The 54,067-nt window shown below is 40.1% G+C and overlaps 4 protein-coding genes and 2 non-coding genes across 12 annotated transcripts in view; 5 read left to right on the forward strand and 1 right to left on the reverse strand.

Annotated features, from left to right (window-relative positions):
* crtam (cytotoxic and regulatory T cell molecule) overlaps nt 1-3,445 on the forward strand; it is a 9,451-nt gene extending 6,006 nt beyond the window's left edge. For 2 of the 4 annotated variants that reach the window (XM_028596073.1, XM_028596074.1), the window contains exons 7-11: nt 956-1,003; nt 1,176-1,238; nt 1,427-1,567; nt 1,658-1,759; nt 3,051-3,445. In XM_028596073.1, coding sequence (XP_028451874.1) covers nt 956-1,003; nt 1,176-1,238; nt 1,427-1,567; nt 1,658-1,759; nt 3,051-3,226 — 530 coding nt within the window. In that variant the 3' untranslated portion in view covers nt 3,227-3,445. The remainder of the gene's footprint in view (nt 1-955; nt 1,004-1,175; nt 1,239-1,426; nt 1,568-1,657; nt 1,760-3,050) is intronic. The other 2 variants (XM_028596075.1, XM_028596076.1) reach the window with 1 other exon arrangement.
* A 7,731-nt stretch (nt 3,446-11,176) lies between these two features.
* hspa8 (heat shock protein 8) lies at nt 11,177-15,543 on the forward strand. The gene is made up of 9 exons (XM_028595089.1): nt 11,177-11,283; nt 12,333-12,542; nt 12,880-13,085; nt 13,169-13,321; nt 13,426-13,981; nt 14,101-14,303; nt 14,495-14,693; nt 14,774-15,006; nt 15,091-15,543. Exons 2-9 carry the CDS (start codon nt 12,338-12,340, stop codon nt 15,286-15,288), a joined length of 1,953 nt encoding a protein of 650 aa, XP_028450890.1. The 5' UTR covers nt 11,177-11,283; nt 12,333-12,337; the 3' UTR covers nt 15,289-15,543.
* On the forward strand, nt 12,716-12,808 carry LOC114567419 (small nucleolar RNA SNORD14). The gene has a single exon (XR_003694181.1). It is a non-coding gene; the product is annotated as a small nucleolar RNA SNORD14 (small nucleolar RNA).
* LOC114567420 (small nucleolar RNA SNORD14) lies at nt 14,338-14,430 on the forward strand. The gene has a single exon (XR_003694182.1). It is a non-coding gene; the product is annotated as a small nucleolar RNA SNORD14 (small nucleolar RNA).
* A 1,790-nt stretch (nt 15,544-17,333) lies between the features above and the next one.
* On the forward strand, nt 17,334-46,659 carry jhy (junctional cadherin complex regulator). Of its 4 annotated transcripts, none has more exons than XM_028596476.1 (9): nt 17,334-17,392; nt 23,126-23,540; nt 30,325-31,039; nt 35,799-35,882; nt 36,773-37,203; nt 38,011-38,293; nt 41,616-41,702; nt 43,850-43,978; nt 45,454-46,659. In XM_028596476.1, the coding sequence occupies exons 2-9, from the start codon at nt 23,140-23,142 to the stop codon at nt 45,661-45,663; spliced, it is 2,340 nt and encodes a 779-aa protein (XP_028452277.1). In that variant the 5' UTR covers nt 17,334-17,392; nt 23,126-23,139; the 3' UTR covers nt 45,664-46,659. The 4 variants fall into 4 exon arrangements, with proteins under 4 accessions (XP_028452277.1, XP_028452274.1, XP_028452275.1 ...); XM_028596473.1 differs by lacking the exon at nt 17,334-17,392 and adding an exon at nt 21,240-21,471; XM_028596474.1 differs by lacking the exon at nt 17,334-17,392 and adding an exon at nt 21,240-21,471 and having other exon boundaries at nt 43,856-43,978.
* Nucleotides 46,660-50,758: 4,099 nt separating this feature from the next.
* On the reverse strand, nt 50,759-52,849 carry bsx (brain-specific homeobox). The gene is made up of 3 exons (XM_028594496.1): nt 52,606-52,849; nt 51,809-51,999; nt 50,759-51,001 (listed from the first exon to the last, which is right to left on the reverse strand). Exons 1-3 carry the CDS (start codon nt 52,847-52,849, stop codon nt 50,759-50,761), a joined length of 678 nt encoding a protein of 225 aa, XP_028450297.1.
* Between the last annotated feature and the right edge of the window lie 1,218 nt (nt 52,850-54,067).

Genomic DNA, 54,067 nt, shown 5'->3' on the forward strand with positions numbered 1-54,067 from the left:
TCACAGTGCATTTAAAACAGATGCATAACCACCACTATAGTTATGATACTAGATCTGTTTCCTGTGACGGAAGTGTCAGAATATAGTGTGAAACTCAGTCTCAACATTCATACATTCTGAGCAGGGGTGGAAGAAATATTCAGAACCTTTACTGCAGTAAAAGTACTAATGCCACACCGTCAAAATACTCTATTACAAGTAAAAGTCCTGCATTGAACAAGTTACTTAAGTAAAAGTTTCTAAGTATCATCAGGAAATTGTACTTAAAGTATTAAAAGTAAAAGAACTCAATGCAGAAAAATCCTCCCATTTTAGAAACTGGAAATTATCCAACCAGTTGTGTGTTTAATGGTCTAATCATTTCAGCTGTAGAGAACTGTCGGTATATTGTCGGTGAGTTTAATTTATAAAACGTCAGATTGTATAAACTACATGTATTTTGTGTGCAGAAATCCTAATGTGTAAAGTAACTAGTAACCAAAGCTGTAACAGATGAATGTAGTGTAGTAAAATGTACAATATTTCTATAAGTAGAAAATGGCATGAAAAGAAAAGACTCAAGTAAAGTACAAGTACCTCAACATTTGCACTTAAGTACAGTAATGGAGTAAATGTACTTAGTTACATTCCACCACTGATTCTGAAGATGGAACTGTGAGGCATCATGCAGTTAAGGATCCTTTCCGAGATCAAACTACATGTTGTTTACATTTTATGAAATATTTCAACCCAGAGGTTTTTAACTTTAAACACATAAGGATAATTTGTCACAGATAAATTAATTTTTAAATGAAGTTACACAGGACCTTACAGTTATTAAATGACATTCAGTTATTCATCTGCTCGTTTTCATGCATTACAGATATCATTTTCTTTAAAAAAAAAAAAAAAACCTATTTTCTCATGAGGCTTATTCATCAAAAAGTCTTTATTCTTCATTTCTCTGTTTTATCAGGCTCAACCAGGAGCAATGACACCATCCAAAATGCAACAAGCACAACAGGTATGATATCCAGTGAGATTATATGACAAACTATTCTTGACAAATGTCATTCTGATCCCACCTAGTGGTGATTTTGGACAACCACAATTGAGTTGTTCCATTTAGAAAACAGGCAGCAGCAGTTTATGTTAGTCTGCGTTACTGACTGTATCTTCTTCATAATTCCTTAAAGGCTGGACATCTGAGACCACGGAGGAGATCACATCCCATAACCGCACCGAGGGAAACACAACAGGTACGTTCACACTGTCATCAGTATTAGTGTCTGCATGGTGGAGACTAAAGTTCTGTTGCTCTGGTATGAAAATGATGATCAGATAACAGACTTGCTTTTACACATAGTATAAATGCATAGGATTAAAATAAAATAAAATTGATGAAGTCTTTGCTGAACTTAACCACGAGCATTCTGTTAATTCCCAGTGAGTGACCCAAAGAAGCAGATAGAAACTAGAAGTTCATCATTACTGGTCTTCCTGGTTACATGCCTGATCGTTGGTCTTCTGGTGGTAGTGATTTTTTTTGCCATCAAGCTGAGGAGAGCGCACATTACCTGGAAGAGAGGTAAGCAGATATTCCCATTTTCTGCATCTTGTAGTTAAGCTGCAAGCACTTTTTTTTTCAAATGTATTTAAAAAAAAAAACATTTGACAGTTTTTATTGTTACAGAGAATGAGGACTCTGATCCATCAGACGATAGCAGTAAATCAAAATACAGCCAGGAAGACAAGAACTCCCAAGGACAAAGGCGAAGAGGTAAGCAGATTCAAGAAATATACTGAAGAACATTTGTGTCAGCAGAGACTGTAATCTAACTGCAAACATTCAAATTCCTCTTGTTCCCATCACATGCTTTGTGAACACATTGGTAATTTAAAGGGCCCTTTCTTGCACCCAGTACAGCGCAACACAAAGCCCAAGTGTGTGTCTTTGCTAGTTTTAGACTGATGCAGCGCCCACGTCGTTTAAATAGCAAATGCACCTGCGCCCATCTTTGTGCCCATGGGCATGCTGGTCTTACAGGGAGGTGTGTTCAGGTGCATTCTGAACGTATTGCTATCTTGAGGCAGCGGGAAGTGATCACACCATTGACCAACAAAAACCTAATTTAAAGTAAATAATGCAGCATTTCATTCTTATTTTAACAGTGCATTAGTAAAATGCTCCTATGCTTGTGCACAGCGCGCACACACTATGCTTGTTACACACACAGGGACGCACAGCAGCACACACACATGCAGAAGATTACTAATAAAAATATTACGGTGCAAATCCTCCATCATAACAGCAATGCTCCAAGGTCCAAACGCGCCTGGCTTTTAAAGGGAATGGGAGATGAGCTCTGATTGGTTGATTGCATGTTACGCCCAAAACACACCTCTGATTAATGAAGACACTAAGGACAACCCTTCTGAACCATGCGCCTGGCGCACGGACCCTTTTTATCGCCGTCAAAACCAGCCATGCGCTTAGATCGTTAAAATAGGGCCCATAGAAGAGTTGTGCTATGGGTTGAAATTCAATGTGATTATTATTGAATGCAACTTTTAGCTATAGGATTGAATTAAGCTCAGTAAAACATGCCGGGAGAGTGTTTGCTTAATGTTGGCAGCCTTGGGAGAAAAATATACATGCTTTCCACTAGTCAGTCAGGAAATAAAGGTTACTTTTGTCTAGATGAGGAGGCCAAGAAATCCAGTCAGATAATATGATTCAACACATTCAAAAACTTTGAATTCAATAAAACATATATTAAACATTTTACATTAACTTCTGGTAACCCCTTCTTTTAGTATTTAGTATCTGTATTTTGTACATACATTTGTACATTCTAATTGTCTTATTAGACTCTCTACTTAATTTTGTTCCTGAATTCATTTTATTTGACAGTAAACAGGCGACTAATTCAATTCAAGCCTTCAGTCTCTGGTGACCTGTTTCTGTATGAATCTCTGGTTGTAAAATGCTAAAATTCTCTCTCTCTCTCTCTCTCTCTCTCTCTCTCTCTCTCTCTCTCTCTCTCTCTCTCTCTCTCTCTCTCTCTCAGGGCTCTTTAACACGGCATTCACACGGTACGAAGTTGAAAAGCCAGCTGTGATAACCTCGGTGATAAACACAGCTGCGATGGCAGACACAGAGAACGAAAACAAAGAGCAGACGTCTCCACCTCAAACCCCAGGACAAACTTCCACCAAGTGTGACATAAAGGAGACAGAGCTGTAACAATCTGTAAAATACAACATTTATACCATCAGCAATGTCATTTGCACCGTTATCATGCTCACAGATTAAGCTGATTAGCTTTTTTACCGCACTTGTAAAAAAGGAAATGTTTACACATAAAATAATGTTGTAACTTGCTAGTACTGTATTTTAGCCTACCGTGTAAATACTGTATACATTTTCTGTTTGAATGTACCAATAAATTCTATTTTGCTACAACGCAATGTCATCTTTTTTTCAAAACATGGATGAGTGATGTTTTCAATATATATATAAATAATAGTCATAATCGTGGCTCTGCTTCTGCACCCTGAAACACATCTTTAACCTCACTGCCTAGCCAAAAGGTAACCACCAGGGGTTAAAGTGGGCTGGAACGATCCGGAACTGCACTCCTATACCTTTGAATAATTAATAGTAGGCCTAAATGAAACGGATTTGCAGTTTCATACATCAGTGAGATTGTAGCCTACAGATAGGCGGAAGAGGAGAGGAGGGCTAAACTAAAGCTAACTCCTCATCGGCTATATCTATACCAAGCATTATATATATATTTTTTTTTTATCACTGATTGGTCAGTTTGGTGTCAGTGTAGCAAGTCACTGTTTAATTATAATGCATGCAGTTATTATGGTATTACTATGCTCTTGGTTGGATGCATTGCAATCAGCATACTGTATAGTACATCTAGTGTGGGTCTGCTGTATTGGCAGGAGTCTGGGGCGTCAGACCAGGGGGAAAAAGGGGACTAATACAGGGGCCTTATGGGAAGAGGGCCCACAAATATACTAGAATGAATAGCTGTGGATGCATTAGTCTATATCCACGACGTTCCACTTCCGGGATTGCTCCGGTGCGGCAGGAAATTCTGCCGGATGCATGTCTTTTCGCCGATGTCTGTTACCTTCCTCTTCCTTTGTGTTGGTGTTCTAACCTCCGGTGGATTAGTGAGGACTATGGTTAACTGCTCCTCACATCTCTGCAGGGTAAATCCAGACAGCTAGCTAAACTATCTGTCCAATCTGAGTTTTCTGCTGCACGACTAAAACAACCTTTGAACATTCACATGTTCCACCAACAAGTTCCTTCCTGAGACTATTTTGCAGAGGCAGAGCATTCCATGTTGATTGTGATTGGTTTAAAGAAATGCCGATAAACCAGATCACATTTTTCTCACATCTTGGAATGCTGTGTGGACTAGCCAGACCCTCCTCTGCAGCGCCGTGCGAGACTGGTCAGTTTGGTGTCACAGTGTAGCAAGTCAGTGTTTCATTATAATGCATTCAGTAATTCAGTGTGCCGATGTGCAATCGGCACAATGACTATTGTTTCTCATACTTATTATTGGTGTGAATGCTGGAGGCATATTCTAACCACTAAAACTTATTTCTTTATTTATTCCGCCGGATTTTTGCACATTAACTCCTTCCACATTTTTCAACATAGAAACTTCATTCATACATCAAAACGTTCAGCTTGATTCAGAATGGTGTGCTACTATTTTTATTATTCATAACATTTATAATTTAAGATTTTCAACAATTAGCGGACATTTTTCCCCATTAAAGCGGATGGACAAAATGTTCAAAGTTGACAGATTTTCATACATTTTCAACTGCTAGCTACTCATTCATACATTCACCGAGAAACTCCATTCAAACTTTAAAATGTTCGCCATCTTTCATACATTCAGCGTTGGTATTCAAATTTCATATCCCATTAGTACTTTTTAAAATAATCTGTCTTCATTGAGGCTTAGAAAAAATACCTTTCTGCCATTTTTACATTGGTGTGTATGGGATGGAATGTTCGGACTCAGAGGGCAGGGCCCAACTGACAGAGTGGAAAGAGGCAGAAGCTGGATTTTCATTACCTCGCGATACCATATACAGTTGTAACTCTTCATACATAACTTTTACATCAAAATGTAGGACATCTTGTGCCCTTTCTAACGATGTGCTTAGGGAGGCAAGCTAACTTTCACACGAGGCACAGTGAGCTTCCAAGTGAAGCCATCTCCACCAACTGCTGCACTGCCTCCTGTACTAAATCCTCCCAGAAATGCCAGGAGGAGAAGAGAAACAGGCCCTTTTCAGACAGCTGGTGTCCTCACATTTCTTACACCACACACACCATTCTTGGACAGGATGATCAGCAGGGTGCTATGTCTCTAACAGTATCAAACATTAAGAGATAGGAGTTAGGGTTTTTGAGCTAGGAGCAGGACTATCAAAGGTGCATCAGAGCCTTGTTTCTGTGAGAAGACCTCTCTGAGACAAGAGTCGTCATAGCAACCTTTAACTGCAGTTGGTCCTTGTCATGTTGACCAATGGTGTGAAACTACTGTTCCTAGTCTACTCCTCTCCTGTCATCCTTTTCTCTTCTCTTCTCCTTTTCCTCTTCCTATATTCCTCTCTTCCTCTGTTTGTATGTCTGTTGGTGTGCGTGTGTGTGTGTGTGTAACTCCTTTCCTTTCTTCCTCTCTTCCTGTGTTTCTGTCTGTCTGTTGGTATGTGTGTAACTCATTTCATTTCTTCCTCTCTTCCTGTGTTTGTCTGTCTGTTGGTATGTATGTAACTCCTTTCATTTCTTCCTCTCTTCCTGTGTTTGTCTGTCTGTTGGTATGTGTGTAACTCCTTTCCTTTCTTCCTCTCTTCTTTCTCTACTTCTCTCCTCCTTTTCTCTTCTCCTCTTCCTCTCTTCTCATCTTCCTGTGTCTGTCTGTTGGTGTGTATGTGTGTGTAACTCCTCTCCTTTCTTCCTCTCCCACTCGTCTCCTCCTCCTTCTTCTCCTATACTAATGGTAAATTATTCTTAAATTATAAGATTATGGTTAATCTTTCATTAACTGAGTTTTATACAACTTTTAATTTCCATTCATACTTTTTTGAGAACTGTCTGAAATAGGAGTCGTCATGGCAACTTTAACTGCAGTTGGTCATGTGATCTGATCCCTGACATGTTAAGCTGTTGCTGTGAAGTCACTATAGCTGACTGTTTGTGTGGTTGTGAGTGTGTGTGTGTCTCTCTCTCTCTGTGTGTGTGTGTGTGTGTGTGTGTGTGTGTGTGCATCTCTCTCTGTCTGTGTGTGTGTTTGTGTCTCTCTTTGTCTGTATGTGTGTGTGTGTGTGTGTTTGTATTAAACATTAAGAGATAACAGTTATGGTTTCCGAGCTTGAAGCAGGATTATCAAAGGTGTGCTACTACTCCTCCCTCCTTTCTTCCTCTCCTCCTTTACTCTTCTCCTCCTCTCCTTTTCTTCTCCTTTTTCCTATCTTACCATCCTCCTGTGTGTGTTGTTGTCCTCTTCTCCTTTCTTCCTCTCCTCCTTTACTCTACTCCTCCTCTCCTTTTCTTCTCCTTTTTCCTATCTTACATCCTCCTGTGTGTGTTTTTGTCCTCTTCTCCTTTCTTCCTCTCCTCCTTTACTCTTCTCCTTCTCTCCTTTTCTTCTCCTTTTTCCTATCTTACCATCCTCCTGTGTGTTTTTGTCCTCTCCTCCTTTCTTCCTCTCCTCCTTTACTCTTCTCCTCCTCTCCTTTTCTTCTCCTTTTTCCTATCTTACCATCCTCCTGTGTGTTTTTGTCCTCTCCTCCTTTCTTCCTCTCCTCCTTTACTCTTCTCCTCCTCTCCTTTTCTTCTCCTTTTTCCTATCTTACCATCCTCCTGTGTGTGTTTTTGTAAGTGCCTGTTACATTACATAAGATTACATGAAATTTAGCTGATGCTTTTATCAAAAGCGACTTACAATTGCTATATATGTCAGAGGTAACACACCTCTGGACCAACTAAGGGTTAGGTGCCTTGCTCAGGGACACATTGGTTGATGTATCACAGTGGGAATCAAACCCAAGTCTCCCACACCAAAGGCATGTGTCATATCCACAGTGCCATCCCCACACTGTGTGTGTGTGTGTGTGTGTGTGTGTGTGTGTGTGTGTGTGCATTTGTACATGTCTGTCAGTTGATTGAGATTACCCAATATAACATATTTCCTGCTTTTCAAACTCATTCATTCTCCTTTAACTGCTTCTTCATTTAAATTCTGCTTATTATGTCTTTCACAGTATTAAACATTTAGAGATAGGAGTTGGACTATCAAAGGTGCGTCAGAGCTTTGTTTCTGTGAGAAGGCCTCTCTGAGACAAGACTCGTCATAGCAACCTTTAACTGCAGTTGGTCATGTGACCTGATCCCTGACACGTTGACCAATGCTGTGAAGTTACTGTTCCTAGTCTCTGTGAGAACAGCTGCTGCTGTTGAGCCCAGAGGTCAGTTATCAGAGTCAGTCAGTTGGTCAGTTATTCCATCATCACATCATGTTAGCTTACAAATAACACCTCTTCTCCTTTTTCCTCCCCTCTTCCTCTCTTCTTTCTCTACTCCTCTCCTCCTTTTCTCTTCTTCTTATTTCTTCCTCTTCCTCTCTTCCTGTGTTTTTGTCTGTTTGTGTGAGTGTGTGTAACTCCTTTCCTTTCTTTCTCTCTTCCTCTCCTTCTCGTCTCCTCCTCCTTCCTCTCCTATACTAATGGTAAATGATTCCTTAGCATTATGGTTAATCTTTAACTGAGTTTTATACAACTTTTAATTTCCATTCATACTTTTTGAAGAACTATCTGAAACAGGAGTCGTCATAGCAACCTTTAACTGCAGTTGGTCATGTGACCTGATCCCTGACATGTTAACCTGTTGCTGTTAAATGACATGACTGTTTGTGTGGTTGTGTGTGTGTGTGGTTGTACATGGTTGTGTTTGTGTTTATATCTCTGTCTGTGTGGTTGTGTGTATGTGTGTGTATCTCTGTCTGTGTGTGTGCGTATGTGTGTCACTTTGTCTGTGTGTTTGTGTGTGTGTGTGTGTATTAAACCTCAAGCGATAGAAGTAAGTAAGCAGGGCTATCAAAGGTGTGCCACTACTCCTCTCCTTTCTTCCTCTCCTCCTTTACTCTTCTTCTCCTCTCCTTTTCTTCTCCTCTTCCTATCTTACCATCCTCCTGTGTGTGTTTTTGTAAGTGGCTGTGAGTGTTACATTACATTACATGTCATTTAGCTTATGCTTTTTATGTCAGAGGTCACACGCCTCTGGAGCAACTAGGAGTTAAGTGCCTTTCTCAGGGACACACTGGTTGATGTATCGCAGTGGGAATCAAACCCAGGTCTCCCACACCAAAGGCATGTGTCATATCCACTGCGCCATCACCACCCCTGTGTGTGTGTGTGTGTGTGTTTGTGTGTGCGTGCATTTGTACGTGTGTCTGTGTCAGTTGATTGACATTACCCAATACAACATATTTCCTGCTTTTCAGACTCATTCATTCTCCTTTAGCTGCTTATTCATTCAAATTCCGCTTCATCTTAAAATTAACTAAAAATATTAAATCATTATATTCCACATCTTTCCAACATTCTGGATATTATTCAACTTTTCAAAGACATTCAAAATAATTATAACCATTCCCACTTTTTCAACAAAAAACAATTAAAACATGCCACACTTTTCAAACATTTTGGGTATTATTCAACGTTTCTAAGTAATGTGTTTCTAAGTGTGCATTTGTACGTGTGTCTATGTCAGTTGATTGAGATTACCCAATATGACATATTTCCTGCTTTTCAGACTCATTCATTCTCCTTAAGCTGCTTCTTCATTCAAATTCTGCTTCATCTTAAAATTAACTAAGAATATTAAATCATAATATTCCACATCTTTCAAACATTCTCGGTATTATTCAACTTTACAAAGACATTCAAACTAATTACACCCTTTCCCACTTTTTCAACAAAAAAACATTAAAACATGCCAGCATTTTCAAACATTCTGCGTATTATTCAACTTTTCTAAGTAATTCATACTATTAAAACCATTCCCACTTTTTCAACTATTCTGACTACTTTACCTTCTTCTAACACAATTCAAGTCAGCAATCAGTAGTGAAGCGTCAGCCTTTCAACATACAGCAGTGCATTTGTGAAATAAGTTAACATCGTTATAACCTGGTTTAAATTGTTCTTAATTATTAAATATTTAATAATTATATTCCACATATTTCAAACATTCTCAGTATTATTCAACTTTTCAAAGACATTCAAACTAAATACACCCATTCCCACTTTTTCAACAAAAAACAATTAAAACATGCCAACATTTTCAAACATTCTGGGTATTATTCAACATTTCTAAGTAATTCATACTATTAAAACCATTCCCACTTTTTCAACTATTCTCACTAACACAATTCAAGTCAGCAATCAGCAGTGCAGCGTCAGCCTTTCAACATACAGAATTCACACCGCAATTTCTTCAGAAATTGCATTCTCTAGTTCAGTGTGCCGATGTGCTGCAATAGCAGCAATCGGCACACTGGCTATTGTTTCTCATACTAATTATTTCTTATTCTCCATCTTCCGCCACATTTTTGTCCCTAAGACATTACAGGCTTCTCTACACTTTTCCCACCATCAAAACTCTAGTGTTGGTTGAAATAAAAACATAGTTTACCGATTTACATGTGAAAATATATGTTGTCTCTATGCTTGCTAAAAGTACTATTTTTTAAATGGAGTCTGGTGTGTTTAGCGCTAGCTACTTCATAGCTGTTTCTGGTAAACAGAAAGGTCTTAAATAGGTTTTAAAAAGGTATAGCTCTAAAAGGTTAAGACAATTAACACTTCACCATTAAATCAACACTGTATGTATTTAAAATTTAAGCAAATTATATATATATTGAATTGCTGAGGCTTGTGTCGCTAAACCCACCAGACTCCATGTAAATAATCAGTACTTTAAGCATCCTGAATCCACAAGACTCCGTGTAAATAATCAGTACTTTAAGCATCCTAAATCCATCAAACTCCTATTCGTATTTGTTTTCTCTCTCTCTCTCTCTCTCTCTCTCTCTCTCTCTGTGACAGTGTGACATATGTATCTACTTAGCTAGTGTTATTGAGATGTGCACCAAGTAGTAGGCACACTGTAAAAATTTCTTCCGGAATTTTCTAGTTATGATATTACTATGCTCTTGGTTGGATGCATTGCAATCTGCATACTGTATAGTAAATCTAGTGTGGTCTGTTGTATTGGCAGGAGTCTAGTGCGTCAGACCAGGAGGGAAAAGGGGACTAAGTATACTGCACAGGGGCCTTATGTGACAAGGGCCCACAAATATACTAGAATGAATAGCTGTGGATGCAGTAATGGAAAGGGGCAGTTAGAGAATGTATAGGTCTAGAATGTTGTGCAACGCCCCTGATAGTAGTGTTTGCATGCAGTGGTGCAGAATGTATTGCTGATAATAGCCTATTTGCAGTTGTGAAGAACTTTTGTGACTTGTCATGCTGTTGGACAGAGATGTTTGTGTTATTTGAAAATATAATGAAGTATAATTTCAGTGAATTCATTTACAGTAGCCTACGTTTGTGGTGTTGCTTGACTTAGCAGTATTTTTGCTGAGGTAAATCGGTTCGTTGTGGCGGTTGCCGGAAGCAAAAGGATCTTTAAACACATAATGTATATATAATACATCCATCATGGTCTATACGGGTTTTGCCCATATCATATCGACTGTATCATTTTTACAGTCATCGGTTTAGCCCAGGTTTAGCCACGCCCCGAGGCCTATGACAGGATTAAATCGCTCCTGCTGGCTACCTACCTTCTCAATAGAAGTATAAGACAATTATATTATCTAATTATACACATAAATACTTCATATGGATACATAATCTCGGATGAAAGGGTCGTTTGTCTAACTACATCTCCTATCACCAGACAAAGATATCGCCTTGAACCACGGGGCCGCCATTCACAAGATTCACAATGATTATGACATACAGGAAATAGGCGGGATCGTTGTTAGCGTCATCAAAACATCAAAAGCGTCATTGGTGGACCGTTGAGGAAAGACTCAGAGACTCGACGTCTGATTGGCTGCTTTGCCGGCGATATATATAGATCTGAGAACAATCCGTCCTCCCTTTCCCTCCTCATACCGGCAAGGACAAGTCAGCCTCGCCACTGTCCATTCCAATATCTAAATTCATCTTTGGTTCAACAATTTGGTAAGTTATAGCTACTTCGATTAGTCACAACAATGTTACGTTATATTCTTTAGTACAAATTCCCCACACCTCTCGGAATGTTAGGTTGCTTCAATTGGATAACGTTAGCCGTTTTGCTCACTCACTGTCGGTAACGATATTTGCTGACATACGATATTTCCTTTTGGTTTGTAGCTAATTACTGGTGCTGAGTGCCGAAGATGTAGCTAGACCATTCTAATTGATGTGCTTGTATAGGCTCACGTCGAGTGTTAGCTGAAGCTAACGTTAGCTACTTAGCGGAGTGGGGAGGGTGGGGGTAGGGATTCTGAGACGCTCGAGAATGTTCTCGAACAAACGTTGTCAAGCTAGCCAGAATGAAGACTTCCGGTTGAGTTTTCAGACCTTATTGCCATGCGCCTTAAATTGTTTTACGGCTCAGTCGAACGGTTATAATGAAGCTCTTCCAGTTTAGTTCAATTGAATGTTTGGCTTTTTAAGATAAAATTGCTTTATTTAATCTATATTTCCGGTTTTAACTGTAGCTATTGTGGCAAACTTAACTTCTCATTGTCACATGGCCAGAACTAGCGCCATGCGCTCTGCCCTATATTTTGCAGCCAGGTTGGTGGCCCTTGGCTTTATTAACACAAGAACACCCTTTTAACGTAGAGATAAACATGATTAATTTATAAATTACTTCGTTTATTTTAAAACGCTATGCCTAAGCCACCATTTCCTTTGGGCATCTAGGTTGCTTAAATCATCTGGCACAGAGTTGTTTGTATCCTTTATGCCATCCTGAGTTGAGTTTAACTGGTTTACCTCTGCTCTAATGCAATAGGTTTCTTGGTCTAGCTGTTACTACGCATTTATTTGAGTTTATCTCAATTGGAGGGTGTTTCCATATGTCATACTGTGACTCATTACTTGTGTACAGATTCAATAGAATTATCATATTAGGTTCTAATTGGAAGTTGTACTTGTACTAGTGTTTAGGGTGTTTTTGTCTGACACAAACTTCAAACTAATTTCACACTGAATAATTAACTATTTTCTTATTTCTGTAGGAAATATGTCTAAGGGACCAGCAGTTGGCATTGATCTTGGGACCACCTACTCCTGTGTTGGTGTATTCCAGCATGGCAAAGTTGAAATCATTGCCAATGACCAGGGCAACAGGACCACACCCAGCTATGTGGCCTTCACAGATTCTGAGAGGCTGATCGGAGATGCAGCCAAGAATCAGGTTGCCATGAACCCCACCAACACAGTTTTTGGTAAGAATACCTTCTTTTTTGGTATTGAATAGTAAGTCTTTGTCATTCTTGTCACTCTCCTGACAAACGGAAACCTATTTTAGTGTTTAGTGTTATTAGTGGTCTTTAAGCATGAGACAAGAATGACACAAGACTGGAAAAATATAAATGGTAAATTACCTAATAAAGCACTCTCACTGTGATGACGATTTTCCTGCCATTCGTAGTTTCCACCAGAGGTTGAAAGACCAAAGATGGCCCAACTCCTTCCTTGGATGTCTGAGTGATCTTCTTTATGGAAGCTCACATTATAGATATTTTTCCCAGTTTATAAAAAGCTCCCCTTTGTCTTTTGCAGATGCCAAACGACTTATTGGGCGTAGGTTTGACGACACAGTTGTGCAGTCGGATATGAAGCACTGGCCATTTAATGTCATCAATGACAACACCCGTCCCAAGGTTCAGGTTGAGTACAAGGGCGAGACCAAGTCCTTCTACCCAGAGGAGATCTCTTCTATGGTGCTGACAAAGATGAAGGAGATTGCTGAAGCCTACCTCGGAAAAGTATGTAATTCGGCATAGCTCCGGACAAAATAAGGCTAGCTTTGATGTAAATTATGCTAACGTTTGGCTTGTTTCTCTTTTAGACTGTAAACAATGCTGTAGTTACAGTACCCGCCTACTTCAATGACTCCCAGCGCCAGGCCACCAAAGATGCTGGCACAATCTCTGGCCTCAACGTTCTGCGTATCATCAATGAGCCAACCGCTGCTGCCATTGCCTATGGCTTGGACAAGAAGGTATGAAACTTGGAACAATACTAGAATGATGTCCAATGTCTGACCAAATTGAGGTAGTCCATCATAGACTGCTTTGGAAAAAGTTAACACAAATTTAATTTCAGGTTGGGTCAGAAAGGAACGTCCTCATCTTTGATCTTGGTGGTGGCACCTTTGATGTGTCCATCTTAACCATCGAGGATGGCATCTTTGAAGTCAAGTCCACTGCTGGAGACACTCATCTTGGTGGGGAAGATTTTGACAACCGCATGGTCAACCACTTCATCGCGGAGTTCAAGCGCAAGTACAAGAAGGACATCAGCGACAACAAGAGAGCTGTCCGTCGTCTGCGCACCGCATGTGAGAGGGCAAAGCGCACCCTGTCTTCCAGCACCCAGGCCAGCATTGAAATCGACTCTCTGTACGAGGGAGTTGACTTCTACACCTCAATCACCAGGGCTCGTTTTGAGGAGCTCAACGCTGACCTCTTCCGTGGCACCTTGGACCCCGTGGAGAAATCACTCCGTGACGCCAAGATGGATAAAGGGCAGATTCATGACATCGTGTTGGTCGGTGGCTCAACCCGTATCCCTAAGATCCAGAAGCTGCTTCAGGACTTCTTCAATGGAAAGGAGCTCAACAAGAGCATCAATCCAGATGAAGCTGTGGCTTACGGAGCTGGTAAGTGTCTTGAGCCAGATGGAGGCACACATCTTTCTTCCCTTCCATTTGCGAGAGCAGTGGCCTTGATAACTTAAGCTGAGTGTCTAACTTAAAATGGTGGTTGCTTGTATTTACAGCTGTCCAGGCTGCCATTCTGTCTGGTGACAAGTCTGAGAATGTCCAGGACTTGCTGCTACTGGATGTCACCCCTCTGTCCCTGGGTATTGAGACTGCTGGAGGTGTCATGACTGTCCTGATCAAACGAAACACCACCATTCCTACCAAGCAGACACAGACCTTCACCACCTACTCTGACAACCAGCCAGGTGTGCTCATCCAGGTAAGCATACATTCCTTTTAACTGTCTCTCAATTTCGCAGTGATGACGTTTATTCCTGCCATTCGTAGTTTCCACCAGAGGTCGCAAGACCAAAGATGGCACTGACCTTCCTTGGATGTCTGAGCGAAATAGAATTTAACTGTAAACACATTGTTTCAAAATCATCTGCTTAACCGGGTGTACTTCAACAGGTCTACGAGGGTGAGCGTGCCATGACCAGGGACAACAACCTCCTGGGCAAGTTTGAGCTGACAGGCATCCCTCCCGCTCCCCGTGGTGTTCCCCAGATCGAGGTGACATTTGATATTGATGCCAATGGCATCATGAATGTCTCTGCGGTAGACAAGAGCACCGGCAAGGAGAACAAGATCACAATCACCAATGACAAGGGTGAGTTAAAGTTTTTCTTCCATAGAGGTAATCTCAAGTGCACTGACACAATTTTTTGACTATTTGCAATTTGCTCCCAGGTCGACTCAGCAAGGAGGACATTGAACGCATGGTCCAGGAGGCTGAGAAGTACAAGGCTGAAGATGACGTCCAGCGTGACAAGGTGTCTGCTAAGAACGGCCTGGAGTCGTATGCTTTCAACATGAAGTCGACTGTGGAGGATGAAAAGCTTGCTGGCAAGATCAGTGATGACGACAAGACAAAGATTTTGGAGAAGTGCAACGAGGTCATTAGCTGGCTGGACAAGAACCAGGTAAATCTTTTACATCTGCATCTTTTTATTTTGCATTTTTTTGCCATGATAAAGGCCAGAACACTAAAATGTCCTCTTTTACAGACTGCCGAGAGGGAGGAGTATGAACATCAACAGAAGGAGCTGGAGAAGGTGTGCAACCCCATCATCACCAAACTGTACCAGACTGCTGGAGGCATGCCAGGTGGTATGCCAGAAGGCATGCCTGGTGGCTTCCCTGGAGCTGGTGGTGCTGCACCTAGTGGTGGATCCTCCGGACCAACCATTGAGGAGGTCGACTAAAACATTAATCACTTCAGCTGCTACTGAGATTTTTTCCAAGAAAGTAACCCTCTTATAGCACAAGTTACAACAAGCTAAAGAGTGTAAAAAATAAAACTGGGTTCAGGGATTACTCTTATTGCATGGTTTGGGACTGGGAAATACTTGTTGTATGCACAATTGAGCTGTAAGTTCTCATGTCGAGACCTGTCTCGAGTGTTTTAAATACTGGGATGTCACTGCTTTGACAATAAAAAATCTTGACCCTCTTCCTGACAATATTTGTCTTTGTATTCTCTGCAGAGCCGTTCAGTTAGAAGCTGATATATGAACCACTTTTTAAAAAAAAAAAAAAAAAAAAAAAGAAAATGGGATCAATGGTTTGTTTTTCTAATGGCTGCTTTGCTTTTGACCAGTGGCTTTAAGTAAAACTGATTTGCAAACTGGACTGCTGCAAATAACTAGAACCTTTACTATATTAATTTTTTTCTATATTTTACCGTAATATAAAGTCATGCAGTACATGTGACAAATGAATCACCTGGTGTGAGGAAAATCTCAAATGTAAGTATATGGCGACATCTACTGGTCAAAGTGAGTTTCTTGACCATCTCAGCTAAAGTGATCCCTCTAACAAATAAAACCACTTTCGGACATAGTGCCACAAACCTAAGTTATTTCAGTATTTTGCGATGCAGACCTAGTATTAGGATGGTATATATTAGTATATAGGCACTGGGCGCGTAGCCTCGTGAGACCGTCCTGATCTCGAGCTCCAGTTTTCCACAAATGCGAAGCAATCCATCTGCAGACCTCTAGATTCAGACTGCTTTCGTTGCAGGCTCCAATCTCAGGCTGCCTCCAGTGTCAGGACCGGAAATAAACTTTTTGTGCGTCTCTTAAAGGACTGAACACCCTGAATCCACGGGATACGTTTGCAAACTGCCGAATGATAATACCGAATGTGGATGGTTTGTAATAAATAAGTTACGCTAACGGTGGTTAACGTTTGACTGACAATCAGGTTATCTGACGATCTCTTATGCGCAAGAAACTTTATACTGTATACACACTTTTGGAAGAAGCCGCTTTGTTGTTGATTTATTCTTGATTAATTTAAAATTAATCAACACTAACACAAAAAACATTAATTTAGACGTTGCATTATAAGTCTACCAGCATTATTATCGCATTAGCCTACATCAAGTGTCAAAATAAACGCCATTCATAGCCTATAGTTTAGCGACATTAGTCCATGTAAAAACATTGAGCTTAATGGAATATGTATTTCCTAATGGAAAATTTATTTATTGACACAAGTTAATGTCTGCTCAGAGGGTTATACATACTGAACTAATCTCAGCTATTATGCCCCAAGCCACAGAGTTAACCCGAGACACCGGTTTGTACGTTTTCAACAGATGGTTTATTTACAAATAATGAAAATAAAATGACAAATTGGCACTGCAATCTTCTTTAGAGAAATTCAAAATATCAAAAACAACACCTGCAGAAACGGGTGTAGAACTAGAAACATGGTGATATCACAATACATAAAACTAGAGGTAATCTTTGAATTTACATCTGGTTTTGGACACTAACTGGCACACAGGAAAAAAAAATCCCCAAAAAACAATGTCCAGCCAGCAAAGCAGTCCAGCCAGCTTTGCTTTTTGGACTGCAGATATTCGTAATGACGTAAAAGCTGTTATATATGCTATGTTAACGTTTATTTTCAAATTTTATTTTGAGGGTCTTTTAAAGTTTACATGCTGTCTCAGCTAGCGGTTAGCCGAATTAGCTGTTAGCTAAAATAACGTTAGCTTAACGGTGGAGGCTAACGGCAGACCGCTACAATCAGCTAGCGGTTAGCCAAATTAACCGTTAGCTAAACTAACGTTAGCTTCCCGGTGGAGGCTAACGGGAGACCGCTATAATCACCTAGCCGTCTGCCGAATTAGCTATTAGCTAAACTAACGTTAGCTGGAGGCTAGCGTGGGAACAGATTGAGCCAGACTCCTTTAAGACACGCACAAAAAGTTTGTCATTTCCGGTCCTGACACTGGAGGCAGCCTGAGAGTGGAGCCTGCAACGGAAGAAGCTGTCAGTACCGGCAGACGGCTAGGTAATACAAATAGTACAAATAACGCATGCGCAGAATGGATCATGCAGGCAGAACGGACAGCTAGATTCAGTCTAAAATAACGTTAAGTCAAACATAATGGGAAAAGCAGGCTACAGCAAAATTAAGACTTTACAGTAACAATAAAGACAAGTATTGAGTGATTGTATTTTAAATGAGCACAAGTAAACAGAACTGACGTAACAGCTGTTATATATGTTAACGTTTGTTTTGAAGTTTTATTTTGAGGGTCTTTTAAAAGTTTGCATGCTGTCTCAGCTAGCGGTTAGCCGATTTAGCTGTTAGCTAAACTAACGTTAGCTTAACTGTGGAGGCTGACGGATGGCAGACCGCTACAATCAGCTAGCGGTTAGCCAAATGAACTGTTAGCTAAAGTAACGTTAGCTTCCCAGTGGAGGCTAACGGCAGACCGCTATAATCACCTAGCGGTCCGCCCGAATTAGCTATTAGCTAAACTAACGTGAATGAGCTATTAGCTAAACTAACGTTAGTTCCTGGTGGAGGCTAGTGTGGGAACAGATCGGTAGTGTCGTAAATCATCGTACCACAGCGCAAGCGCGAACATCTTGCGCATGCGCAGAACGGATTGTGCAGTTGGAACCAAGGGGGTAAGCTTCGCTTCAGAACGCGAACCTCCGATGGCGCCATTTTGTTGCTACGAAGCGATCACCTCTTGTTAGCATTACACCGACCGCCACTTTTTTTTTACGTCACTTGACTGCGAATAACTTTACATCTGAAGCGTTTAAAGACTCTATTTGTCCATTGTCGCTTTTGTAAAAATAAGCTAACAATTGTGTCATAACCAAGTGACTTACTGTCTCACAGTAGAGGAATTACCGTATAGTACAGGAGAAGCTCACAGGCAGTTTCGACTTACATTAGCTGTTTAGGTTTAATTACTAATGTTAACTAGCATGTTAGTTAGCAATAATTAGCCTGTGCTTATGTTATCTCCTTACATATACCTACACTCTCCGTCTCTGTAAGATTGGAAATGATTGAGATTTCTCTTGGCACAGCTACCAGAAGACTTACAACTTTCAGACACGTTGCTCACGTCACATTTACGTTGTCTCTGTCAGTTGGAGGCTGCGCAGTAAAGCAAGAGATCACCGGAAAAGTGCTTCTAATAGCCTTCACTGGTCTCCGTCCAGAGCAACGGGGTCTATTGGTCCATTGTATATACGTCAATGGTTGGAACGGATCGGGTACTGACAGCAGCCTGACACTGGAGGTCTGCAGCCAGACCCTCTTGATTGAGCCAGACTCCTTTAAGACACGCACAACAAGTTTGTTATTTCCGGTCCTGACACTTTTTTTTATTAAATCAGAACATAGAAATACAAACAAACAAGGCACAATCACAAATCCATCTAAAAAAAAAAATAGAACTGTTGCCTTGGGTCGAGCATATAAAATAAAACCTATGAGCTTATATCTTACAAATCAACCTAAAGAGTGATATAAAATAAAATAAATAAAAACACATAAATAAATAAAGAGAAGGGGCTATCTCAAATTAAATTAAACATTTCAAATAAATCAATCAATTCAAGGGCTTTTTTATCTTTAACCAGTTTCAATGACTTGCACAAAAGATTGAACTCATTCTTCCAATGGATCAGGGAGGGTTTGGTCTTAAAGTATCTACAACCCCAAATCAGTAAAAGTTGGGACAGTATGGAAAACACAAATAAAAAAAGAAAGTAGTGATTTCTAAATGTACTTTGACTTGTATTTCATTGCAAACAATACAACAGCACATAATTTAATGTGTTCCTCATGATTTTTATTGTTGTTTTTTTCAAAAAAACTAAATTCCTATTTTGGTTCTTGCAACACATTTCAAAAAAAGTTGGAACAGTAAAGCATTTACCACTTTGTAATGTTGCCATTCCTTTTCACAACACTTAAAAGACGTTTAGGGACTGAAGACACCAAGTGATGAAGTGTTTCAGGTGTAATTTTGTCCCATTCTTGCTGCAAACAAGTCTTAAGGTGGGCAACAGTACGGGTCTTCGTTGTCGCATTTTGCGCTTCAAAATGCGCCACACATTCTCTATTGGAGACAGGTCGGGACTGCAGGCAGGCCAGTCAAGTACCCGTATCCTCTTCCTCCGCAGCCAGGACTTTGTAATGTGTGCAGAATGTGGTTTTGCATTATTTTGTTGAAATATGCTTGGACGTCCCTGGAAAAGAGGTCTTCTTGAAGGCAGCATATTGTGCTCCAAAATCTTTTTGTGCTTTTCAGCATTAATGGTGCCATCACAGAAGTCCAAGTTACCTTTGCCAAGGGCACTGACACAACCCCATGACAGACCCTGGCTTTTGGACTTGTTGCTGTAACAGTCTGGATGATCCTTTTCTTCTGTGGTCCGGAGCACACGGCGTCCATTTCTCCCAAAAAATACCTGAAATACTGAATCATCTGAACACAGTACACGTTTCCACTGTGTGCTGGTCCATCCCAGATGCCTCCGAGCCCAGAGAAGTCGACTGCGCTTTTGGACACGGTTAACATAGGGGCTTCCTTTTGGCACAGTACAGTTTTAACTGGCATTTGTGGATGTAACTACGTATTGTGGTACTTGACAAAGGTTTTCCAAAGTTTTCCTTAGCCCATGTGGTGATATCACTTATAGATGAATGATGATTCTTGATGCCTAGCCGCCTGAGGGATCGGAGATCACGGTTGTTAAGATTAGGCTTGCGCCCTTGTCCTTTACGCACTGAAATTCCTCCACATTCCTTGAATCTAAATAAATTATGTTATGCACTGTTGAAGGTGAAATAAGCAAATGTCTTCCTATCTTTCTTTGAGGAACATTGTTTTTAAACATTTCAATAATTTTCTCATGTATTTGTTGGCAAACTGGCAATCCTCGGCCCAGCTTTGCTCCTAAAGGACTAGACCTTTCTTGGATGCTGCTTTTGTACCAAATCATAATTACAATCACTTGTTGACATCACCTGTTTCAAATGACATCATTATTTAACCAATTTACCTGATTACTAGCCCTAAATTGCTCCTGTCCCAACTTTTTTTGGAATGTGTTGCAGGTCTGAATGACAGGAAAGGATGTATATTTACAAATGAAATTAAGTTGACCGGACAAAACATGAAATATTTTGTGTTCACATTGTCTGCAATGAAATCCAAGTCAAAGTACATTTAGAAATCACTACTTTCTTTTTTATTTGTGTTTTCCATACTGTCCCAACTTTTTCTGATTTGGGGTTGTACATTTATGTATAAAATGTTTTCCTAGCAGCACCAAGTTGTTTAGAACAATTGTCTTTTAACCGGATTGGGATAATATTCCTTCAATAAAATATTCCTAATAACTTTGTTGGTACATTTATAATCACAGAAATCAATACCTTGGATGCAGAGCTATTTCCGGTCCTGACACTGTAGGCAGCCTGAGAGTGGAGCCTGCAACGGAAGCAGCCTGACACTGGAGGTCTGCAGCCAGACCCTCTTGTGAAGTGCTGAGGGTGATACTCTAAATTATTGCCGAGTGGGGTTCTTTGAATGCTCAAGTATTTAACCCTTGTGTTGTCTTCCCGTCAACCCTTTTCACAGTTTATTTTGCTTTTTCCACCATTTTAAATTGTTATATATTTTTTTTTTAAAACGGGTCAATTTGACCCTAAGTCAACACAAGGCTTAAAATGGTCCGTCTAATTTGACATCCCAACACAAAACAGCTGCTACATCAACCAATATCACAGGAATGATTCCATTTCAGGGAGCTTGTATTGTGCGTGCTTTCCTGACGACATGCACGTAACGGAGCCATTCATTCGTAATTATACCTTTTTTTAGTGGTGACGAAATGTCTGCCGCGAAAACACATTATATTCAATGATTCGGATCATAGACTGTTATATACAGTCTATGATTTGGATTCGTATGTGCCTATATTATGATACATTCATGGTGTGAACTCTTGTAATAAAAAAAGTCGGAGCTTTTACGAGGGGCACTTGAAGGCAGCATGTGTGCGTCGGCGTTTCTATGGTAACATTGCTGTGGAGTATTGACAGGAAAACAGGTGAGTAGCTATCTAAACGAGTTCACTTTTTTCCCCTGAATGTTTAATTAACACGGCACATTTTAGTGTTTTTTTCATTGGCACTATAACGTTAAATACATAAATTAGATACGTTTAAGTGTTTTGAACTGGTGTTCCTTTTGGTTTTTACCCCATTGCTAGGGTCGTTGTACCAAATATGACGTTACGATAGCTGCTAAGCTAACGTTAGCTGACAGGTCGCTTTTATACTAACCTTTACCATAGTCTCGCTGCCAGACCTATCTCCACAGCCCTGTGTCAGCCATAGAAGTTACTTTTACTAGGTAATATCTTTTACCTTCGCTTAACGATAATAGACAAGGCTACCTTTCTGTTTTACACTTCTCAAACGGTAACGTTATAACCGCAACAGTTATGTTACCCCATTTCTTTGGCTAGTTCGAGAGCTTTATTGGAGGCAAAATACGCTACTATTTTTTCTTTCACTTCAATAACATTCATGATGGCTGCAATCAGGGTTCAAAATTAGCACCATCTTCCAGCCAAACGCTAGTAAGGTATACAAGTAGATTTGCTTCACTCACCGGCCCAACAAACTGGTAATCGAGTGGCCAGTAAAATGTCAACATTCACTAGCAATTTGGCTGGTGGACAAAAAAGTATATTTTGAACCCTGGCTGCAATCCTTTTAAGTGTCAGTTCCAGTCATGGGTTAATGGCTTTACTGGAACCCTTTAATAGAACGGAGCCATGGCTCATGTTATTAGTAACACCTGAGCTTTTCCTATGTGATAATTTGACAATGATTGACAATTTCCAGTTAGTTTCCAGCTTTGGCAGAGCATTTAGAAACCTGGGTAAAATAAAGGAAAGTTAACGACTATACAACCACTACTTCATATTTCTGGCTTGGCTGCAGAAATAAATCAGAATTGCTCATCTTTTTTTTTTTTTTGGCAAAACAAGTTACCTGAACATCATACTGTGTATAAAAGATACATGAAAAGACTGCCAGTTACTCTAGTTAAGACAGTGCTGACACATGTTTAGCGTGTGGATTCAGTGACTTATTCAAGTGCACATTGTGAGCTTGCGTTGTTTCGGACTTTTTATGAGTTGTCAGAAAGTGTTCAAGAATTCAAAGATATGAAAGTACATACAGGTCTGCATGCTGGAATATGAGGTTTTTGATGCATCCTGTCTTAAACCTGCACTTTACCCAGGCAGAGATGTGCAGCTCAAAGCTGTGAAATAAACACATAAATGCGCAACATACCTCTGCTCCTTTTTTTAGCCTAGTGTTCATTGGGGGAATCACCAGAGGCCTCATGATACGATATCATCATGATACGATATCATCATGATACTTATATCACGATACAATATTCTGAGATGTATCAACATCTGGTTTTATCTAAAAAGATACACAAACACTGTTTGTTCATCTCCCTTCAAAATGGGATTGTCAAGCAGACAATGGCCAACACATATAATAAAAGATTGATACTTGGCATAGTGTATCGATACAGTATTGCCACGGAAAATATTGCTATACTATGCTGTGTCGATTTCCCCCCCACCCCTATTGTTCATCTTGTACAATAAATATATCTGGTTTGTAAGTTACCATCCTGCTGCAGCATTCTCCAATTCACCTTTGACAACCACATAGATGACCAGATCTTCATGAAGCACACTAACATGGACGAAGGACTCAAACATGAGAAGATATCTCAAGTGTTGAAGACTGAGCAAGGGAGGCCTCCTTCTCCGAGACCAGCGGTTCTGGCCGACCAGTGGGACTTTGTGGAGTCGGACACGGAGAGCTTGGCCCAGGAGAGAGCTTACCAGCAGCAGCAGCAGCAGCAGCTACAAATGCCTACTGGGCGCCATGACCAAAACAAATACATTCTTCCTCACAAGGAGAATGCTGACAGCTTACAGCGGGGAGATGGAGAGGATGAATATGCAAATGATGATGAAACTGAAGATCTTCAGGTTTGTGATAGCCTTGATGTAGCAGCACACCCCACCCTGTCACAGACTGAAGATTTGGATACACAGATGGATGAAAGAGAAGGAACGAGGTGAGTTACTACATTTCTCTTTGTCAGGCAAGTGCAACTCATTCGGTGTTGTGATTAAATGTTGGTATTTAAAGAAACATCTGGGCATTTACACATCCAGCATCAGTTAGTTGTGGTTAGAAGTGTGTTCTGTTGCACATGTAACAGCACCTTATACTGATATTTGGCTGTAAGAACACACCCTGAGTACAATTCTAAATCACTAATGCAAAGTTAGAACTTCAGTAGTCTATGTCTACGACGTTCCGCTTCAGGGATTGCTCTGTTGCCACCGGAAAATCCACCAGATTTCACTCATTTAGGATATCCGTGACTTTCCTCTTCCTTTGTGTTGGCGTTCTAACCTCCGGTGGATTTGTGAGGACTATGGTTAACTGTTCCTCAGATCTCTGCAGGGTAAATCCAGACAGCTAGCTAGACTATCTGTCCAATCGGAGTTTTCTGTTGCACGACTAAAACTACTTTTGAACGTACACGTGTTCCACCAAAACAAGTTCCTTCCTGAGACTATTTAGCAGAGGCACCGTGGCTTTTCTCTGGTGCTTAGCACCGCCCAAGACAATTGTGATGTCATTTGAAAGAAATGCCAATAAGCCAGAGCACGTTTTCCTCCCATCCAGGAATGCTGTGTGGAGTAGCCAGACCCTCCTTCAGCGCGCTTTGGAGGAAGGTCTGGCAAAGTGAGACGAGAAATTCAGGAAAACAAGGATTTAGGCTTGTGTTAAAAGATTGGACTGTCAATATATGTTTTTAACGTTTTTCCAACTCCATGAAAAGACCCAAATCCAGCATGTGTTAGAGGCTCATTGGTTCCTAGTGAAGACGTAAATTTTTAAAAATGATTTACAAATTCAAACTTTATTTAAAAAATGGTTTAGTAATTTCCAAAAACAGCTGGGCACTGTAGTACTTAGCAAACCATAGTCTAAACCTGAGTAAATAGTGCATTTGTTGGGCGAATATGGTGCAGTAGTGGGTATTTACTGCAGCACAATTGTGTAGATGTGATTTGTGTGTTTGTTTTAGTCAAAATAAACGGAGTGTTTATGGTAATGAAAGAGCAAGTCTGTGGAACCAGCACGGTGGCTTTAGATTGTGGCATTAAAACCCAAACAAACATTGGCATTGAAATACTTTGATAAAGTTGTATTTTTGGAAACATAAAAAGACCCAGAAAGTTTTGGAAAAGTCATGGAATTTATTTTTAAACACAGCATAATAATATGTGATTAATAAATGTATTTTCACGTCATTTTAACCTCAACGTTGTATTCGGGGAGCGATATTAAGAATCCCACTATGAACCACATACATTATCATTCGTTTTATAGTTAAACCTCTGAGGGTAAACTTTAACACAGATTTGTATTCTTATTGTATAATGTTGACTGACATTTTCAGGAACACATAGTCATGGAAATTTGCCGAAAAACCTATGGAAAAGTATTGGTTAAAATACGTATGAACCCTGCATAAATGTAGAAGGTACTGTGCAATATGTTACAGTAAAAATAATAAATGCATTGTTCTAAAAGCCTAGATATAATATACATTGGTATTTTATCGTATCGGTGTAGGTGTCCACTGCAAGCTCATGTTTTTTAACGTCATGGTTATTGTTTATGTAAGATTTTATGTGTTGCAATTTGATTAATAAAAACATGAAATCACTAGATCCCACATTAAAAATTCAATAAAATTGGTCATGTTTAGGAAATGAAATAATGGCAGTAAACATCCATGTTTGGAGCAGTTTGTGAACAGTGTTTTCTGTTGGAGATGGTAAGTCCCTTTGTGGTGGACTTTGAGCTTTTTCACTTTGTAAACCTATAACGTGCACAAAAAGATATATAACACAATAAAGGAAAGGGAAAAAGCCAAAAAGCATAATATGAACACTTTAAACAAATGTTTTTGTGGTTATTGATAGGGACCAAATAGTGACATTGGGCCTCATTCACCAAACATTCTTAAGAACAAATTTGTTCTTAAACCCCACTTACGCAGTTTTCACGAAGATTCTGTAAGAACACAATCTATACACACTCAAGACCACGCTTACCCACAATTGAGAGCTGACATGTTTGTGCAAAATAAGTAGTTATACCGTTTTCGTCCGTTCTAATTTCAAATTTAATATTTCTCTCCATTTTGTAACTCATTATTTTTTTATTTTAAACACAATTATGTGTTAGTTTGTCTTAGTAAATACACACTACACTTACACTTACTCCTGCTCATTTGTAAAGCACTTTGAATTGCCATTGTGTATGAATTGTGCTAGGTCTATATAAACTTGCCTTGCTTTGCCTTCAATTCACATTAGTTATGTTAACGAGGGGACCTTGCCATCATAAGTGATTGATCACGCTATTTATACGTCCAAAGTATCTTTCATTTTTTTTTTATTATTATTTTTTGCCTCAGATTTCAGATCAAACCATTTCTTCAGTTCTGCGGCCTTCTCCAGATATAGCGTTCACTGCATCGGTTTTATTTGCTGCTTTGTATCCACTGCTGAGTGCTGACGCTACTAAATATGATGTCTCGTTTTTCGTTAACTTCTTGCAGCAATACGTCCACTTCAGAATTACTAAAGTTTTTCTTTCTTTTGGAGTCGAGGCCTCCACCGTCTTAACCACGTCTTTTGGACATTTCTCTAAGTGTGTACACAACACGGCACTGCCATCTCATGCCCTTTTCTAAGAACACACCTGCGAACAATTCTGTTGTTTAAGAACATGTCATGAATCAGACATAGACTTTTCTTAGGAACTTTCTTAAGAACATATTTAAAAAAAATCGTAGGAAGATATTGGTGAATGAGGCCCACATGAGCTGTTCTGTGTACATTATATTAACACACATTTTTCAGTGTTTCTTGCTAGAAGAAGTTCTATTTTTGTATCTTCAGTCTGCATCATTTTTGGCATAGCAACGGACAACATGTGGTGCCTGCGAAGGTTTCACCTCTCTGTGTGGAAGCCAATGTTGCAAATGAGAATATGGATAAAAAAACACACTTGACATGTTAGAATGCACTATGCAGTTATATTGTGTGTTTTCTGACCACTTGATGTTTTTCGTCAGCGGCTGAGTCTGAATTGTTTGCGATCAGTTGTGGGCCCAACTGGGAGTACATCACATCTCTAATGGCCTTCGCCTATGGTGGCTACCAATATCGAAGCCCGTTTAGAAGGAGTAGCGCGTACAAACTAGAAACAGAGTAACTAGATGTGACTCCAGTTGTGGTGCCTGCATAGCCCTCTAACTACAGGCCCAGCTGGCCCCTGTTCTACACCTGTTGAGTTTCAAAAAGAGATGAGCAGCGGGTGCACTGGTGTTTATAATGTGTCATTTCTACCTCCTGATTGGCTAGTGAGTGCAAAGATCTGTCTCAGGGTGCCAAGGCGATGCTTCAACGGGGTAAACCAATACTGAAGCCCGTTCGAGAGGGTTCATTTGGGATCTGTGGTTTCAGAGTTGCTAGCTACCGAAGATCAGAGGGAACCTGCTGCAAAATATCTTATAGTATCATTTTGTAATAGAGAAACATTGTTTAAGCAGAATATCAGGGCAATTTACATTCTGTTATTAAATCTGTCAGTTTCTGACCTTTTTTTTTTTCTCCCTGTCTTGCCATTAACCTATGCCTCGCTGCCATCTGTGCTGTCGGACAGACTGACAAGTTGCTTCTTTTTTTCTGTGTTATGGCGGTTGGCAACCAGCATTAAGGTGCATTACCGCCACCTAGACTGAGGTCACTGATCTGCTAGATAGCTTTTACTGGGAAAGCCATAGACAGATAACAAAAGAAAACCTGGAAAAGTTCTGATGTTTGCAAGTTCTTACATCACCTCATCAGGGACTGTGTTCTCTACAGCTAGAAGAAAATGTGTTTTAGTTAGTTATTGTTTGCATTATTAAGTATTTATCCCAGCTTGGTTCGATGTGTTAAAACATGGCCGTAGATGTGCGGTCATGCCAGACAGCATGACATTCTTTCCTTAGTATGCAGATTAAATGGAAGTCACTCTCCTTGCCTCCTTCCCTCACACCCTTCCTCTCTACAACTAAACAGTGACAGGGAATTAAAACTAAAAACCGCCATCACTGGATAGAAACTGTCAGTAAAAAAATCAAAATAAGATTTAAGTGCATGGCCAAAAAATGTTTAAGTGTGTTACATTCATTCTTTTCTTTTAAGATTATTTTTTTGGCTTTTCCGCCTTTAATGGACAGGACAGCTAGGTGAGAAAGGGGGGAGAGAGAGGGTGAAGACATGCAGGAAATCATCCCAGGTTGGACTCAAACCCTGGACCTCTGCGTCGAGGCATAAACCTCTACGTACATGTGCGCCTGCTCTACCAACTGAGCCAACCCGGCCTTACATTCATTCTTTATTTAATTTTTCTATGTCTTTACTTTCACTGTTTCACCGTTAGTGTCAATATAATCTTTCCAGTTCAGGTTTGGTTTTCAATGCCAAATTACATTTTTAATGCTAAACCTAAAGTCACTGTCCTGGCTCCCTACCATGTCACCCAGTGCAATGGCATGGCTCCTTCATGTGTTTTTAACATTTTTTTTGGCAACAGTGGAGCTCTGTGGCACAGAGGAATGAGCTATACTAATGTTCAAAAGTGACAAAAAATGTTGGCGAAAGCTTCAAAAACTTGGTCAAAACAACAACAAAAATGTCCCAAAAAATCTTTTGACCCAGAAAAACTAAAAGTTGCATGGTGTATGGGAAGACAAGGTTAAATGACTGTAGAAAACCTACATGTGACTATAGAGTTATGCAGTTTGGCCAGTAGATGGCAGTCATTTATGTTAGTGGCACAACCTGCAGGCTTTATTTCTTAGAAAACAACCTTTTTGTTATGTTTTGATCACATGATTGGCTGTGTAGCCTTGTTCATCACCATAATTATATATACATGTGGCATTAGTTATTCACCATGATGAGATTTGTGCCCGACCTTGTTCAATTTGCCTATTGAACTAGACTGTCACTTCCACTGTTTGTGACAAATTAATTGAAATTAAGCAGATAATAGTGCCTGTTTAGATGGAATACAGCAAGGAGAATGGCAGCAGCAATCAAACATATTACTTTCAAACAGTACATGGATAATAAAAGATAAATAGTCCTCATACATCACTTAACAATGAAGTGGTGTCAGTTATTTAATGAGATGCAGACACCGATGGTACATTGTACCGAGAATGGCCTAATTCAGGTGCTTTCAGAATAACAGCTTTCATTTGAGGTAAATTAGATTTTTGTTTTGTTAGGGTGGATCACAATAAGTGGTCACTCGTGGTCCATTAACAAGGTTCATTGTTGCTGAAAAGGAGACCTCTCTTTCTCTCTTTTGAAGGAGCAGTGGTAGGCATCTATGGTGGGAACAACACCACATCTGTTTTTGCACTTTTGTCGACCCGTACCATTGTTTCCCCCTCTCTTTCCTGCAGACACAGCCTGATAGTCATTTCCCTCCTAAATAGAAAAGGGGCATTCTTCATGTTTACCATCATTAACCCGTGCAGATTGATGCCCACCAAGTGTGGGTCCGCTTCCAAAGTACATTGTTTCAGAGGAAAATGACCATGACATTTTCTCACAAAAGCCTCCATTTCATAGAGCCAAGGCAGTGAACACAGTCCTATTCCTATCATCATGTTCTCATAGTCCTCACTGCTGCCTCCTCAAAGCCTTTTCACACATTGCCATTGCATAGTTTACAAACTCAATGGGCATTCCTCATTCAAGCGAAAGATTCCTATTTAAGCAACTCCATTCATCCCTCTTAACTATATTTTACACCTACCTCACTCAAAATATTGCAAAAGGATATTTGAGTGTAGTCTAGTATGGCCAGTTTTTTCCATTTCCCCATTCAGTGTTTGTCACAACATTTTACTGCCTTTTGTCTGTATCTTGGGCAAGAGATATTAGGCTGTGGTGTTTGGCCAGTGTTGGAGGCATCATGTTCAGCTGCATGTTGTCTATAATGCATTCTCCAACTTGTTTGAGTCTGAGTCATTAGAGAGACATCCCTTACCCTTTTGGCCTCATCGAAGTGAAGGGCCCTACACCTAGGCAACCTCCCCCCACCGACGCACAACATAACTGCAGGAGAATTAGCCTCCCCTCATCCTCCCAGTAAGCACAACAAAGAGGCTCTCTGCTATTTATTTTAATGAGATCTTTTCATCACCATCAGAAAGAGCATTTCAGCCTGCAATTTTCAAGCCATTTCATAAGCTGAAAATTGCCATTTGTAAACCATTCCCCCGCTAGTAGCTCTCAAATACACTCTCATTAGTGAGCCTGGAGGTGAAAATACGAAAATTATCTGTAAATACAGGCACATAATCCCCCTCATCTGTTTCAATTTCAGAAGTCTCTGATAAGGCCTAGCTCTCTTTGTCTGAGGACATCATCATTCTAATAATGGTCTAATGCCTCTTGTTCCTTTGACCTCTAAGTAAAGGCCTATGTGACATTCAGGTGCCTGTAAAACTTCCTTTGGATATGGAAATGTTGTTAATAAAGCTGCTTACCAACAATTAAACCAATTACTAATAATATGATTGAGACTGTTCTATGCATAAATGGACATATTCTTTGATAATTGCATTTAGTTTTGTATCTCCTATTTGCCTAATTGATTGAGCTTAGCAATAGAGCTATAACTTACTGATGCAAATATAAGCCTGAGGCTAGTTGTATTCAACATAGGATCTTAATTGCTATTATCTTTCTTTAACCTCGCAGCCAGCTCCTCACTGATGATGTCTACTCTGAGCTACGCTATGACCCCAACTGGAGGACCAACCTGAGGGGAGCCGGCTGCTTCAATGAGAGTCCACGGATTTCTGTCGAGGAATATTACCAAGTCCCTAAAGAGAAATCTAGACAGCCATGTGGTGACAGCCAAGGACTCAGAATAAAAGCAGGATACAGATACATCATCAACACAAGTCCAGCTGCTGTGGTGACTCCTCATTTGAGTGGCGATGAGTCTGACCAGCCGTACCGCCTACACCCACAACATGGTCAGACTAGTTCAGTAACATCCCCCAACTGTCACAACCATGCTTTACAACTTGGATCACCAGAGGCTGACCATTCAAAGCCATCCTGCATTTTCACTAAAGATGACGGTGACAAGCGGTCACTAAAAGGATTCAAAAAGATGCGTGGAAATAACTGTGACAATGCTGGGGAATACAGCAGGTCTCCCGAGCAGCCCAAGGATATACGTGCTATGTCCAAGAACATCCAAGAACGCACACAAGGAGGACCCACTCAAATACAGCAAATGAGCACATCCATAGTTCCCAAGGTTTTATTGAACAAAAAGCTCGAAAGACTGACTGAGGACATAGTGGAACGCAACAAAATAACCCTGGGGCGCAACACTTCCAAATGTGGCTCTTATGTGAGTGCGCATGCACTTAACCGGGAGATGCCTCATCATGTCAATAAGGTGTGGATATAACCTCTACTTTAGAGTTTTCTCAACCAATAACATCTGGTTATGGTTAAAAATCACTGAATGAAAATTGTAATCTTTGAAATGCAATATCAAACTTTTAGACAGCTCTGTGTTGGCCGCTCTCCTGAAACATGTTGCAGTTACAGAAACAGACACCAGGAGCTGCACTAACATTGATAATGATTCCTGGGCTGCCGAGCTCTTGTTGCACACACATGATTTAAGAGTAGGTTTTACTGCGGACAGACTACCAAAAAATACTGGAATAAAATGTAAAAATATGGATTTTTTTTTTTTTTTTTTTTTTATCTCGCTTTAAACTGTGACAGTTCACACTTGAGTTTTTGCGATCCCTCCTCTGGCTTTGTGTGGTGATGGACAGATTAACTACATCTGTTGGATCTACTGGCTTCTATGAATTTCCTTTTTGTTCTTTAACAATTTTGTTTGTTTGTTTTGGAAATAAACAAAGCAGATTCTGGTTGTAGTTATGATTGCGGTATTAGGCCCAAACAGCTATAGGCAAGTTTGTGGTGTGTTTTAGGCACTAAGTCTAGCTTTTGTAGTATTGGTAAATGAACACGATTCAAGATTGAAGATACTTTATTGTCATTGTATGGACACAACAAAATTGCGTTGGTGGCAATCAGTGCGTGTAATAGTGCTGTGGTATGTTATGTAATGACTTAATCCATTGAACCCTGGCCACTTTCACTAACAGTATTAAGATGTTTTAAACACAGAGGTCAGTTCTGGGGCTTGTCAGTGCACATGCACAGCACATTGTGTTTCTTTATATTTTTCAGATCTGTATTACTGTGCACTCAGGTGATAAGAAAAGTAACCAAGTGTCAGTATATTTACTCCGGAAATCTTATTCTGATCTTGGAGATACTGTTAATGGGCAGTGGCTTGACTGCAGCTCCCCCCCCCCCCGCCCGAGCAGAATATAGGCCAAGATTGTTTGCTTCATTGTTTTGTCTTTTTCCTTCTGCATAAGCCAGGCTTTTGCTCATTTAGTAATATTGTTGCTATCTACATGCCTTTTTATTGTCATCTCATACATAAGAGAATATCCTATGATGTTTGCCCTGTCCCAGTCTGGAAAATTAATTTGGCAGAGGCGCATTGCTGTTTTCATCTGCCTTCTTCTCCACTATATGAAAAGAGCCATGTCTGGCTATGCAGTGCTTATTATGAGTTGATATGTACAACAAGAACATCAGAGACGCATGGTTACCAATAGGCTCTTAGACATCCCTGCACCTGGCACAGTGGCATAATTGGTCGGGATGGCCCGCATTCCCCATTTGTTGGGCCACAAGACTGTTTGCTGGCTATAATACCCCCAACCATCTGAGCCCCAGCCCTCTACAATGTCTCATATCATCACCATTTACATAGTCAAGAGCCGTTAGCTTTGTGCAATGGTAAACAGAGCCAGAGCCTTTCCCTCTCTGGAACCCTTGTGTTTTGTCATTTCCCTCAGAATTCGCTTATTAGTTTTCCATTGCCCTGTCTCCCCAAAGACGTGTCTTACTTAATGGGGGACATAGGGCACAAAAGAAGGGGCACTCATTTGCATGTAGTCTATTTACTGTTTCATCATAGGATTAATCTATGAATTGTTACGGCAACAGTATAATGTATTAACAAAGCTGATCGGAAGCAGGCTTTAAGTAATTTTTTTTAAACCATATTTTAGAAACGCACTCACCAAAATAAAAATAATATCTATGTAAAAACTGCTGTTGATTGCAGCATTGTGATTCATGGACAATCCACTCCAAAACATAATAAACATATGAAATGTGTATGAACTTGGACAGCTCATTCTTGATTTGCTGACGTGTGTGAACATGAGCAGGTTTCTGAAAAACAAAAGATCCAAGTGTCTTTAGATGCCATCATCATAGGACTTCTCCTGCGTTGTTGAATAATTATTAAATTAGAGGCTGAATTAAGTGACTCTGTGGCAAGTGCTCAAGTTACATTCTGTTTAAATGCACACCGAAATCAAATGCACAAACGTGTAATTGAGTCTACAGAGTCACAGTTCGGAGTTAGTTATTAAGACAGCATCTTCTAGTTATGTCTCATGATCAGAATGGAGTTTGGAATAAGGTCATTCATTTTCACACGCTAAATAAAATTTTGATCATCAAAGAAGTAACATATGCGAATTGTGTTGTCTTCTCCCTTCAGTATTTTTGGAAATGTAATATTAAAAGGTCAGAGAGAGAAACAGAAACAACTTTTCATAATAAGGATAACCACATATATTTTACCCAAAGCTTTCTTGTCCGTAACTCCTTGCAAAAGACAGCAACACTTCATGTACAAATCGCATCAGTTTCACAAATCAATACGAGTCCAGAAAAGTTAGTTGTTACTGGGCCCTTTTAAAATCCCCCATTTGGTCTTTTGAAGAGTGCAGCCATCTGAAGGCAACTTGTGATAATTAGACGTGTTATTAAATGTACACAATTTCCTAATGCAGCAAATGTTTAGCTCGACCAAGTGGCAGAGTGGAAGCAGCAATGATTGGCTTCATCGGGGCTTGGGCCTCCTTTGATAAAGACAGAAGTAGCAGATCAATCTTCTGCTATTGCACTCACCCCTTAGAGCCCCTACTCCTCCTGCAGGCCCTCACTTCAAAGCCAGGGCAACATAATGTACAATCTTTTAATAGCTTTAGACCAAAGCTCCGGGGAGCTCTCTGCCACTGTATACCCTGCCTCAGTCTAAACACCTAATCAAGATTACCTGGGCTGGCCACAATAGCAGCTAAATGCAATTCAAGATCCACAGCCCCTTTGAAGTCTTCATTGCGAAAAGCAGATGTTTCCCGGGTACAGGAGGTAATACAGCTTGCTGCAATTGCCAGACTTTCTTGTGACATCGTCTCGCAGAGAAGCAATTACGGGCCTCCCAATTTAGTAAAAAAGATATTACACAGCTTACCATGCTCAACATGCAATACAGGCTTGATCATTTGCTCCAACTGATTGGTATGTTTATAATGGGTGACAAAAGGCAATGGCAGGGGGAATGGTTAAAGGTGAGAGGAGGTGCAAAGTGTTTGTGTGTGTGTGTGTATGAGCGTGTACGCTGCTGGACATGCAGTAGTCACTGACACCTGCTCCTGATGGCCAAACGACTGCTCTATCCTCATTGAGCATCTGTAACAGCACCCAAATTTCTAAAAGTCTCTCTGTCATTTCAATCTCTATCAAGTTGCTGAACTCCAATAGTAAATCTTAACACAACAGAGCAAAGGGCAATAAAAATACCAGCACTTTTTGCACCTAACACTTTAATTCTTACAGTCACTTTTTAAGATATCTATCTATCTATCTATCTATCTATCTATCTATCTATCTATCTATCTATCTATCTATCTATCTATCTATCTATCTATCTATCTATCTATCTATCTATCTATCTATCTATCTATCTATCATCTATCTATCTGTCTGTCTGTCTGTCTGTCTGTCTGTCTGTCTTAGCTATCTATCTGTCTGTCTTAGCTATCTATCTGTCTGTCTTAGCTATCTATCTTATCTATCTATCTATCTATCTGTCTGTCTGTCTATCTATCTATCTATCTATCTATCTATCTATCTATCTATCTATCTATCTATCTATATATGTATATTTATGTATATATATGTATGTATGTCTGTCTGTCTAAAAAGATTCCCTTGCTTGGTTGGTGAGTTCATGTATGGCTTAGTTAATTACCAAAAGCATTCTTAAACATTTTTTAAACCAAGGACCCCTTAACTGAAAGATAGACCTGGGACCCCCTACTACATAACAGTATATTGTAAAAAATGAAATTGACATAATGAACTGGGCCTACCTTTTTAGTGCATAGAATACTAAGCTATTAAAATAATAATTGTTTGCATGATTTTATAAATCATGTTTTAATGTTACACATACATGTGGCACAGTGAATCCATAGTATGATCTGTATCTGTGGATGCTACCTTAGAGACTACCTTACCTATAGGCCGGTAAGTCTATCATCAATGGGGATTTATATTTGCTAATAATTGGATTAATGTTAAGACATTTTAATTTTTGAAAAAACTTTCAAATATTAACAATAATTTGAAGGCCCCCCTGCAGTGACTCTGAGGACCCCCTAGGGGTTGAAGATCCCTCTGCTAGACCATACAGTGTACATAAATGAAACAGCATGCAGTCTAGGTGGTTTGTCCAACAGTGCTCTGAATTCTTCTCAGCATAATAGCAGCGTCTGAGCCTATTAGATTCAATCACAAACACACTTATTGATGGATATCAATAAATGTGTTGGATCCACTCATTTCTTGTGACCTTCACCTATTCAAGCTCACAGAATTGATGGCATTCAGTGAAAAAGTCTTCAGCCCGTCAATAACATCGACCCACTCAGATGGTCCTCTGCCGCTGAGGGGAGTCCTGAAGTTAACTAAATGATTTTCATTACAGCATTAACAGAACATATTTCCCTGCCGCAAACGGGTACATTAGGAACAACTGAAACAGTAAATTGATGTAATATGATGTGGTCAAGTAAGACAGGCGTTGATAGTAATGGATGCAGTATTGATAGCCCTTAGTAGGTGTTGTTGTGTAGGTTTTAATGGGCTTCAGTAAAGGCTTCAGTTCCTAGTGTACAGACAGAAAAAATATAAAGAACTTTTGTTTCACCATTCTCCAGTATCAGCATGTTGCTTTCTCTGTGTTCTGTCTAAAGGGGCATGGAACTCTGAAGAAGACAGCCAGCGCAGAAAGTCAAGAGGACAGTTCAGACCCCAAGCCGAAAACACAGCAGTTGAGGGTAAGACTCTCTTGTTCTTTTCACTTGGTGGACATGTCAGCTCAAACAGTAGTGTGAAAATCTAGTAAAATCTAGTTTCTTTTGCGGTATTGTGTGTATGGAAGCTTGATTGCCTAATTTCTTGCAAGGGCCACCTAGCTGCTGCGCAGTTGGGACACTATCTCCTTGGCTTTTAATTTCCTTTAGGGAATGTGGACACAATCACTGGTGGCGTTGTTGCACTGGGGCTCGCCAGAGATGATTAAAAAAGAAAAGAAAAGAGGAGTCTGAGTGAAAAAGGAGAGGATTGGAGAAGCATTATTATTTTGAGCACTTGAGCAGCCACCTTGACGCTGCCAAGCAGATGAGAATAAATATATTCCCTCTGGAAGGGGCAAAGCTGATGTTTGCTAAATCAGTAGCATTAGATGCATGAGACACTCGCTCATAGACCTCCTGCTAAATAATTTGGTGGGATCATGCAAAGAAGAGCTCCAGCCCTTCTTGCACTTGGAAAGAATTGTGCCTCTTATTGAGAGCTCATGTTTGTCTCTTGTTGTTTGTGTGGTTTGAATGGGTAGATTTAGAGTTGATGCTTTGTGCATGTTAGCATATCTCACAGAAAAGCTTTCAAAATGGATTTAAAAAGTCCATTTAGTCTTGGAATACGATGATGGCAAAATTAGACCCATATTTTGAGTTTCTTTGCTGGTATTAAAACACAGTTGTTGTTGTTGTTGTTGTTGTTGTTGTTGTTGTGTATAATAGGGACTATATGCGTTATTGCATGCCTATTTGTTTTGGTGGAGAAACATGTTATATGCTTATATCAGTACTTCTTTTATTGCTCTGACATTCTACATCAATGAAAAATGTTATCCTCAAACTGTTAATCCTGCTCTAACCCCTAGGTCACCCAGATCAGTGAAGGGAAGAAAGCCCAGCGGAAAGAAAACCCCAACCGCCCTCCACTGCAGCAGCAGTGGAGGGCCCTGGGGGTCAGCACTGAGTGGGGGGGCCGTCTGAGCTCCCCTTTGGCAAAACCAGTCGCTGCAGGTCAGCCAAACCCTCAGAAGACGACTTCATCACAGCCTTTGGTCCCCAACATCCACCTCAACATCAACCTCAACCCATTAATCCAGCAGAGGGGCCAGGAAGACATCCTCAATTTAGCATCTCTTCATGCTTGTCCTAATTGGAGACCTGCATCTCAAGTTGAACTTGCCTTGTCCCCTGGATATCAACTAACTATTCCAGGAAGGTCCTCCCTGATGTCGCAGAAAGGTGTAAGCACACATCTCCACCACCAAAACCTGGAGAGTAGTCCCGAACAATGGCAAAGGTGAACCATTTACTGTATACTGATTTTTTTCTAACCAAAGATAAAAAAGATATCACATTTGAACAATCTCATTGGGGAAACTGGGCTCCTGCACCAAATAATATCAGTCAGATAGAGCAAACAAGGTTAAAATCAAATAAAATACTGGACACACTAGAGCAATCACAACACAACAGTCAACTAATGACAAATGACAGCATACTCGTGGTTTATGTAAAATGACTAGCACTGTGGCAAAGAAATTTAGTCTGAGACACCATATGAGAATGAATAAGAATATAGGCGTATGCAATATATAAAATAAGATAATATGAAAAATACTTTTTTTGTCTAATAGTCTATTATCATAGCCCCATTTTCTCCTGGTATTAACATCCGTTCTTGTGTGATCGGACCACAAGTGGACAGCTCTGAGTACAGGTGGAAATGCCCCCAGGACACATTGAGGACACAAATAGATCTGATCACTCAGACCACATTCAGAGGTGGTCTGAGTCACGTGTCCACATTCTTGTGTGTCGGGTATGTGTACTGGGCCACATAGAGGGCCGCCTACTCAACTGTAAGCAGAACTACATATTCGTTCAAAGTATTTCTCATGTCATGGGTTGCTTGGTAAAGTTAGCCACTGCAAACCTTCAGTCATCTCCACAATCCCCTTTGTGAGCGCTGTGAAATGAAGACAATTCCCACTTGTGCTGTCCACTTGTGATCCAATCACTTATCACTGATCAGATTTTATCACCAGGTAGAAACAGCTGACATGGGACTTCTCAGTATTTATCCACCAATAACTTTGTGTTTCAGGACAGCTGCGTTGAAGTGGCCATTATCCCGTGAAGGGGAGGACCAGAAGTGTCCAAATGAGGTTCAGACTAAGCAATTTCCACAGAACCTCCCCAGGACACCCACCACCACTTTTTCGGGCTCCTACACAGTGCTGCCCCCTATAACAGAGTCAATGGCAGGACAAGAGCCTGAGCTGAGCCCTGGTGTGAACACAGCCTACCCCATCCATAGAAGCAGCTCTGACAGCTACCTGGGTCAGATGGAGAAACAGAAGCAGCTGAGGACCAGAGTCACTTACAAGGTCGGTGTGTCGGTGAGCTTCAGCTGTGTCCCAAAAGGAGGGATACTGAATATCCACAACTTTTTCATCTACTGTTGAACCGTTGTTTCATCAGTGTATTATTGTATGTCTGCCATCTGATCTCAGATATCACACAGATAAAAAGAAAAGTCCATCTGAGTATTTGTTGGAAATGCGTGCATTTAAACAGAGCTCAAGGGCTACAAAACTCACTCAAAACATACTGAATAATAATGGTCCTGTTAGAAAAATAAGAACTCATTATGCAGTTTCACCTAACAAAAGTGACACATGAATTCTTCAATTGAGAGGCATTCCCCTTTAATCCCCACGTACATGAGAGGTTACACAAATAAATGCCCCTTTGAAGTCCCAAATAATCCCCTCAGCTGTCTCCATGCAGGGACAGCTTAATCCAGCAGGAGTGTTCTGGTGACTAAGGGCACAAAACATCAGGTTAATTGTCTAGCTCCACTAAGCTACACTTAATTGCTATAAGATGATGACTATATAAACCACAGAGCTGCAGGCTCTGAAAAGCCATTTAAAGATGTGTTAGAGGATAAGGTGATTAGAAGGAAGAGAGTCTGTGAGGCGCAGGGCCACTAAAGATGCCCATTTGCATTTAATGATTTGGCTGTTGTTGCTTTTTCCCCTCTCCTTTGGGTTTGCCAGGCTGAGATGGGTCCTGATGTGACTCAGCCCAGCTCAGGGTATATTTAAATACAGGTGACTGTCGCAAAAACACTTCTTGCTGTACTAGTTTAGTCTCACTTGTGAATCTAAAACAAAACAGCATTGGTGCAAACTGACTACAAACAAACAATATATTGATATTTTAGACATAGCCTGTTTTGCTGCCATTCTTTAAGTGCCATAATACAAGAAGATGATCTCTGTGTGCTGAGATTTTTTTTTTTTTAGTACTTGTCATTTTTATTTTTGTAATGATAAGAAAAGATTCTTCTCTCCAGGTGGAGCTTCCACTGTGGAGCCTGCTGCGAGGCGGCTGCCGGAATCTAAAGTATACAGATTGCATCATTAATGTTTAGCATTGGTTTTGAATCCAAAATGTCGCCAAATTGCTTAAAGTTACAGTAGATCGCCCTCAATCTGTCAAGATGACGGACGATCCTCCAGATTTTTCCATCACTGTTAAAAAAAAATTTCAGTTAAATGATACTCCTGCACATGGCTGGCCATCTCAGCCAATGATACACTTCTCGCACAAAATGTCCCCAACAGCAGGGAAACAGGGAAATTCAGGCATGGACACAGACAGCTTGATTATATGTGAGTCACATGTATTGTTACATCAACTAGCAATTGAGTTTGGTAGACCCAAGAATGGCTAGGAAGTATGATTAAGTGCTTAGAGTTGTACTCACACTGGAGCCTTCACATATCCATCCTGCGGTGCACAACACTCCTCACCCCTTGACCTCCCATCTCTCCCACCATGTTAGCCATCATGTCTGACGAGATTACAGGCTCAATTTGTAAAGCAGCCTTGCTGCAGTGCCTGGGCATGAAAGCAGATGAGCGTGACTTAGGGGTTGGAGAGAGAGGGGAGAGGGCTTGGAAAGAAAGGTACCCTGTTGTGTCCATGGCGGATGGCTAAAGCAAACTGAAATCCTCCTTCCGAAAAAGCAGCCAGTAAAATCTAGAATGATTAGCTCCCTTTTGTCTGGGGCAGCTTGTGGATTGCACACACACACACACACACACACACACACACACACACACACACACACACACACACACACACTTCAACTTCAGCTTCAGATGACCATCAATGTCCCTGAGAAAATACTGCAACTTTATATCAAAGCCTAATAAGGAAACACTGCTTGTTCAGCAAAATCCCTTAAAAGTTCACAGTTAGAACTCTACATACTTTGTTTGTGTCATGTGATGTAACTTTGGTCTTCCCTAGAGCTGTGATCAGACCCAAAACAATCAGGCTTGACCCTGCATGAACCCACATAGCTGCTGTCCAAGCATGTGACCAATTAAAAACACAAATTTCCACTGTGATAAAAAAATATGTATACATTTTTTAAATATTAACAAATGTATTACAAGCTAAAGTCAACTAGCCTAAGTGTTTTCAGTGCAGTAACAGACATTTGTGACACTATCTCCGAGATGCGCATTCTCGAATGAGAAGGGTTGGGTTCGTGCAAATTTCCCTCTCTTTTTGGTGTTATAATCAATAACCTATTATACATAATTTGACTATCAACATTCGACTATTGTCTCATTGATTTTTTATGTACATTTGAAAATCATGTCACTTGCAGTTGTTTAGAACTGTCCCGAGACTCCCGGCACTCACCTCTCAATAAAGGTATAATATCCAGGATTTTCGTAGAGAACAATGAATAAACTAATACTAGGGTTGTCAGTTGATTAAAATATGAAATTGTTAATATTCGCATGATGTCCGTAGTTAAATGTACAATATGTCATTTTATGCCGCTAGGGGTCTCTCAATCAAAACAATGGATGTAAAAGCGGACTTTTGATGACGTCGTGAAGTGGCGTGGGGTTAATTGCCGATTAAAATATATTTGTTCACGGATGGGTTTATCCATTATAGTTTTATCCATGTTACGTTAATTAATGTTTAGTAACGGTTATTCATGTCATTCTGATAAAATAGCTGCAGTTTCCTCCACATAATTACGTTTTCTTGATGCGATTCAAGTATTGGTAGTTGACAAGTCAACGAGCAAGCAAGCTAACATTAGCCAGCAGCTAAAACCACAATTTCACAATATATTTCACGTCAGTGTCACTTTTTGGATGTTAGTGCGAGACAGGTATACAGAGGTGTACCTCATCCATGTACATTACATCAGTAGTAGTGAAACTATTCTTCACTTTCTGGCACCCTTTTATAGTTCCCTGGAGTCCACTGAACTATAATGTTTGATTCGATCAGTGTTTTTGTGTTTCAGTGTGCTACAAAATGTTTGGCGAAGACAGTGTCACTCACATCGAGGCTCTGTTTCTCCATGTCGCCTGCCAGCCATTTGTCTATCATTTGGTGTGTTATTTGTGATTCAGTTCTTAATGCACCATTTAAACCCAAGGAGAAACATCAAAATTGATCAAAATTGCAGTCGGGGAACTTATTGTTTGAGCCATGGTGTCATTTTGACAGCCATCAAAACAAATGGAGTTCAACAACGGTCAGCTTCAAATTAAGTTATCAAAAGTGTCACTTGATGTTTGACAAGCACACTTGCAAAACATAAATCTCTCTCTCTCTCTCTCTCTCTCTCTCTCTCTCTCTCTCTCTTCCTCTCTCTCTCAGGCGTACAGTCTGAAAGACTACAAGCAGCTGAAGTCCGATATGACTCTGCGAGGCCTGGGCCCTGACTACTCGGCCATTGAAAAGACAGTAAGTATTGTCAGCAGAAAATTGTAGTTAGGTGGGTTCATTAATCCAGAAACTACTCCGACGGATTAAGATGTTGTTAGATAATGCATGAGCAGGCCTGTCATTTTGTTTCCTGAAATAATCAACATGGCTGTGCATTGGGAATGTTTTATGGTATTGGTGAATATAATTTGGTAATGCTGCTCTTGGTTTTTGGAGGGGGGTACTATATCCTGTATTTTGGTTTGCAGTTGCTAATAGCTCAATTAACGTGGACATTTTTACCCCACACTGGGATCCTAAATAGTGGTTGTCCAATATGGGTTTTTCAACAGCTGATTGGTTGATACCGAAATTTAGAGTGCAGGGCCGACGGCATCTGATAAAATACAACTACTTCATAATAATAACAAATGAGACCCTCAATTGCTGAACTTAAATGAACATTTATTTAACACTGTTATCTACATTGTCTATGTTTAGTCTGTGTTTAGTTGTAGGCTATAACTCACAGCATAGTTTTGAAAACTGTGGACAGAGGGCCTAACAGTTACACTCGCTTACCATTCCACGACTATCCCAAAAGACAAATCTGATAAATGTTTTACTCATCTGGAGTAGGAGTGGTGGGCCATACGATAGTTTTTTTTCGAGCCATGTAAGCTAATTCAGCTGGTCTAACGCTTGCTTCCGTGACGCTGACGTCTGCCCGTAAAATGGCAAAAAATGTTTGCTAACTTTGTTCTACAGCAGCCACACTGACAAGGCTGCCTGCAGATGTGTCTGCAGACATATTTAGTTAATCAGCCTCATAAGTGCAGGCTTCGGCTGATGCTGTTTATCCCAAAATGTTATTAATCTGCCCAATCAATCGGCCAATTGATTAATCAGACTATCACTAATCCTAAACATCCAGTAAAAACTCTTACTTGGCTCATTTATTATAAAAAGCCAATATAGGGTCAATATGTAGGTAGGCTGAAAAATCATATAATAAAGATGAAATAAATCCTAAATGATAAACAGACCTGAACATTGAGAGGCTAAATTGTTAAAACTAAGCTAGACAAACCCCACACAAACAGGTACACACACACACATTCACACAAAGTCAGTTCTACGTGTGGCCACCGAAAGGTGCTTCTGCCCTTGGCCGCCCATCTCATCCTCCCCAAACTCGTGTTCCCATCACATGTGGAAAGCCGTAGGGCAATTTTACTGCCAGAAATATTGCCAAACAGTAAATCAGTTTAAAACAAAGCTAAAAGAAACATAGTATGGATAGATTGAGAGAGATAGATAGAGTTACTCTTTGTTCCCACTGAGCAGGGCAGCTCACGAGCAGGGAGACGCACATCTGCCCCTGTAGCTTCCATCTCAGCTGTCTGGTATATTTCTAAATGCATGTATCCATCTTAGGAGAGCTTTTCACCAATATGAGGCTGAAATTAATCTGGAGACTAGCGTACATATTTTATTGCTTTTTTATATTTGAGAGTCTCTCTGGCCTTTAATATTCTTTTCTAGACAAATACACTTGAAGATCATACAGAAGAACCCTATACAAAAGCTGCCCTGCATACCAGGATGTTGTATTAATTTGCTGTGAGGCAATATCAGTTGTAAGGAGTGACTCACAGGAAAAAAATGTGATTAGAATTTGTTTGGACATGATTAGCTGTCTTTTCAGTCAGTCTCCTGTGCCTAAATCTGGATGTCCACTAGTGTCATTGTGTATCCACTGACCCTCTTCCAATTGTCCGAGTTCATCATTTAAAGGCTCCCATGCTGTTCCAAGGATACAATTACATTTACAAAGCAAATGAGAGTACCCCTAAGAAGTTAAGTGCTTTGTGCTGTGATGTATCGTTTGTCAATCCCCTGTTGTAAAAAGTGAGTATGTTTGGCCAATTTACACTAGATTGAGCCCTGGGCATCTCCAGGTCCAAGCCTATTAGTGAATGATATGTGTAAATGTTGATAGGCCAGCTGAATGGCTCGCTGTGTTTGGTTTTGTTGGCTGCGTGGAGAGGCTCTGCTGGGGGGATGCACAAAGAGAAGGGCCTTAAGGGAGAAATGGCTCAGTTAATTAAACCCTCTTTTATAATCTGCTTCTATTTCTCTCTCACTCTCTCTCTCTCTCTTTCTCTCTCTTTCACCATCATCATGCTGAGAAAATGAAACGACAGAAGCTGTATTCAAATGTGATCCGCGAGCAGAACAAAACCATTAGTAGGATCCCCTTTCTACTGGCCAAGGACCCGGAAGGCAATGACAAGAACGTTCCCAGGATGAAGGTGTGTGTGTGTGTGTGTGTGTGTGTGTGTGTGTGTGTGTGTGTGTGTGTGTGTGTGTGTGTGTGTGTGTGTGTGTGTGTGTGTGTGTGTGTGTGTGTGTGTGTGTGTGTGTGTGTGTGTGTGTGTGTGTGTGTGTGTGTGTGTGGGTGGGTGGGTGGGTGGGTGGGTGGGTGGGTGGGTGGGTGGGTGGGTGGTGTGTGTGTGTGAAACCGAGCATGTGTCCTTTTTCACAACAGGCATGCGTGGCTTGTGGTTGTTTGTGAGAGACAAGTTGTGACCAAGCAATATATCAAAGAAAGAGTGTATGAGATTAGGGAGAATGTCACTGCGTGGTTACCAGCTGGGAGCTGTGTTCCAGAGCGTTAGTGTTTAGTGGTGGCTGTTAGTGAGGGAGTTATCTGGATTCACTCAGCACAACATTGTTGATCCTGGATAACTGCTCTCACACAGCTGGTCAGCAAAACAGGATCATTCATCACGGTAAAATACTGTATATTGAATAATGAATAACTTCACAGTTGTGCTCTTACTGTATGTGTATTTAATAACCTATTATTGTGAATGCAACACATCCAGAGAATTAAAAGCTAGTAAGTTATTCTACTACAGAGAGGACCACTGCAGAGAAAGTGCAGATGAATGCTTAGCTTGATAAACCTAAAGTCTCATCATTGTTTTCCAACAGGGTACACAGTGCATACTTTTCTTATTAATTCATCTTATTAATCGTTTTTTTTATCTTACTATTCATAATGTTGCCGCATGCTTTTATGGAATTTGAGCGGAATTTGAACAGTCATTGTCAGCAATAAAATGAAATTATTTCACCATCAATTAATATGTAAGGTAATTTCATCTTGATCAACTTGCTACCTGCTGCTTATTGGAAGTCCTGTGACAAGCATTGATCATGTGTGATACTATAAATTGTCATGAAAACCCAGCCTGAGCATGGTGCTTTTCTTGCCACTTTGCTGTGAATTTTGAGTTCGGGATCCTGCAGTTAGGATCCTGCTGGACTGATGTTATCTTTCCAGACAGTTGATTGGTTAGTAGGCAGGCTGCTTACACATGCTGTCTTCTGAACTTCCCTTGCTCCTAGCTATCTGTCTGGATTTACCCTGCAGAGATCTGAGGAGCAGCTAACCATAGTCCTCAGAAATCCACCGGGGGTTAGAACACAAACACAGAGACAGAGGAAGGTGATGGACATCAGGCCTAAATGAGTGAAATCCGGCGGAATTTCTGTTGGCAACGGAGCAATCCCAGTAGTGAAATGTCGTGGATATAGACTAGTATAACAGTAAAGTTATAGAATGACATGTACCTTCGTACTGTATATTAGAGAAACACAACCATGACCATTTTGAAAAAATCTACAGTGGACAGATGTTTTACAGACATTTCTGAAAGTAATGTAAATAGTTAGTAAATTAACGTGTGTGGATCTCTGTCTCTCTATCTTTCAATCTCAGGCCTTGGAATATGCTAAGACCATAGCCAAACCCCCTGTACAGTCTCAACCAAAACAGAGACCCAAACACCGGTCCGAAGGCTTCACTGAGCCCGCTCCTTACTTGGCGGACTTGGACGTCTCCCAGCTGGCCACACTGGAAGTCCTTAGAAAACGGCATGAAGAAGAAAAGCAGGCTGTGGCACTCTTCAGAAAAGTACATTCTGTCTGAGGCAAGGTGCAATTCATGGAACCCGTGCTCTCATAGATATCCACACTCCCAAGATGTAGGAAACATGTTGCTGCCTTATTAAATTTGCTAGGCCTAGTGTCACATCAACATTCCTTACCACATACATTTGTTACACATTTTTCAAAATAATCATTTCTGAGGTTGGCAGCCTCAGCCAGCATCTGTGTTACTTTTAACAATTCACAATGGTCATTTTGCAGCTTGGATTTGTGATTTGTGCTTGCTTAAATCTTGGAAGTTAATGGAGCCACAAAATCTCACAACTGCCACCAAGACACATGACACCTAACTTCTTGACGTGTACTTTAAAAAAAGTACACGTCTGTTACTGTGTTTTTTTTGGAACTGGTTTGTCTAATGCCTGTTAAAGGAACTTCAGTTTAAAACACGTTGGCTTTTGCTTTCACCACTCAGCTGTAGCTACTGGTTCCTGCTGAAGTTCACATCATTACTTGTCTCCAGCATAGGAATGGACTGTAGTTCAGAGTTTGATTTACCGGTAGTCTGTTGATTGTTTTTAGCAGTGTTTAATGATACTGTCATGCATGATCAGGCAATGTTGTGCTTTCTCTCCTTGAGTACAGTAATCATGTCTAATGACAGTCACTCCCTGACTGTGCGCTTGAAATTGCTATGCAATTTTGCAAAAATGCAAAATTTAGAGCTTTTTAAACCATCGTAATATGATCTTCTCTATATGAAACATTACCACCGCCCCCCTCTCTCCCTAAAAGCTCAAAAATATAATCCTAAACATGTAACGCACCCTAACAAATCAGTCCGAGTTATTAGAGTCGCTGTGTACCTGTGGCAGGCTGAACAGGTAGTTAGATATTTTAGAAAGCGACACGTCAGTGAAAATACATTTTAATTTGAAGGCACTCATTATGTTGTCTGATGTGACCAATCCTTATCTATGTGGAACCTATTGGAAAAAAAGCTATATTCAAAAACACGTGTGCATGTACAGTTTGGCATGGGTCTGAAAGGGAACAGGTGGAGTTTATCCACCTGTTCCCTTTCAGACCTGACCCCCCCCCCAAAAAAAAGCACTGTGGACTATTACATAAAACCTGATTTTCTTGAATTCTTCTTCAGTTTGCTAAGATGAATGATGAAGCAGCTGTAGCTCTTAATTCTAAATCAGTCCTTCCTGTTGTAATACACACACACACATACACACACACACACATGCAGTAACCATCTTATCCTTAGATTTGTATGCAATTCATTATATTGATTTAAGTAGTTGCACTTAGGCTATGTTATTGTATATGTGAAATGATCATGCTGTATGCATGTACTGTATCTGCTCAGTAGACAGATATTAAACTGTGTCTCTCAGACTTTCAGAGTTTTCGGCAAGGACGAGGTGAACTTCACTGGAGACCTATTGGCCTTAATGAAATAAAGTGGTCCTAGTATGTCAACAGTGACATTGAGCAATCCTAGAGTCTGCTTCCAACTATCCCACACCACTAGCTAATGCCCCCCCTCTCTTTTTCATGGGACACAAGTGATTTCCGTATTGTTATTTTAGCCATGTTATAAATGTGTCTCCTCTCACCCAATTGCACATGGTTACACTGTTGGAATAAAACCACACACTCTTTGTTGTGCGTCTGTTTTTCTTTTCTTTTCCAGTGTAGAAACTCCTGCTCAAATGAAAGATGACACTTTGAAGGTCCCAGTCCTTGGTGTTGTCACCATATTCCAAGTAGTAACTCCTCCCAAACACAAAAACACTCTCAAGCAGCTCATTTTACTAATTGAACCCTCAGATCATTATCAAAGCACTATTTACCTCTGTGCAATATTTTAATTAGATTATGGTCTCTATTTAACCCATCATGGACTCTTTGAAGCTCTGTGTTTTTAGTGTTAAGTCCTCAGATGCGTGGTTGGAAACAAATGGCCGAGCCCTTTTTAATTTAATGAGAAACGCTGCCTATCCAGACGGAGTCTCTTTGCATCTTTTTTAGGTCCCACCTACTCATTTTTGGCCATTGAAATCCAGTTAATTGAAGGAGTCTTTCACCGCTATACATGAAGGAGGCCAAATTAGCATCCCTTTCTGCCCATTGGGAAGCTAAGGCAGACGTGGACGCTTTGATGTGAGAAGCACGCTTTCAGAAAGCGGCAGGCTTCCTGAAAATGAGCTGATGGCCCTGCTATTAGGTCCAAATGCAGATGCGTCCATGTGTTGCAAAACGCTTAATCTTTTAATTGATCACCTTCTGCATGGCCTATTCTCCAAATAGTTTTTTCACCCCCTCACGGCCTGTTAATCACAATCACATTTTCAAGATGACATGAATTGCTTTTCAAAAGGCAGGAAAGGATGGCAAATCCAAGAGAGGATTTGATGTTATTGTGCTAATGATGCCCAGTTAGAGATGCAGCATGTGCTACAACAATTTAATACATGTAATAATAATGTGTGTGGCTCAGAATGTTATCAAATTAATAATTAGACAGTAAATACTTTACTACCCTTCCCCCCCCCTCCCCCCATTGCTATCACAATAATAAATGGACAATAAATAGTGAGGCAGACTGCTCTTTTATGAATGTGCTTCTCCAGTCCTGACGACAGCTCTGCTCTGGACCAGAGGGAACACACTCAAGTGTGGCAGATTGGATTTCTTTTATCTTGTGTTTTTATGTCGATATGCTGGACATCTGTTGAACAAGGTTATTTGAATGAGACATCCTGCAGCATGGACCATTGGTGAATCCCTTATGAATTAATAAAATTACACTGAAAGGAAAGAAATATTGAAGTTTTTTTTGTGCCTCCATCATATTGATTAGGACACAGGCAACACTGCCCTGCTGCAGTAAATTCCAGCTCCAAATAATAAACTTACACAAATTATTCAGAATGTTCACTGACAGTAAAATGCCAAAATGTGCTAACATTTCTATTGAATCTTTTTCTTTTATGGATTTTTTGTTGTTTTGTTCCATTCTTTCCATAAACAATACTCAGAAAGTTGTCACTTAACAGAATCTTCATTAAATGTGTATTTGTTTTTTTATTCCTGCAAAACTAAATCTGGACTATGCTGATTTCTAAAAAAAAACAAATTGTAAATTGTAAATAAAATATTTCCATGGCCACATTCTGCACCAAAACACCCACACCGAACACAATAAATGCTTCTGGGTTATTTGGAACTCCACTACATTTCTGGCATATTTTATTTCTTGACATATTAAAATCTCTGAGCAAAAAATAAAAAACAACTTTTTTTTTTTTAGGTCAAATAAATAGTTCATATGAATTAACAGTGTAATAATCAAGCGGTGGTGTTGACCACAGTGACTCAAAATAAATGACAAAGAAACATTTTCATGAAAAGTATGAGGCTTCTGGATCATAGAGCACTTGTCCATTTAGGACTAAAATGTTTTTCACACAGGGAGTCATTCTCTGAATTTACAAAGACACTATATAGCAGAAATACATAACTACCATAAGCAGAAGTGTTGGACATAGCTGCGCCACTAGAATCCTTTTTATTCTGAAATATGATGGTGGGGACATGTACTGTAGAGATTTCCTGTTGCCATGATTGGTTTTCTGAAGAACATCAGAGTACATCCATCAATCTGCTGCATTATTGCATGCATGGGCCATGTGCCACACCCCAATGCAAAAAATATACAACATACAAGTATTAGAAATAAACGGTGTGGTCACATTGTTTCTCTCTTCTGCTCAGTATTTAAAAAAAAAGACCAAATAGAGATGTCTAATCCCTTTATTAAAGATAATTTCTGCTGAAACAAATAAACTAAATCACTTGCTGTTTTTTTTTTTTATTTCATCCTCAGCCAAGCATGATTTAACTAGAAATATGGATATGAAAAGGCTTATCTTTAGTGAGGAACACATCAAACTATAACCGTATTCCCCTGCAGTCGGGTGGAAGCGGTGAGAGCGGCTGATGTATTTATTTCTGTACGTATTATTTGTAATTTCTTGCTGTCTGTCTTTGCCTGTCTGTTATAGCAGGGCTCCATGCTGTGGAGACAACAGCGTTTGAACTCACCGGAATTTTTTTTTTTTTTAACATGATTACAGGATCGCGTGCACACGTGCACTTTAAATAATAACACTACATTACTTTTTTATATATATATATATATATATATATATTTTTTTTTTGGACTGTTCCAAATAACCCCCGCTCGGGCGAGGTATGAACATGTGAACAGAAAAGAGAAAATGAGCTTTAAAAAAAGAAATAAAAGGGTTCAGAATAATCGAAGCCGAGAACCGAGTCATTATTTATATACTATATATATATATTTACAGACACAAATAGAAATGTCAGACACTGACGTGTCTTAGACCAAAACTTCATTTACAAAACGCTCAACAGTTTGGACAGACGGCAAATGAAATATAAAAAAGTACATTCATTGAGAAAAAAAAGTAAACGATAAAAAAAGAGTAGCATGGAAAAATTCGTTTAGAATAAAAGTGCTAAAGGATGGGGGGGGGGCAGCGGGATGCGTCTATACAGCGCAAAGAACTAGTTCTCTGGGTTCTTTCGAATCATTCCTAGTATTTCCCGTCTGAAAATTAAAACAAAGACATAGGTGTGACATATCAAAATAAACAAATGTCTAGACTTTTTATTAATTAGGCTAATAATAATAATAATAATAATAATAATAATAATAATAATAATAATATGTTAATAATAGTTATAATGATATTAGCGTGATATAGGCCTATTCTGTGTTTTGTCAGACATAACAACACGAAAATTCAGCATAGAGGTAAAGGGGCAATTGTTAAAAATCGATGGGCCCGCTTTGCATGTTTGAATAAATATGAACACAGTATTGTATATTATCCCCCCCACCCCGTTTTAAAACAGTTAGCTAGCCTATATATATATATATATATATATATATATATATATATATATATATATATATATATATATATATATATATATATATATAGTATGTGTGTGTGTGTGTGGGGGGGGGGCAGTGTTATCTACAGAGCATTTACAGTGTGGAAGTCGCTGCTTATAAAACAAGGTGCAGCCTACTATAGTAGATGATCCGGGGAGCAAATGTCTTCCTCAATATCCACGTCGTCGTCGTTTTCCTCCAGCAGGTACGAGTCCGGCTCCAGGCCGGGTCTCGGCTCCTCCGAGCCCCCGTCGTTCAGCTCGCTGCCGCTGGAGTTGTCCGCGGACGGGTCCTGCTCCCCGGCGGGCTTCCGCTCGTCCTGCGCCTTCCGCAGCTGCTTCTTGTGCTTCATCCGCCGGTTCTGGAACCACGTTTTTACCTGCCCGGGGGTGGATTATAGAAAGACCATCCTAAATATAAATATAGGCCTATACGCAGTTGATCCCTTATTGGTCTGTAATCTAAAGAAATACCCAAATATATCAATATAAAGCCCAAATCATTTTATACATTTATTGTTAAGGTTATTTAAATAACCTAAACGACACAGAAAGAGGTGCCTCTATATTTGCTACTGAATATACTTTATATTTAGAATGACCTGTTGAATTTGAAATTTCAGCTATTCCTGAATGTATTTCATTTATGAAGGCTATTATTATTATTATTATTATTATTATTATTATTATTATTTTCAGCTATTCCTTGAATGTATTTCATTTATGAAGGCTATTATTATTATTATTATTATTATTATTATTTTCAGTTATTCCTTGAATGTATTTCATTTATGAAGGCTATTATTATTATTATTATTATTATTATTATTATTATACTTTACTTAGAATTACACATTAAGTAAAAGGTGTGAAATAGCCAAATTTATAGCCAAAATGAATTGCTCTTATATAATATATAAAAGCTTTACACTTGATGCCTGTCGCCGTGATCTGTGTAATAGCGATGCCTACATATACATATTTAAGATGAATCTGTTTTTTATCATTCGTTTGTGGGATCGCCACTCTTCTTTGGGCAATAACCGGACAGAATAAACAAAGGAACCACGCTTTGCTCCCATAGCATCACTGCACCTCCTGCACTGTGTGTGTGTGTGTGTGTGTGTGTGTGTGTGTGTGTGTGTGTGTGTGTGTGTGTGTGTGTGTGTGTGTGTGTGTGTGTGTACCTGTGTCTCGGACAGGCTGAGCGCCGTGGCCAGCTCCACTCTCTCCGGTGTGGACAGGTACCGCTGGATCTCGAACCTCTTCTCCAGGCCAGATAGCTGCGAGTCGGAGAAGACCGTCCGGGCCTTCCGGCGTCTGCAGTGCTTCCCCGGTAACTCTGCGTGGTGCTGGAACAAGGTTGGCATCTGCATCCCTACAGGGACCAGGAGAGGAACCAGGGATTAGAAAGTCCAACTTTTCAAAAAAATAACAAACACACACAAACTCTTTAATATTTCTGAGAGACTAAGTTCACTGTAACGTAATTAATAAGCCTTTGGTATTGCTGTTATGTTATGACTTTTTAGTGAAAGCATAACTTAGTTGAGCCGAATTATTTACAGAATAATCAGAGCAACAACTGCCCTTTGTACAACAGTTGGACATAAATTAAGATGCAAATAAGTAGGTCTATAAAATAATATCAATTTATTAGCCCACATTTAAATGCAGCAGAGGTGAACTTTTATATTATGTTATTCCCTGAGTGAAAAAAAATTGTGGTTATTGTTATTTTCTGCTCAAGCATTGGCCGTCAGAGTTCAGCTAACCTTTCATTCATGCCTGTCAGGCTCTGGGATGGGATTCATTTCAACTCGTCTAGAACTCCAAAAAATGTTATATTCCTATACTCATTATGTAAATCCATAGACTCATAAGTGTTGACATAGACTTTCCAAATACATAGACTCCAGCAGCACTAGCCCTGTCCATCTGACAAGTTTTAAAGGCCTCTCCCTGCGCACCTGCGCGTGCTTACCAGAAGTGAAGAAGTACTGGTGATGCTCTGGCTTGTGGAGAGCGTGGTGCGGATGTGGCGCCAGTATTGGGGTTGGCATCAGTGGGTATCCATACTCCAGGAGGGGCATCCGGGAGGCCAGGGAGCTGCAGAACGGCGAGGGAAGGACCTCTCTCAGCGGCTTGGGTTTGTGCAATAAGATGTCCTCAATGAAAAACGACGTGGACCTGTGCGCGGGAGCCGCGGACGCGTAGTTCATACTCATGGTGTCAGTTTTGGGTTGGTTATTCTCCCGCCTTTAAAAGCTGCATCAGCATCAGCCTCTTCTCCATAAGTCTCCGGGCTTAGAATGAGCCCTGTGTGGGATCAGTGAGGGACACCGCGCCGAGCATTACATATCAGTGGGAGGGCACATTTCCAACAAGCGTTTATTCACACAGATAGCGGATTGGGGAAATTGATTTACGCATCAGCCAATTAGAGCGCTGGATGGGCGGAGGGGAGACGTGAGGGGCCTGCTCTTCCTTCTGATTGGCTGAGACCCGTTCGAAGCTGCATGCTGAAAAAAAAGCAAACCGGGTCCAGAAAAGCAGCGCACCTGTGACCGAACCACAGCAACTGAAAATCCATCCCAGAATCTGCACTCGTAGCGGTGCTTCTGTGGTCGCCTAGCAACCACGCTGTTTTTGGCCAGGTCCGCAAGCACATGTGCCTTTGAAGAACGATTCTTTATTTAGCCAAAATAAAAACTTATTACCAAAATGTTAATTATGAATAGGTGACTGCAGATGAAAAATAACCTTTTGGCTAATTCTGGCTTTTTTTTTTTAAACATGCGGTTTATTAATTTGCACTGTCCCCTTTTTTAAATAAAGTAAATTGAAGTGAATACAGATGAGAGTATGTTGCTTATTTATACGACTGTAGGTTAAAAAGGCCTGTTGTTGCCGTCGGGCGCTCGCCATGGTGCTGAAACAGTCCGTTTATTGGTACGGTGGGAGGCTAGGCATATATTTCGCTGTTTTACTTTATTGGAAGGAACATCTTATTCCCATTTCAAGCCAGTATGTCTGTTGGGGACTTCAAATATTTAATAATAGGCTACCTATCTCTGATTAAAACATTTGAATATCGGGACAGTAGGCTAGTTTGAAGTTCATCTTTAAGAGTTCAAAGTGACTCTCTCCTTTAGAACAATAGCGTCGGTGTGGAGAAGAAGTTGGTCAGTTGGCGGTGTTATTCCCTGTAGTAGCCTATATAGGACACACTATACACGTGGCTGGTATAACACACATTTGCAATGTGTAGGCCTACGTCATATAGGCTATATTTAGCCTATTTGTTTGTATTTCAGCTGGTCTAACATGATGATATTATTTCTTATGGCATCACTGTGGTATTTCTATAATATGCCTGATGTAGCCTAACTTTTTGATTATATTATTATTATTATAATTAATAATAAATATAAATATATTATTAT

The sequence above is a fragment of the Perca flavescens genome, chromosome 13, assembly GCF_004354835.1.
Source record: "Perca flavescens isolate YP-PL-M2 chromosome 13, PFLA_1.0, whole genome shotgun sequence".
NCBI lineage: Eukaryota > Metazoa > Chordata > Actinopteri > Perciformes > Percidae > Perca > Perca flavescens.

Bases quoted from the DNA above. Each gene is read 5' to 3' on its own strand.
- hspa8 (XM_028595089.1), top strand. From the start codon at position 12,338: ATGTCTAAGGGACCAGCAGTTGGCATTGATCTTGGGACCACCTACTCC. The intron at 13,322-13,425 runs GTATGAAACTTG...ATTTAATTTCAG, and splicing joins CCTATGGCTTGGACAAGAAG to GTTGGGTCAGAAAGGAACGT. The intron at 13,982-14,100 runs GTAAGTGTCTTG...TTGTATTTACAG, and splicing joins AGCTGTGGCTTACGGAGCTG to CTGTCCAGGCTGCCATTCTG.
- jhy (XM_028596473.1), top strand. From the start codon at position 21,435: ATGGTAACATTGCTGTGGAGTATTGACAGGAAAACAG. The intron at 23,541-30,324 runs GTGAGTTACTAC...TTAACCTCGCAG, and splicing joins GATGAAAGAGAAGGAACGAG to CCAGCTCCTCACTGATGATG. The intron at 31,040-35,798 runs GTGTGGATATAA...TTCTGTCTAAAG, and splicing joins TGCCTCATCATGTCAATAAG to GGGCATGGAACTCTGAAGAA.
- bsx (XM_028594496.1), bottom strand. From the start codon at position 52,849: ATGAGTATGAACTACGCGTCCGCGGCTCCCGCGCACAGGTCCACGTCG. The intron at 52,000-52,605 runs GTAAGCACGCGC...TGGTCCCTGTAG, and splicing joins CCAGTACTTCTTCACTTCTG to GGATGCAGATGCCAACCTTG. The intron at 51,002-51,808 runs GTACACACACAC...ACCCCCGGGCAG, and splicing joins TCAGCCTGTCCGAGACACAG to GTAAAAACGTGGTTCCAGAA.